We start from the raw sequence: 69,068 nt of genomic DNA, 5'->3' as shown, positions 1-69,068 counted from the left end.
AGAGGGTACCACAGCATGTTTTGACCTAGATTCCCAAAGACTGTCAGGGACAAGCATGGACCCTGAAGCAGATGGCTGGCTAGGGCCCTTAGCCCTATCCTTGGCCAGCTGGGTGACCATGACAGGCCCCTGACCTGGCTGAGCCTCAGGCCTCCATCTGTGAGAGACATAGTGTCAGCCAGGTCTGTTGGGGCTTTGTGAGGTCTCCTGGGGTGGCCCCCTGTATAGCAGAGGAAACAGCACTGCCAGTCTTGTTGCAGAGGGTCTGGGGGTAGGGGCCGGTCCAGGCATAGTAGCTTATAGTGTGAGCTGAATCATTGGAATCCCACTGTGGCTGCTTTCCCCTCCGCCCAGTCAGAGTATCAGAGCAGACTTGACTGTAGCCCAGGTCCCTTCTTCTGTGTGACTATCCATCCCCCTTTTCCTGAGATGCTCCTCTGAGCTCCTGGGATGTCCCCCTTGCCTGGCTATAGCCCTGTCCCAGTCTCCATCCCTGAAGAGTGAGCCTGAGCTGGGTGCCTGGATGGCTTCTTGTGGGTAAACCTAATGAGTGCTCTTCAACCACCCCTCTTCCAGCCCCCCTTGCTCAAGCCAGGAATTAGTTCTCTATGCCTCCTATCCCCAAATCCAGTCCATCTACCTCTCCTTATAGGCCCCAGCTTTAGAAACCTTTAGATCCCTTCAGCTCCCTCTTCAGAATTTCCCTGCACTCTGGCACTTCTTGTCTTCTCCAGGCTTCACCCTGGCCAGCCTCTATCTTCCTCTGGCTCCCACCGCCATCCCCAGTCTGTCCCCACTGTGGCTAGACTTAGGATCTAGCATTCAGCCTAGGGCCAAGCACACAATAGTGACTGACTCCCTGGGGTGTTGGGGGAGGGCAGATTTTGGATGGCAAGGGTTGGTGGGTGGGTAGAGGGTGACAGCTGGCCCTTCCACAGAGCAGCAGGCTGCTTCAAAGGCCCAGCGGGAGCAGGAATTGGCAGCCAGTGCCTTCCAGGAGCTGGATGACGACATGGATGGGGCGTGAGTAAGCCGACTGCTCCCCCGCCCCCCAAACCTCTCCTTATAGGCCCCAGCTTTAGAAACCAGCTAGAATCTCACCAACTTGCTGTAGCGCCTGAGTTGAAGATCCCAGTTCTCTCTGAGCGAGTATCTTCTCCTCATGTGTGAAATGGGTCATACACCAGAATTGGGGTTGGGGGAAATGAGGCAAGAACCAGACAACAGGACCAAGGACCCTATTACATTCCCAAGCCTGCCTGGTGGCTGGACACTTTGGTAAAAGCCAGACCCCTTTGAATTCAGGCTGTGCCCCTGAACAGACTGGTTGACCTTGTGGAAGTGGCTCCGTTTAGAGTGGACATTAGAAAGGAGGAGGCCACAGGGAACGTGGGGCCAAGATGAGTAGGCACCCAGGAAAGAATTGTGGACTGGCCTGGAACTGGGGTTCAGTCCTTGACTGGCAGTGTTGCTGGGTGGTAGAATAGGATATGGTGCCCAGGCCATGGTGAGTATTAGAGGCCTTACTGTATGTCAGGCAGAGGCCATTTTTGACAGGTTCTAGGGAGGAAGTCAGGAGAAGGATCCTTGGGGGACACACATGGAAGAGTCGGCTCTCCTATTACCATTCTCTTCTTCATACCTCCTTTGAGTTTTCAGGGTTATGGAGACCCCCAGAAGGGGAGTGTGGGTAGGAGGCAGGGGACTGGGGAGTGGGTACCTGTTCACCCATGCCTGGGGGCCAGAGAACCCCAACCCCAGCCATTACCTTCCAGCTTCATGTCACCCCTCCTCTCTTACCTTGAGATCAGAAGCGAATTCTGGGGAGGGACTCGGGCTAGCAGGGGCTGGCAGTTGACCAGAAGCTGGTGGGCCTTACCCTGCCATCAGCCTCTGCTTGTGTCCCCCCCACCCTCCACCAGGGTCACAGTAGCCGAGTTGCAGACCCACTCAGAGTTGGACACAGATGGGGATGGAGTTCTCTCAGAAGGGGAAGCCCAGGTACCTTTCCCTGCCTAAACTGCTCTGTCCCCTGCCTGCTCTGGAGTCCTTTCCTCATAGACCCAATTTTAAAAACCAGCAGAACCAGTCTGGGGGATGATTACCCCAGGGCAACCTCAGATGGAGAAGGGGGACAGGTGACTTGGGAAGCTCCCTACTGGCCTTGGGCCAGGCGGCTAGGACCTAGCCTCACCTGGGTAAGCCAGAATGGCAGCCACCAGTGTCTCTTCTCCCTGCCCTTGGGGCCTGGTGGGATCACAAGGAGTGGAATAGACCGTGGTTTGCACCCATGTGCTTCCACCTGTTTCCTCAAATGTATACCTGATTCATGCTCCTCATGTGACCCACGCTATTCTGTGATACCTGATCCCTGGTCCCTCCCTGTCCTACCTCGGCCTGGCCTATACTCGAAGAGTCTGGCTTTCTCTGATGCTTGTGCACTTGTTTTCACTTTCTCTGTCTCAGTTTGTCCTGGTCTCTGTTATTGCCCCCCCCCCACCAGCCCCCACTTTTTCCACAGGCCTGTGCTGCCCCCTTCTGGCTTCTGTCTTCACCCAGCCCAGCCATTGGCAATCAGAGCTCAACCTGGCAACCTGGCACCAGCTGTCTTGTGGCTGGCACCACAGCCTAAGCTCTCCCCTTTGGCACTCTGGGACATCGGGGCAGATGGATGTCCCAGTCCTGACAGCACCCCCAACACTTTCACACAGGCCCTCCTTGGAGGGGACACACAGATGGACACCACTGCCTTCTATGACCGTGTCTGGGCTGCCATCAGAAACAAGTACCGGTCTGAGGTTGGTCAGGGTAGAAAATGTAGGCCTGCCCCATCCCCCATCGTCTCACAAAAGAATTGCTTCTAGTTCTGGCACAGGGCCATCCTGGCCAGCTGGGCAACCTAAGCCCCCTCAACTCCAGCTGTCTGCCTACACACATATACTCACTCACTCACCAGGCCCTTCTGAAGGGGTGGAGAACTGAGGCTGCCCCTTGTGTGATGTGAATGTGGACCTAAGCCTGGAAGGTTGCAGGGAAGTGGTCCTTGAGTCCATAGCCCCACATGCCCACCAGGTGTTGCCCACTGATGTGCCAGTGCCTTCTGATCCCCATCTGATGAAGCCCAAGGAGGAGCAGCCCCTGGTGGCCTCACCAACAGCAGAAGAGGAGGAGGAAGAGGAGGAGACGGACGAGGAGGAAGAGGATGAAGAGGAAGAAGATTCCCAGGTGCAGGGGGAGCAGTCCAAGGTGTGTGTGTTGGGGAGAAAGGGGTGAAGGGTGGGGGCAGGGGTCACCTGCTGATTTGACCCTGCTTCCAGGAGACCCCACCTCCACTGGTGCCACCACAGCCAGCCAGCCCTACAGAAGAGGACAAAATGCCACCCTATGATGAGCAGACACAGGCCTTCATTGATGGTGAGGGTTAGGCCTTGGAGGGAAGGTACCCTGCCCAAACCTACCCCTCCTTGCTGTCTGCACCTTCAGGAGCCTAAAAAGCAGGCCCCGTTGCTCCTTAAAAGAGCTTGGACTGGCCCTGAGCAAGTCTGGGGGTCTTGGGAAATCCTAGTGGGGCCTGGGAAAGTGAGTGGCACCCCCATAAGTCTCAGGGGCCTCCTGCTTTATCATGGGCTGCAGCTTGTTTGTGCCACCCTGGTTGGCTGGGAGTTAGCTGGATCCCAGGAGCCCTGCCCCAGCTCCCTTGGGAGCTGAGAGTCAGGGCAGAAGGATGGGTCACCTCGTGACTGAGGAGGCTCACAGGACTTCATGGGCCCAGTCCTCAGGCTTCCCACTTGGGGACGAGGGCCAGGGGAGGGTAACAGCTGTGTCCGTGGCACATGGGGGAGGGTACATCCAACCTTTTCCACCACACTTGCCCAGCTGCCCAAGAAGCCCGCGACAAGTTTGAAGAGGCTGAGCGGTCCTTGAAGGATGTAGATGAGTCCATCAGGTATGCAGGCACTTATCTTGTCTCAAACAGCCAAGTCTCCACCTGGCCTACCGTTGCCTGCTGTGGGGCTCCCCGGAGGAGGTGGTAATGGGGAGTCACCCAGGTAACTGCTGGCAAAGTTAGAGAGGCGGGGTTTTGGCACCTGTGTGGAGGGTCCCCAGGCGGCAGGGAACTGGATCCCAGCCCCCACTTGGCCCTCTGCTTGCTTGATGGCACCTTCCTGTGCTGTCTGGACAGCTGTAAGCTGTGGCATCTTTAACCTCTTGAATCCTCTTCCAGGAATCTAGAGCAGGAGATTTCCTTCGACTTTGGTCCTAATGGAGAGTTCGCCTACCTATACAGCCAGTGCTATGAGCTCACCACCAATGAGTATGTATCCTCACCCCCTGTAGACAAGACCAGTGGGTGGACTTGGGGGTGGAGTAGGGACACAGTGAGAGGAAACGTCAGTGTGTGGGCTTAGGGGCAGTCAGTGGAGTATGAAATCTGATCCTCCCATGTGTGGGGGCATCAAGACTAGAGTCCCCTACCTACCTGGCCTGTCTTTCTTGTGACAGGTACATCTACCGTCTCTGTCCCTTCAAGCTCGTCTCCCAGAAACCTAAACTGGGTGGCTCCCCTACCAACCTTGGGTGAGTGGACTCAAGCTGAAACCCCCTTTCCTTAGTCCCCAGTCTCTCCCACTGGACTGCCCCTTAGTACCCCTCTCTCTTGCAGCACCTGGGGCTCATGGGCAGGCCCTGAACATGACAAGTTCAGCACCATGAAATACGAGCAGGGCACTGGCTGCTGGCAAGGTCCCAACCGTTCCACCACTGTGAGTGCCTGTTGGGAAGGCAGGGGTAGTATGGGGGTGGACCTAGGTCTGCTGTAGTACCCCTGATTCCCTGCCTACTACAGGTGCGCCTGCTATGTGGGAAGGAGACGGTAGTAACAAGCACCACAGAGCCCAGTCGTTGTGAATACCTCATGGAGTTGACGACGCCAGCTGCCTGCCCAGAGCCGCCGCCCGAGCTGCCCATTGAAGGTGACCATGATGAGCTATAGTCCCACTCAACAGAGAGGTAAGTGTGAAGGCAGTGCCTCCTTAGTGTCACAGGAACTACGGGAGAGACCTAAGCCAGGACCATGCTCTTCAACTCCCTTCACCTCCATCCTCCAGAACCTCAAGGCATAGAACCAGCCCCCAGCAGTGCTGCCACTTGCACCTCAGTCTGTGGACCAAGACCTGCTCCTCTAGGTCTTCTCCCTCCACCCATAGGGGCAGGAACTGGGTGGAGGCTCTGTGCCCTGCTGCCAGGAGCCATGCAGGGCAAAGCCATGTTCCCAGGCCCAGCAGCTTCCAAAGATGGAGTAAAGGGGCTCACCCCTTCGACCCCACCTCCAGGGCATCTGCCTCCTTTTCTGTGGGGACGTGACTTGACCTGTGACCTCAAAACAATAAATGTCATTCCTCTCCCATCTGTGTTTGCCTTGCTTTCCTTGGGTGTGGTCAGGCCAGGGACAGGCAGGGTCTGCAGATCCTGCAGGGTTCTCCACCCCTCCAGGCCAGCACCACAGGAAGGGCCTCACCAGTCATACTTGAAATGATTTGCACCATACAAAGTCTAGCCTCAAGGGTCAGACAAGACCCTGGGCCAGTCTCTTACCCCCGCCATCCCCATTATCTTGCATGCTTGTGGGCAGGCTTGCCCACAGCCACAAACCACAACCTGACCCAGCAGCTCACAGATATCCAATGAGTCTGTAAGATTCTGAACTTTTATTTTCTGGCATGAAAAGTACAAATAATTAAACAATTCCATGTAAAAGTCTGTTACCGCGGCCAGGCCTGTAATCCCGGTAATAAATAGTCTAAACGCAACATAATGTGTTCTTGTTGGGTTTGGGTTTGTTTGTTTTAAACAGTTCTTTATCACCTTCAACATGGACTTTGTCATGATTTGAAACCTTCTGAATAAGTAACAGAATAAAGGGAGGGTGGAGGGGCTGAGCCCTGTCCCATAGGCTCTGTGCTGCCCCCTCAGGGATGAGGAAGACCTCAGGCCCCCTTACCTGAGGTGAGGCGCTGGCCTGTGGGAAGGGGTCTATGTGGGCTGAGTTGTGTTTTAGAAATAAAAGTCCCCTCCCAGTCTTGGGAGTGGGAGAGGCCTAGGCCTCAGTGGGGGTTTTGGGGGAGGTGCCCCCTCTTCAGAGCCTGACCCCCCTCCCCCAGGGTAGGGGACAAACCCAGCCCTTATTGCTCACAGACGCCTCCGGCGCACTGCCCACGTGTGTACACGTGTCCTCGAGCGCGGAGGACTGAGGGGAGAAAAAGCCCCAGGAAATAGCAGAGGGGGGGGGGGACCCGCTGGGGGTGCCTGCCCTGCTGGAGGGGAGGTGGGAGGTCAGGAGGACTTAAAACCACAAGAATAAATAGGTTTGTGTATCAAGAACAAGCTAGGGTTTTCACCAGCTAAATAGGACTGAAAATTCTCAAGACGAGCAAAAAATAATCCCATTGAAACCCCGTACATTGCTGGTGGCGGGACCACCTCGCAGAGCACACGCTCCCTGGGTGCCGCTCGCTACCATTACTGTTATTAATAATTATTACTTTAATAATTCCACTTCCCCTTTTATAAATAAATTAGGCATAACCACGTCTTGGCAAAACTGAAAGAAACAGAGAACGTCATGGTTCCTTTAACTTGCAAACTGGATGAAGTAACAGAAATATACACAAATGTCCTTACAGGGCAACGAGGAGAATAAATAGTTAACATAGCAATAAGTTAAAACTACAAGAAGCTAAATTCAGCAAAAAAGTACAAGAAAGTTAACTGGTGCCAGTTTGTGTCTTTTTTTTTTTTCCTTTTTAAAAAATCTCTTCTCTGTGTTTCTTTTTTCTGTTTTTTTTTCTCTTCTCTTTTTTTTTAAATGACTTTTTTGATTTTTTTTTTTTTTTTTTTTTTTTTTGTTCCTTGCAGCAGAAGCTCCACAGACGTTTAATAACAACACCAGGAGGGGCGGGGGGGAGAGAGAGCTGGGCAGCCAGATGGGGCCATGGCCAGACACCACACGCAGGGACACTGGAGGAAGGGCAACTAAAGCTGAAGTCAGGGTTTGTGATTCTCAGTTCTGACTGGGCACTGGGGGGGTGGGGGGGGCGCTGGGGACACTGAGGCCCCCTGGGGCTCTGGCCTTTGGCTTCTGTTGGAATCTTTGTACAAAGAATGAAGATTAGGGGATGGAAAAGTTCATACAGAGGCTGAGGCCAGGGCTCAAGAGGGGGCTGCAGCTATTAACCTCACTCCTCTGGAAAGATGAAAAAACCCAACAAACTGAAAGGGGCAGGGTGGGTCAGGTGGGTAGGAAAAGAATGTAGGGCAGGATCAGCCCACCCTGGGCCTGACTGGGAGCATCCCTGGAGATGGCGGATGGGGGGAGGTCCTGACTTGGCACTCCTCCCCCTCAGCCTGGTGGGCAAGGGACTCAGCCTAGGGACACTTGGCCTCAACTGTTGGGGCTGGGGGCTGCCTTCAGGGACAGGGGGTCCTTTGGCCTCAACTGTTGGGGCTGGGGGCTACCTCCAGCCCACTGTGATGCCAAAGTGGAACGAGGTATTGTGTGTCTGGGTGCATGGATGCTTGTGTGCACGCCTGTGTTCATGGGCGGCAGGGAGACTGTTAACGAGCCAGGAGACAGCTCTGCAGAGGACCCGGGCAGGGACAAGTAGGGCCAAATGCTGGGAGGAACCAGGAGGCCTAGCTAGAGGAAGTGATCTTGGCCAGGGTTGAGGATGTGACTTCTTGCCTGGGCCTGAAGGAAGCTAAGGTCATGTTAGTGTGTCCCAGGGTGTGTATGTTTGTTTCTCTGTGACTGGGTTTGTAGATTTGTGTGTTCAAATCTATATCCACTTTCATGTGTTCGTGTGCATGTGTGGAAGTGTTCACGCTTGTGTGTCCACCTTCACCTGTGTTCACATTCACCCTTGGCCACCTTGGCTTGCGGCCATATGTACCCACGACCATGTTAATGTAGCCCTGTGCTTCTGTCTCCTTTGTCCACAGGTTTGTCTGTGTCTGAGTTTGGCCAACAGTTCTGCCACGTTTGGGGGTGCCTATGTGTCCATATGTGCTGCTATGTGTCCCTGTGTATGTGTGGGACGTGCTCCTGTGTGGTTTCGCATGGCTGTGTTTCTCTATATGGCCCTGTGAAACCCCAGCCCCCAAGCCCTGCTCCCTATCCCTGCCCCAGTTGGTAAACATAACCTGCCAAAATATTTTTTTTTGTCTTTTTTTTTTTTCAAGTTCAAGAATCCCCAGTAAAAATTCTCCACGAGGTCTTTTTTCCCTTTTTACAAAAATAGAGTTTTTCTTCCCCTCCCACCCCACCCCCCTTTTTTCATTTTGTTTCTGTTTCCAGCCCCTCCCCCTGCTCCTCACATACCACAAAGGGGTTCTGGGTCAGGGATGACCACACCCCTCCTCACATCTCACTTGTTTGGGGATTTTTAAACCTGTTTCCTCTCCCTCCTCAGGCAATCTAGGTGTTGGGGAGGCCTGGGCAAGGTGGCCTGGGAGGGCACCCCAGTGCCCCCGCATGCCATTTCATGGAGGAGGGTTGAGGGTGTGGGGTGGGAGCACATCTCTGCTTTCTTTTTAGCCGAAAAAAGAAACAAAAACCATCACCATGAACAAAACCAAGACGAGAGTGAACAGCCTGGTCTAGGGTAGGGGGCAGGAGAACAGGGTGGGGGGGCCCCAGGCACCCCTGATTCCTTGCACACCCTCCCATCCCGAGTGCTCACCCTGTGGCTTCCGCAGGGATTTGGGGCCCTCGTGGCATCCATGGTCTGCCTGCGCTGTCTCTCTCGGGCCCCTTGTGTCTGTTTCTCTCTGTCTCTCTCTCTGTCTCTCTCTCTCTCTCTCTCTCTCTGCTGCCCGGGGAGGGTGGGGAGGGCAGACAGTGGCTCAGGCCTTGTGCTGTTTGCTGGTCTTGAAGGAGACCTGCAGCACTCGCTCGCCCAGGCGATAGCCGTTGAGACTGGCAATGGCCATGGCTGCCTCATCGTAGTTGGTCATGGTGACGAAGCCAAAGCCCTTGCACTTGTTGGTGGTGAAGTCGCGGATGACCTTGACGTTGGTGACAGCCCCAAAGGGCCCGAACAGCTGCCACAGCACGCTCTCATCTGCCTCTGGTGACAGGTTGTACACGAAGATGCACCAGCCGGCGCCTGCCGCGCCCCCCGACAGGCCCACGCCTGCTAGACCGCTCATGCCGTCGATGGCGATGGGCGAGAACCTGGCGATGAGCGATAGGGGACTACTTTGGGGGTCACGCGGGCTCTGCCTTGACCCCTGGCATGCCCCTGACCCCACTTTGGCCTTGTGATCCCCAAGACTGTCATGACCCCTGACTGTGCCCTAACTTTGGGGCTGTAACCTCTCCATTGCCCTGATCCTACCGTGGCTTCATGACCATCATAGCTGAGCCCACATTCAGCCCTGACACTCTGCCTGCTGCAATACAATCTTGAATCTCCATCCTGCCTTGCGGCCTTTTTCTGATGTCTGACCCTCCCTGAATGTAAGGCTCTCACTCATGATGCTACTCTGAGGTCCCACCGGCACCCCTGACCTTTGACTCTAGTAGTCCTTGATATTCTTGTCCCTGATGCTTTCCCCATCCCTGACTGCCACTCACCCCCTGGCACATCTCCCCATTTAGCTTCTGCTCCTGCCCTACCCTGGCCCCATTCTTCACAATGCTGCCCACTGAATAGTGCCATTCCCCGCTCCACATGACTAGAGGTTCACTGGGAAGGGCTGTCCTGGGAGCTGGGATGTAAACATAGCTGAGTAAGTTTTTGCTCCAATCCCCCAATTATTCAATGTCAGCACAGCCATCACCTCTTCAGGGTGCCCTTGACTGACCCCATAATGTGGTTCACTGCTTTCCTCTGATGTTCTCATATTCAAATCATATCCATTGGCCCTCCCTAATCTGAGAGGAAGGTGTTCCAAGACCCCTGTGGTTGAATGAAACCACAAGAAGTACTGAGCTCTGCCTATACCTTGTGTTTTCCTATGCATGCATAGCTATGAAAAATTCCAACTTACAATAACTAATGATAAATAATTCAACAATATACTATAGTATAGTAAAAGTTACGTGAATCTGGTCTTTTTCAAAACATCTTTTTGTATGTAATATTTTCAAGCCGCAGTTAACTACAGGTGACTGAAACTGAAAGCAAAACCATAGAATAGCAGGGATGACTGCATTTATTATCAGCTCCTGTCTTCCCTGCAAGGTTTTGTTCCTGGCAGTGCCCCAACCCTGAACAGCTCCTAGTACACGGTAGGCACTTGGGAGGTACTTGTTGAGTGAATGAATGAAATGTCAGGATTGGTTCTACCATATTCTCCATGGCTCACTGCCTTCTTGGGGTGGGGGATGGTTGTCTCAGCCACCTCCCAGGTCCCCTCGGTCCCTACTACTATACTTCCCCCTTTACAGCCTGATCACTGTTCATCTATCTCTCTCCTCCACTTGACTGACAATTAACAACAGCAAAAATAATAAGAGCGGCTACCTTTAATTGAGCGCTCATTATGTGCAAAGCATTGTGCTTTATATCATTTCATCTCCACCTGGAACAAGTCCGGTTGGGCCACGGTGGGTGCTCAGCCCCAAGTCAAGTGCTCAGAACCCAGTGTGCACTCAATAGCTCACGATGCAATAAATACAATAAACATAGGGACAGGGATGTGGACAAGGTCAACAGGGCTTCCAAGTCTGTCCCTGACTACAGGATATTCTGTGATCCTCCGCAAAGACAATTAACAAATCACCAGTGGAACTCAGACTTAACATGGGAACCAGAAACAACGGTGTGCTGAGCAACACTGCTTGCCTTTCAGTGGGATGGAGAGGGCCACAGCCAGTGCCCCTGCACCTAGATTTGCATAGTAGTTCTTGATAGGCATTAACTAGCTTGGAGAGCCCCCCAAATATCTTAATGGCCACACTACTCTCAGACAGGAGAGACAAGACACAGCTGTCAGTCCTAGGGGTGAGATAGGGGTAGGGGAGGATGGAGTCCATCAGGGCAAGGGTCCAAGGAGGGACGGCAGAGGCTGGGGACAGCAGGGCGGGGGCACTGTTACCTCTTGACTCCGTAGGCCATGTTGAGCAAATTGTCCAGCCTGTGGAGGCAGAAGTGGTGATCACCAGTGGCTTCAGGGCATGCCTCTGGCTGTGCCACTGGCCAGCATTCATCCCTCCCCGCCCCCATCCAGCAGGCAGCAGCACCAGCCCTGCCCCCGCCCGCCTGCTCCCCACCCAGCTGGACACCGCCTGGCACGGAACCGTAGTCACTCAGGCACCGCCTCTTGCTGGGCCTGCACCAGTGTCCTTGTCTTGTTCCTTGTGGCTGACTGAACCCCACTCACTTGCCCTGACCCTGCAGAGTTTGGTCTTGTTGGGCGCATAAGCCCACCTTTCTGGGGAAGGGTAATTTCTAACAAAGGTGATAAATAATAACCATAGCCAACATATGAGGGGGTGTAACCCACCATGGCCACATAGGACTTAGGAGAGTGTCCCAAGTTTGTCCTCACTAAGAGTTGGAATCAGGGATCTAGGTTTTAGTCAATCTTTGCTATGGCTGGGCTGAGCAAATGACCAAGCCCCTCTGTACCTCAGGGTCCCAGTCTGCAAAATGGGGGCCAGACAAACTGTTGTCACTAGGTTGTGGTGCAGAGTAAATAAATGTACCTAAGACACAGGAAGCCCTCATGAAATGTGGGCAAGGAAACTAAGGCATAGACAACACATGAAATCATATGCCTGAAAGAGGAGGCAGCCAGAGCTGAACCCCAGTCAGGTCACTTGAAAAAAATTAACACCAATAATGCCACTTTGCAGTGCCTGGCACACATTGACCACCTCCTGTATACAGGACCTAACCTTAGCACCTAGTGGACTCCTACATTTCATTTCTGCTGCCTTCAGCAGACACTGTTCATGTTACTTGTCCTGTAGAAATGGGTTTCAGGGAGGGTGGCTGTGTGTTAGGGGTGGATAACAGGGGTCTCACCGGAAGCGCTGTGTTTGATGGTGCAGGGGGCCAGCATAACGCCTGGCAGATGACTGGTAGAGGTGAGTGAGCAGGGCCTGTCCCGTTTTCTGACTCGGGTTGTTGGCAAACTTGACTGTGATGGGCTCAGCTGCACCCAGTGGCTTCTGCCCGTTCAGTCCTTTGATAGCCTCTTCAGCCTCAATCCTCTTGTCGAAGCGAATGAATCCTACACCCCGTGAGACACCTGCAATGACATGAGAGTGCTGTGAGGCACTGTCCCTTCCAGTGGTCCCTCATCCCTAACCTAACCAGATTCTTTTCTTTTTCTTTTTTTTTAAGATATATTTATTTATGCATACAAGAGCTGGGGTGTAGGCCAGAGGTGTGGTGATGAGAGGATTCACCAGAGACAGACTACAAGGATTAACTGAAATACACTGCCGAGGGGAGCAGTGGGAGAGACAGGAGAGGTCTGCCATGCCATGTGTGTTAGTCTCCTTGGCTGGGGATTGAACTCATGCTGCAGTGGCTGGCGATAGCTTTATAGTGCTGTGTCTTTAAACCCTGAGCCACCAGGGAGCCTGCCTCCACCATATTTTTGCCCTCTAGTCCCAGTTCCTCCATTTTGGTCCCACCTCAGTGTCTCTGCCCAGGTTCCCTGCCAGGTGCAGCCTAACCTGTGACCTGGTCCACCAGGATGCGAGAAGTGATGATGCGACCATATTGGGAGAAAAGCTGCTCCATTTCTTTCTGGCTCATGGTCTTGGGAAGCCCACTGACATACAGGTTAGCATCTCGGATGGATGCAGAGCTGGGTCTGGCATAGGACACCTGGGGAAGGGGGTCAGATGAAACAGGGGTGAGGGGAAAAGCCACTGCACATATGGGTAGATTGAGGCAACATCTAAACCACCAGAGTTGTAGAAATACCTCCTTTGTTCCCTCAACAAATATCTCTTGAGTAGTCACTGTAGGGTCAACCAGGGTTGGGGAAGGTGACAGGGCTCTGACCCCAACAACATGGCCATGGCCTGCTGGCACAGAGCAGGGGACAGGCTGTCTTCAGAGCAGGTCAAAAGACCACATCCCAGGATAACATGTCTGCTTGAGGACCTAGAGACCTTTGAGTCCCCAGCTGGACATTCCATAAAAGTTGAAGCTCCCTGCTGCTTTCTAACATGAAACTGGGGCACTGAACCCTTCTGATCCCGGGCCCCTGAAGGGTCACCAGCTTAAACTTGGTAATGTTCAAATGTTCATTTCTAGCGCTGACCTGGCCCTTGAGCTGCATACCTAGATGACACCTGTCTTTGGGCACCCACAAGGGGGGTTCATTCAGCACAGCCACATCTGGCTCCCAGTTGCCCCTGGCTCAGTAAATGCAACTGTCCCTCTGGTACTCCAACTTTAGAATGTTCTTGCTGCTTCTCTTTCATACCCCTATCCAATCCACCATCAGTCTTGTGGGCTCCAACTTCATTGTCCAATCTGCACATTTCTCCACACTTCCACAACCCCATCCTGGCCCAGCCCACAACACTGCTCACCCAGCTCCTGGTAGGCACCACTGCTGCAACTCTTGGGTCTCACTCCCATTCCTGACCACCCTCACACTCTGTTCCCACTGTGGCAGCTTAAGGGCACTTGTGAACGTATGTGTTGGGTCACTTCTCTCTGCTCAACCCTCTGTGGCACCCACCTTCCTCAGTTAAAACTCAGTTAAAGCTGCAGGACCTACTCCATCACGCCTTGGATCTCATCTCTACCTCACCCTTCAATGTGGCTTCTCTGTTCCAGATACACCAACTTTCTCATTTCCAAACACACCAGGAATACTTGAGCTTTAGGGCATTTGCACTGACTGTTCCCTCTATGTGAGAGTCTTTTCCTTTATTTTCTCCTCCAGGTCTTGGTTTAAATGTCTTCCCTGTTCTCCCTCATTTGAATCTGGTTCCTCACCCCTACCCCAGTTACTTTCTCTCAAAGCCCTTCTCTCCATTGTGAATTAGACACATTTTTTAGTATGATCATCGAATTCATGTCATTAATTATAGTCCAGTACAACAATGAAACTCTCTGCAGCTGTTTAAAAAATGCTGGACATGTATAATTATTTCCCAGAAACAGTAGTGAGTATTGTAAAGTGGGGGAAAGAAAAGTCCATTTACAGAGCAGCGGGTGCTGCGTGATCCCCATCTCATTGTGTGTTCATCAAGGTCCTGAAAATTAGACTGGAGGGCTTACCTCTAAATGCTTAACAGGGTGACTTATAGTGGGCTAGGGGCAGGAGGGTCAGGAGTGCCTCTCACACTCACTTCTGCCACTATCTGTTTCTATTCTGAGTTAACTTCAGGGTAAAAAAGCGGATCATTGTCAAGGGTCATTGAGGTAGTGGGCTCTGAGAGTATATTTTTTCATTGGTAATAATGAATCAAAAACTAACAAAATGAATAATGTGGGCTGAGAGTAGATAGGGTGAGGATGCTCATGGGGTAGGGTTGGGGTGGAGATTTCTAATTAATGCAGTTGTGTACACTTGGGAGCCTTTGGCACAAAAAGACAAATGCCAGCTGCTATTATTGCTATTATTTCTGTAATAATGCATTAAAGCCATGGTCATGTATTTGACTGTTTTCACTTGTCCTCATGGGGCTGTGAGTTTTGAGTGGTGAGGATTTGTTGATGAATAAGAGTTGTGTGGGGGAATCCTGAGGTACATCTGAGTTCCTGGGAGGGTAGTTTAGAGTCAGGGATCATCTGAAGTGCAGAAAGAATTTACAGGGACCTTTCTCATTCTTCTATGATGTGGGTGACCTAGGCTTCTCAATTAGGTTTGGAAACCTCTCATCCATCCCCTCCCCTCAGTACCAGGCTGGGTCCTGGCATACAAGCAGAAGCTGTAACTACCTGGAGCAGAATCTACGAAAGCATCCAGTTGGGACCAACCACACAACACAGTCACCCAAGCATAAACACTACACCAGCAGGAGGTTGACTCAAGGTCACTACCACATTCATCGTGACATTGGGAATCTTGGCTATAGTGAGAATTGCAGAATCATATACCTGTCACACTGCTGCACCAGCTCCCAGTGTCACACACCCCAAACTGGATACAGATAGATATACCTACACAAATTCACGGTCACACACAAATACCCTGCCATAGCCAGACACCCACTCATTCCCACAAGGTCACACTCAGAGTTTCAGCAAGTCACAAATCACCTGTCAAAAGTATCTCCCACGGCAACACACCCAAAGTCTATAATAGCCAGATCCACGTGATGACACTCACTCACATAAGTGTCCCCAAAACACCTGTCTTAAAGCTTAGAGTCACACACAGTGGCCTTCTACATCTAATAGTTCTTTGCTATGGTCCACCCTTACATGTGGTAGCTTCTGGATCCAGTTGGTGGTAGACTGGCTGTGGAGGCACCCATCAGTTCATGACCTCATGATGCTCCCCAACTCCAAACAGGAAGAGAATGATTCCAGCACCTCTGTTCCCAGGGTTAACTGGAGGTCAGATGGGCATCTCCTAGACTAGTATCTGCAACACCTACCCTACTTTCCCACAACCCCTGGGGTTCAGGAACAGATTTTTGAGATGGAGTCCAGATACCTCCAGACAAACCAAGGTGGGGGGGTTTCCATGATGATACCCCCAGGGAACTTAGGCATGCAGGGTCCCAGCTGCAGCTGCTGAGAGGGGAGGTCATTGGGGAGGGGCATTGCACAAAGGGGGAGGAGGGGCCCAACCCTAATCCTGCCCCTCCCAGACCCTAATTAGGATCCAGATGGCAGATGGGCCCCACCCCTTCATTTCCATGACAAAAGCAGAGTGGGTTTTGCCCCCTAGGCCCTGATCAGTTCTACAGTGGGGTGTTTGGAGGGGGATCTTCAGGGCCTGGCACATGCCCTGCACTGCAGAACATGTGGGGCTGATATTTTTCCCTTAGACAAGTGAGGAAATAGGTTCAGGAAGGCTGAGCCAAAGCCCAGGGGGCCCAGTTCGGAAGCTTGGTGGGTGGGAGGGGGGCTGCAGGAGAGGTTTGAACCTTTCAGGGCATGAAGATGGTATGGGGGTGGAGGGTAGATGGCTGTTCAAGTTTGGGTGACAATGAAGCACGTGGGCAGCAAATAATGGGAACAGTGGGGGAACTGGGCAATAATGGGGAAAGGCACTCACCTTGATGGTCTTAGTCTGTAGTTTGAGGCCGTTGAGAGTGTTGATGGCTTTATCTGCATCGTTGGGATCAGAGTAGTTCACAAACCCATAGCCAAGGCTCTGTCCTATGGGCATGATTGGGACGATGACCTCCCAGCACCTCTCAGTGTCGACCCAGGACTGAGAGCTTCACAGCCCACCCTCCTAAAGATTATGAAAGCCAAGATCCCACCCTTTGTGTTCTCCAGAGTCCCATCTGACCCCATCACTCCAAAGATAATGCCATGCAAGACCACAGCTGCCTTCCCACCCTGCATCGGATCCCCTAGGGTCCCAACCAGTCCATCACCTCTTTGGAGTCACACCCTCCTCTGTCACACCAGTATTTCTAAGGCAACCACCTCTGTCCCTTCCCTCACCCCACCTCCATCCAGCAGCCACACCTGTGATCTTGTCCCGAACCAACTTGCAGGACTCGATGTCACCAATGCTGCCGAAGAGACTCTTAAACTCATCTTGGGTCATATTCTGGGGCAGGTAGTTGACGATGAGGTTGGTTTTGCTGTCATCAGTGGCTCCATTTGTGCCAAGGAGTGGCCCGTTGGGCAGGGCTGGGCCGGCCGGGCCCCCCGCCACCTGAGACTCCATGGCCCCGAGTATCTGCTGGAGACAACAGGCCGCACCCGCTGACGGCCCAGCCCCTATACCAGGAACCAGCAGTAGTGAGGGGTGGGGGCTTAGTGGTGATGGATCAATCATGTCTGAAATGGTCTTGAACACAGATAGCTGAAAGCCTCCCCTTCTTATTCTAATAAGCCCTTGCACTCACTGAATGCTGGGCAAAACACTTTATAAAGATTTTACTGTGAAAAATTCCATACAAAAATGCTATATAGTGCCTGTTTGCAAGTTTGCCTACTACTGATTCATACATTTTCAGAGAAATAAAACAGTTTTGTCTTCAGAATAAGAAATACATTTTTACTAGCTTTGAAGACCTCATAAACCTCTCCTTGACCTTGTATTTCCCTCCTCCCACCAAAGGTAATTCCTACCCCAAATGTGTTCATATTTCTTTTGCTTCACGCACTATGTTCTGACTAGGCACTTACTCCTCCAGTTTGTCCACTGAGCTATTTTGGGCTCCTGATGATACAATATTCCTGCAAATAGGAAGTTTTATTTACTTATGTTTATTGCTTTGTAGGAGGTATACTAATAGTGGCTTTATTTCTGCCATTAAAGGAAATGCTTTAAACATTTCACAGCTAAATATGATTTTGACTATAAGCTTTTTGTAGATAGTGTTTATCAGGCTAAACATGTTTAATTTTAGTATATGAACAAGAATTTTTTTAAAGAACAGATGGTAAATTTTATTTAATGTATTTCTATTTATTTATGCATACAGGAACTGAAGTATAGGCCAGAGTATAGGCAAGGGTGAGAAGATCACCAGAGACAGAGTGGGGAGCAGAAAAGGCGGATCTACTGAAATACACTGCTGAAGGGAGCAGCGGTGGAGATAGGAGAGGGTTACCACACCATGTGGATCACCTCCCTGGCCTGGGACTGAACTTGTGCTGCAATGGCTGCAGATAGCTTCATAGTGCTGTGCTTTAACCTGTTGTGCTACCAGGGAGTACCTTTTTCACTTTAATAACATGAGTTACAATTTAATAAATTTAGTGGCAATGATTCCAATGTGAAGCCAACCATTTTAAGATAAGTTAAACATTTTGATTTGATGAGTTGTTTGGTAGTCATTTGTTTAGAATTTTTAACCTTTATAAATTTTAATTCACACAAAAACTCTAAAATGTAGAATCATATATCATGAAAAATGAAGAATTTGATACTCAAATGTTAAGGAACTTGCTTAAGTCACACAGCATATCAGTGGTGACACTGGCACTCAAAGACAACCTGTATAGATTTGAAGATGATTTTCTGACTGTGACAGTCAACGAGGCTGCAACCAGTGCTGACAACAGCTCCCTGTGTGTCTTTAGATATGCCCCTTGGCCTCTTGGGTGCCTGGTTGTTGAAAACTCAAAACAATCAGGAATTGTTTTTATCATAAGGGTCACATAGAAACTCAAAAGGGGGCTCTCCCGGGTGGTGCAGCGGGTTAAAGCACAGCACTAAGAAGCTGAAGCCACTTCCACATGAGTTCGATCCCTGCCTGTCCTGGAGGTGACCACATGGAGCGGCAGACCTCTCCTGACCCGCCTGCTGCTCCCCTTAGCAGTGTATTTCGTCGATCTGCCTGTTCTGCTCCCCACTCTGTCTCTGGTGAAGGCTCTCACCACCCCTGCACCTCTGGCTTATACCCCAGTTCTGTATACATAAATAAATAAAACTTTTAAAAAATAATAAGAAAAAGAAACACAAAAGGAAGCAGTGCTGGGACTGACTTATATTGTCTGTCATGGGCATAGGAAGGTAAAGTAGCCAGCATTACCTTACGGTTTCTTCTATGGCATAGCTAGCAAATAGGTTGCCTCACTTGAAAACTCAAGTTCATTGGTTAGGGCCTTCCTACAGGGATGAACTGAGAAGACTTGAAGTCACATCCAGTTTCAGTAGGAAAGAACACTGTGATTAATTAGCGATGTCTGTGTGGCCATTGAATTACAGAGTCAGCATGTACACATCATCTGGTCCAGAAATCTAATATCATCATTTGCTCCTAGTATTGGGTACTACTATGTACCAGACACAGTAGAAAGTCTTTGATAAGCAATTTTTTTTTCCCTTGGTCACAATGACCTTGAAAAGTGTCACAACAACCCTGAAAGGCTTATAAAAATGTCAAAAAATGTTATAGACTAAAAGCTTGTTTCTCCTTCACCCCAATGCATATGTGAAACCCACTACTGAGGTGATGGTATTATGAGATAAGGCCTTTGAAAGATAATTGCATTATGAGGGTGAAGCCTTCATGAATGGGATGAATATAAGGGCAGGAGAGAGATGATCTGCCCATTACATTAGAACATAGCAAAACAGGAAGTGGGCCTTTCAGGAACTAAATCAGCCACCACCTCAATCTTGCCTGTCAGCCTCCAGAACTATGAGAAATAAATGTCTGTTGTTTAAGCCACCATTTTATGATATTTTGTTATAGCAATCCTACAAGTCAGTATATGAGGAAACTGAGATTCAGTGATGCTTAAAAAAATTACCAAAAATCATGTGTCTATAAGTGGCGGTTTAGGGTTTTTCATGTGGGCTTTCTCTTCCAGAGCCTGTATTCAACATCCACTGACAAACAAGACTAGTGCGAATTCTAGTATTTCTCAGATATATTTTCAGGTATGCTCCTTAACCTTTCTGGAATTGTGCTCCACTTTGCTGCAAGCTCCAAATTACTGGCTTAGTGGCTGGGGAAGGATCTAAAGCTACATGGGGTGCAAATGGCAAGTATTCTGGAGATAGTGCTGAGAGACTTAACCTCTAGGCCACCAGGGAATCAATCAGTCATGTCTGCACAGGCATAGTTATGGGAAGTGGTAATAGGTTTGTCTGCCTCATAACACTGATATTAATAAAAGTCCTGCTCCACTAGGAGCTACCATGTATCAGGCACAATGTGAAGTACCTGAAGGCATCATTTTACTGATTTCTCCCAACAATCTTGAAAGATAGTGGCAGTCTTCATTTCATAAGTGAGGAAATGAGTTCAGAGACACTGAGTGAGGTATATAAATGAGAAACTTGATTTCAATTCTGGATGTGTTCGATTTCAGAGCTTTTTTTGATGACTTGCCAATGTGTTAGGAGGAGCTCTGCTACCTCATAGCTGTGGTTCTCAGGGATGATCTTAGATTTTTTCCATCTCTGCTTCTTTTCTATTCATTCTTTTTTTTTTTAAGATTTATTTATGCATACAAGAACTGGGGTACACATTAGATGTGCCAGATGTAAGAGAATTCACCAGAGAGAGTTGGGAGCAGAACAGGCAGATCGACTTAAGTATAGTGTTGAGGGGAGCAGTAGGTGAGACATGTGGGTCACCTCCATGGCCAGGGATTTGATATATGCTACAGTGGTTGCAGATAGTTTTATAGTGCTGCACTTTAATCCATTGTGTCACCAGGGAGGGCCTTTTTCTATTCATTCTTATTAAAATGTGGGCACTGAGTATCAACTCTCCTGCATGTTCAACTCATTGAGTGACTGCCTGGAGAATTATTCTAAAATCACATTCAGGCTAAGCAGGAACACGGTTAGCAATTTCTGTCATAGGCAACTGTGATAAAGCAATAGGAACATTCCGCAGCTCAGAAAATGACCTCACGATGTTAATACTTTACTAATAACATAGTCGTGCATTTAGGATCTGTTCTGTGCAAGAAAAAATTCTTTATGAGAAAGTTTTCAGCAATTGTCCCAATACTTCATGTTATAGAGTTCTTCTCTGTTTAATAAGGGAGGAAATCAGGTATAAATGAAAGAGGTAGGAATGTGCACAAGGTTAGACAGCATGCAAATGGTGGACCAAAAATTCAGATTCAGGGTATGGGTTTCATAGCTCACTCTCTTAATGAAAAGGCCAATAATAAAAACAATCACAGCAAAGCACACCTGAGCTCCTACTTTATATCATGCCCATTTTAATACATTGTGTCAGCCAAGCACATTCAATCAATTCCAAAAATATTTACTGGGTGCTACCATGTGCTATTCATTGACTCTACCCTCTTTGCTGAATGTTCTCTGACATTCAAATTACCTCTCTGAGTCTTTGTTCTTCCACTAAAAAGAAGTTCCCGTGTATGGAGATGAATAATCAATTCCTGTGAGCTAAGAGCTAAATTTCTCTGATAATGCCTGTTATGGGACCCTGAAACATGCCACTGTTTCAGAATACACTAGACTCCGGTTTTGGAATTCCTACTCTGTGATAGGAATGGATCATAAACTTCCCACAACCATCGAGAGCTGGAGATTATAGCCACCTTTCAGATGGAGAAACTGAGGATCAGAGGGAACTGTGATTTTCCTAGGGCTACAGGGGAGTTGGCAGTGATAGAATCAAGGTTTGATCTTTGCCCTGATGACTCCATAACATAAGGGTAATTGACCCTCCCCTTCCTTCATCACCTCCCACTTGGATGAGGTTAAGGGGTGATAGCAGGGTTCCCATGCAGGATCTTTAGGCCCAGCCTACTAATCTTACCACCAGGCCATCTCCCTCCCATCTGTGCCAGATTTTAGCAGGATCAGTGTCACATTTCCTCCAGGGCTGAGCCGGCTGAGCCGATAATGGGGATCAGACTGGTGGAGGCCACAACTACCCTGCAGCATGTGTATGGCCTGGGATGACATGGGAGATCACAGAGAACTTAGAGAGAGCTGTCCCATGGCAGAGATGGAGGAGTGAAGTTAGAGAAGAGGACAGCAGGTCAAAGATAGAGGCAAAGGCAAACTAGAAGCAAAAGAACCTTCCCTTGCTCTCACTCCAGCTCTTACTCTTGGTTTGTTTCTTGCTCTACTCCTGTCTTTCTCTCTTTCCTCTCCATATCTCTTTCTGAATCCCTCTCTGCCTACCTTCCCTGTCTCTGCCACTCTTTTCTAACTCCTTTGCACCACTGCATATAACATCTGTTAAATTAATTTGGTGGTGAGCACACTGGAGGTTTCACTTGCTATATGTCTGACCCATTTGCTCCCAGTTGTATTTCCTGGTTCCAGTCACAGAGATCGATGACAGGATACAAGTGACAATAGGACACTGAGCTGCTATGCAGGGTAAAGCTGGGCTACCATGTGTACTTAGAGTACTTAGAGTCAGTACTAATTGAGGCTGCTACTTCTGAGTCCTTTTCCTCCATGCAGGGCCTTCACTGTCTCAATATCTGCTCTCCTCCCAGCCTGCCTCCAAAGTGGGCTCTGTCTGAATGTCCTTCATTGTAACAATTGTTATCTCCAATGTCTTCAAAACCCTTGTGTGACCTCTGACCACACCCTCTCTCCTTTGTGCACTAGTTTCCTTTTTCAAAGGAGGGTACAAATGAAGGGGGGATGGAAGCTTAACTGTTATGGAGATTCTGAAGCTCCTCAGAAGGTACATTCACGGTCCTGGACCTAGGTGAGCACTATGAGGCCCAGAGATGGGAAGGAGCCAGCCTGAAGTCATACAGCAGGGAATCGTGGGTGGGTTCCCAGTGTCCAGGAGGAAGGAGGGCCAGGCATGCAGGGAGTGTTGAGCATGTCCCTACTCACTGAGTTTAACACGACTCGGAAAGAGGGCCGGAACAGACATAGTATACAAGAAACACGTACAGAGACCCAAGAGACGTAAAGAGCTCAAAAAGGAGGCCCCGGCTCCAGGACCAGACAAAGGACGCTCAGCGGCGCGGGGAGAGTAGCGCGATGGGGGCGGGGGTGGAGTTGAAACTGGCCAGCCCCGCCTCCGGGATCCGCCCGGGCTGCCGGGTGGAAATCCGAGGGTTCTGGCTAGGCCGGGTCCCGGGGGCCTTAGGGGCGGGGCTTAGATGGGCGGGGAGGGGCGTGGTTAGGCAGGGCGTGGTCGGGCGTGGCAGCGCGCTCGGGAGCTGACCAGCTCGGTAGCTGCTGAAAGCACCGGGAGTGGGGCGAGTGGCGCCGGCGGGCGCGCTCAAGGTCACCCCGCGGCCCAGGGCGCGGGGGCGGGGTGGGGCTTCTGGACCAGGCCTAAAGGACCTACTTAAACCCCTTACCCTATCTCCTGGGGGGGTGGACAGAAATGGGGAAGCCCCCCTCTCCCTCCGCCGTCCTCAGGGCCCCTTTCTCCCCTCCCCCTCCTCGCAGCCAGAGGCGCCACGCTAGGCTACGGCCCGCGAAGAAGCGCCGAGAAACAAAGGGACGCGGCGGCGGGCCCGCGGGGCCTACGGGCGCGCCCCCTCTTCTACCCTCCCCGCTTGCCGCAAGGTCGACGGGCTCGAGGACGAGACGTCCGGCTTACGGGTGCGGCCGAGGCACGAGGTGTGCGATCCGACGCCACCCGCTTCCCAGGGGCACTTGGGGACGTCTTGTCTACTGGTTCTGGCCCGGCACTAAAGATTGGGGTCCTGCCTTTGCTTAGATGGCCCGCGGGGCCGGGCCCGGATAGAGGAGGCATCCTCCACTACCGCGGCCCCTCCCCCATCAGGCCTGCTGGAGAAGGGGGCCGCAATTCCTTCTCCAGGGCCCCGCAGGATGGCTCCCGAATCGCAGCTCGGCTCACTAAGGCCTCTCAGGCCAGACTAAGTGCCCCCAAAACTCTGGGCACTGTCCTGCCCCTACTCTCAGACTCCGACACTCGGTCATCCCTCCCTCACCCCCACCCCCAACTCCGGGCCTAGCTAGGCCTGGTCCTACCCCCCCCCCATCCATCTTCGCGGAGTCGGTGCCTAACCCCTCCCCGATCATGTTCTCTCTCAACGAAAGGGGAATACCTACAGTGACCATTCTTGTGTGCCCAGCGGGCGCGGTCCGTGTTGAGCGCGGCTCCGGTGGTCGTGCACTCCTGAGGGGCGCTGGATGTACACGCCGGGGTCCAGCCCGGACGGCCTCTGGCGGGGCCGCTGCAGAGATGTCGGTGAAGACGACGGCTCCCTCGAGGGCCGTGAACGGGCCCCAGCCGGGCACGCGCGCCAGGAAAACTGGGCCCCGGGGTGGCCTGCGGGCGGCAGGGAATGGAAAGAGGGAGTGGGCGCGGGATTGAGAACGTCCTCTGCGCGGCCCCGCGGGGCCCAGGGAAGTTGCGCTTCCCGACCAAGAGCGGCGCTTTGCTTTTCGCGGCCGCCCCTTGGTCCTGCCTGTCTGGTCCGGGGTGCTCAGTCTTCTCCCCTCACCCGCCCTCCCTCCCTCCCTTTCTCTGACCCGCGCTGCGCGCTCCGCGCTCTGGGCCGCGCAGCCGCCGCCCCCAGCCCTTTATAGCAGCAGCTGCCAGCGCCGGCTTCCCTCATTGGCTGCAGCAATGGAGCCCCGCCTCCTTGGGGGTGCCCGACGGCGCGGCAGGTGGAACCAAGCGAGCTCGCGCCAAGATTCCGCAACCTCAGAAAGCACTTCCTGGGGGCTCGGGTTGTCAGATTTGGACCTCATTAACAACCCCCTTCTTGCCTTGGAGCTCCCTCTTGGACAGGCTTTCTGTTAGGAAGTCGGGGCAGGCTCCCCTTTACTGTCCAAGACGTGAGTGAGGACTAGAAGTTACCAGTAGCCCAATTATATGGTGTTCCGAAGGTGCAGCCCACCCAGAATTCTGGAAAGGGATGAGGAACCAAGTCTCAATGGGCAGAGGCCAGGGTCCTCTTATTTGGAGAAATTAGATGTAGCCTCTAAGGCCAAGGGCAGACGGTGGTGGGTGTCTGTGAATCTAGTCTGTGTGTAGAAGGAACTAGGATGCTGTGGGTTTTGAATGGATTCCCTAGGATTCAAAAGGTGAGGCTGGCACCCCACAGTGCTGGGAATTCCGCACTGCTTCAAAAAGGTGGAAGGTTTGGGGCTTCGGTTTCTAGGTAAACCGGCTGACATCCTGTAGTCTGGGGAAACCACTGGACTTTCCTCACCCTTTAAATTAGGGGTGAGCAGATCTGGTATGTAAATGTCTTGGCTTTCCCAGTTAGTTCGCCTGTGGAGTCGGGCTTCCTCTCTGCTGGCGTGAGGGTTGGGGGCTGCCTCTGTGAAGGCGAAAGGGGGTGGCACAGGTGAAGGCGACAGGGGATGGCACAGCTGCCTCTCATGGGCTGGTGCACCTGCATGTTTCGTCAGGTCGACCGCAGGCACAAGTTGTTCTCGCAGTGAGACTTCAGCACCACAGACAGCGGTCCAACAGTCAGGTCGAGGGAGCAGCGAGCAGTATAGCCAGGACCCCTAACTAGGGAAGTGTAGGCCCCACTCCATCCTAGCTTCTGCACATCATTTTAGTTTTCAGACAGAGTGCCATCAAAGCCAGCGAGGAAAGCCTAATTTGCCCAATCAGACTGTCCTGGAGAAAGCCAATTGCGGGGGGATGCCTTAGAGATTGAGCCAATGAGAGCACGCGCAGCAGAATGTAGCCACGTTGATGGCGAGGAGAGGCCAATCAAAGTGGTCCGCGCAATGTGGGCGGTGGCACTGCTGGTCTCAGGGTGGCCCCTCGTGGTTTGCCGGGGCAACGTGTTTGTCCACCCTGGGGAACCTAAGCCATGGCTTGTTCATCCCATTCTCCTTCCGGTGTCCGGTTCTTGTTGGGTAGAGACTGCCTGTCCTGGGAGGGTGCTACTCCTGTGCGCGGAAGACCTAGCTTCCGTTCCCATGGAAACGACTAGGCACCAATAGTACAGGGATAGCTAAGGGAACTGAGTGAGGGTCTGGGTGGTGGGGACCCCAGCGGCCAGATTCGGTCATTTTCGTCGACTTCCCTAACTGGAGTGCTCCGGTCTGAAGCGTAAAAATAGGCTTAGCTGTGACCCCGCCCCTACAAATTGGTGAGGCGGCTGCGGGGCCAATCTGCTGGTGGTGCTTAGAGGGCTGCCCCGGGCACGTGCCCGGACTCTCGGCTGTGGTCCCTGGAGTCACGTGGTTGTGGTCATCAGGGCCCACGCAACTTTCGCGCCACCTGGCGGCCGCAGGGTCTAGTATCGCTCCCCACCCCTCTCCCTGGCTGAGGCAGTTGGTGGTCTCAGAATCCTTTTGGGGAAATAGGGCCAGGGCTGCGGGCTGCCAACTCCTGTCCCCACCGTGGCTTCCAGTTAGTTCCAAGAACATGATGAGCCTGTGCTACATCGGGGCTTTGGCACCGACTGTTCCTTCGGCCTGGGATTTGCCTCTCTCAGCTTTCTTCAGGGTACCTCTCTGCCATTCTGGCACAAATTAAAATGCCACCTCCTCAGCTAGGCCTTCCCTGACTACCCATGTAAGTAGCACCCCCAGAAATGAATACATGAGTCTACTCTCTGCACAGCACTAATCACAGCTGCAGATGTCTTTCTCAGGGGTTACTAAACAACTACTCAACTGGTCCATGCTCTCTGAGGGTAGGTAATGAGTGTTTCACCAGGGATTACAAGAGGGCATTGGGATCCTGAGTCCTGGGAAATGCCCAGTGGTCTCCTGGGCCCTCAACCCGACCTGTGAGAGATGGGAGTGTTTGCAGCTGCCAAGGCAATACCAACACTGACAGGAAAGGCTGCTGTCTGGCTTGTAGGCACATGCCCTACCCCCCCCCCCCCCCCAGCTCAGGAAGGGCCCAGCTCACCCCTCCCCCAATCACTCAGGCCTAGGGGAAGGGCATCTCCTTTCCCGATCTTTAATATTACTCTGCTCTCTTGACACAGTTCCAGCAGTACAGCCCCAGGTGCCAGTTCCAAAAAAAGGGCAGATAAGGGGGGGATCTGCCCCAGAGGGGCCAGCTTTGGGGCTCCGGCCCTGGAGTGGGGTAGAAGCACCTACTCCCCACCAGTGGGCCCAGCAGGCTCCCACAGCTGTCCCAGACTCGGTAGGCTTGGGCTTGGTGTCCAAGTAGACAAATAAATAAGGGTAGTCAGTGGTCTCGTGAGTCAGGCAGGCTTGTGGTCTGGGTGGCTTTTAAGCGTATGAAACTTGACGCTGTCCAGTTTCTCAAAGCGCTTTCCGCAGCGCTCACAAGTGAAGTTGTACTGCACTTCTGCTGTGTGCTTCTTCATGTGCCAGTTGAGCGATGCACGTTGTCGGCACTGGTAGCCACAGATCTCACATCTGCGGGGAGCAGTGGGTGGCACCAGAGTGGTAGGGAGGGCAGGGTCAGAGCGGAAGGGGCATCCAGAAAGGGGAGGCACTATCTGGGGTAGAAGCACCCTTGGAATGGGGTGAAGGAGATTCCTGGGATGGAGCCCACCCAAGGGATCTGTCCTCTGAGGCTCCAGGCCAGGATTCCTCCCCTCCCAGTCCCACTTAGGAAGTTGGGCACTCACTGCAGGGGTGTCTCGCCAGTGTGTGTTCGCCGGTGTACCTCCAGGTGGTTCTTCCTCTTGAAGGATTTCCCACAGGTTTCGCAGGTAAATTCACGGACACCTGGAAGAGAAGGAGGGGGGTGGTGGCTGAGGACACTGCTTTTGGAGGGCACAATGGGGTGACTGATGCATTACAGAGACCAGGTGTTAAGAGTCTTGTGGACCTTTAGGTGCAGGTGGCTCAAACACCACAATCTCAGCTAGTATGCTAAGTCTGTCATGAGACTTGGGGAACTGGAAATTGAGTTTGGGTTCCTGAAGGGCACAGGGTGCAAACTATCAAGATGGGTCTGAATTTGTCCCCAATACTTGAACACTGGGGACATTTCACAAAAAATCCTTCAGCCATATTCTCCTGCTAGGCACAAGCATCAGCTTCCCCTCTTAAGTCAAGGAGCTAGGAGCAAAAGAAACATGGAAGTTCTGTCCCAACCCCACACCCCCACCCTGTCCATCTAGGGTGGTTTCATTGTGCTTCCCCAGCCTTGGCTTTGAGAGGGACAGTCATGAGCCTGGGACTGGGTGTCCACATTTCACCCGGCCTTACCAAGCCTTGGTTATCAGGCCTGTGATCCTGGGTCCCCAGCTAGCAATGCCAGTCCCATGCTGCTCCTGACCTGAGTGGATGATCATGTGCCGTCGCAGGTGGTTGGATAAATAGAACTTCTTGCCACAGCCAGGGTGAGGGCACACTTTGGTCTTCCCTTTTCGATGTACAAGGTTGACATGGTTCTGAGAGTAAGAGGGGTGGGAGTGGGGGCTATAGGTGCTGTGGGCCCAATCAAGGGCTTTTCAAGATGGGCACAATCAGGACAGATGGAAGGCAGAAAGTGAGGTGCTCTTGCTCTTGGGAGGGACTCCCAGCTCCCAGATGGGACCCAGGGGCACAACTGAGATCTAGCAGCAACTCTACTGAGTATCTACTACAACTCTGTCATCACCCTGTGAAGGGGTCAGTCATTATTAGCCCAGTTTAGAGATGGGGACAAAGAAGCTCCCATGGCCCAGTAGTTTGGAGTGTCTCACTGGTGGGGCAAAAGAATGCCTGGGATTAGATTCATGGCTGTCAGCCCCAGAGCAGCTTTTTGTCACATGGCTATTGTTCTCAGGGTCAGGAGAGGGCCACTGAGTCATTCGTTCTTTTCGCCTTTTATCCATTAACTTATTAATATGAGTATTGAGCCAGGGCCTAGCACCAGTCTGGGCCCAGGGCCCTGAATACATGCTTGATAAAAATATGACTTGGCAAGTTCAAAGAACCCCTGGTGCCATCTCCTGTTCCCAGAACAGAGGTGACAAGACCCTATCTTTGCCCTTGGAGAACCCACCATCCTCTAGTACACCCCTGGAAGAGGGGCTTCCTGAGTTGAGTACCCGGGCAAAGTTCAGGTGGTCCAGAAGTGAGTGTGTGGGGAACCACCCTGGGTGTGCTGAGAGGTGTGGTTGACTGGAGGGCAGCTAGGAGATGCTTCTCTCTCTATGGCTGAGGCAGGGTTTGGGAGAAGCTGCTGAGATGGGCTGAGGTCAGTGGGCACTTGGGAAACAGGCTCAGAGTGCTTAGCATGATTGGATGGGGCCCTCACAGGTAACCAGATGCACAAGCAGTCCTGCCCTGCCCACTGCTGGCCTCACCTGGAAACTGCTGAGGGCCACATAGACCTGGCTGCAGCCCTCATAGGGACAGTGGAACATCTCAAGCAGGCCATCAGCATCCATCACCCTTGACCGCTTGCTTCGCCGCCTCCTGGAGGGAAAGGGGCCATAGTGTTGTGGCTGTCACACTAGCCAGGTGTCTATGGGATGTCTGGTAACCCCACCTCCATCTGCCCCAGCACCCACTTCTCTGGCTCCTTAGGGATCTCGTAGATGATGGCTGACATGTCGCTACCATCCAGCTCCTCCCCATTGGCCAAGGTCTCAGGCTCAGTGCACTCAGGCACCATTGTGGTCAGCTCTGACAGCTCTGGGGGCACAGCTTCCTCCTTTTCCTCCTTCTTGAGCATGTATAGGTCCTCCTTCTCTACGGGGCAGGGACACAGGGTGGGTGTCCGTGGAGGTTTCTAGGACCATGCCTGAACCCTCCCTCCATTCCAAGTCCCACTCCAGCCCCTGCAGGAGGTCACAGTAGCCCCCCAACCCCCAAAACCCTCCCTGGATTAGCACAACCCTCCAGACCTTTCTTGGTCTCGATGCCTGTCATGGTGGTGGGGTCCATGGTGCTGGGCTGGCTGCCCTCAGGCTCTGTCTGGGTGTAGGCCGCCACACCTTCCATCATGGTACAGGGTACCTCGTTGCCCAGGCCACCACTGGGGGCACCACTGCCTGCTGCCATGTTGAGGTGGATGCCCTCGGCTGTGAGAGCATCATAACCAGGGCCCGCAATGATGATCACCTGTGAGCCAGGTACCATGCCTGGCATGGGACAGCTGGCCACCACCTCTCCCAGTGCCTCCTGGGGCATGTTTTCAAAGAGGGTGCTGGAACCTGGGCCCACTTGCACAGGTACTGGCACACATACCACTGTCTCTAGGGTTTCGGACCCACTGCCCACCGAGTTGGGGCACAGTGGGGTGCCCTGCTCCGCCAGACTCTCAACGTGGTGGACGTCAAATGGGATGTGCATGCCCTCCTGCGTGATGAGCCCGCTGCTGCCTGGACTGGTGGGGGTAACTGCTGCTGCTGCTGCTGATGCTACTGCTGTCACCTTAGCTGGCTGGCCATCAGGGGGCTCTTCAGAGTCGGAGTCAGAACCAGAGCTGGATGAGTCAGAGCTGCCGGCCACCAGGCCATTGTCCACTGGGGTGACAGAGGAAAGGGGATGGTTATAACAGTGGTGGCAGCAGCTGGCATTTGTTGAAAAGCTCACCAGTGGCTGGGAGGTATGACCCCCATTGCTGCCACAAGCAGCATTTACTTCTCAGTCCCCATCTACTCTGATGTCCTCTATTCCTCAGAGATGCTCCCTTTCCTCAGCCTCTGGACCCACACTCTGGTTTCCTGGGTCTACCTCATAGCTCTCAGCTTCTTTAGCTCATATGGCTGGGAAGGCTCACCAGGGCTGTAGTGATCTACTCACACCAGGCTTATATGTCAACTACCCTTAATTCTTGACATCAACAAATGTTGGTTAATTCAATTTAGTTCAGATCCCCCAAGACTGTCTCTACTTTAAATACCAGCCATAGCTCCTAGGCCACTTGTACAGGTGGCTATAAATTGCCAAAATCCCCTTCTCAGTGTCCAATAGTTTTCTAGAACAACTCACAGGAGTCAAGAAAGTGCTCTAATTCCAATTACAGTTTTATTATAAAGGACACAACTCCGCAAAAGTTAGATGGGAATTACAGAGGTAAGGTATGGGAGTAGGGTACAGAGCTACCAGTAACACCTTGTCAAGCACTGTTTCACTAGACCTGAAACTCACTGCATCTAATTGTTCAAGAATTTTTATAACTCATGCTCTAGCCCCATCTGCTCCCTTGACTACCTTATCTCAAAAAGCAGCTTTTTTCCCCATTTCTTTTATTTTCCCCCCAAATACTATCTTCCTGTGTACTTGGTATCTTGTTTACTGTCTATTCCCTTTCAAGATCATAAACTCTACATGGATGAAGGTCCCTCTGCACTGCCTCCAGTGCCCAGGAGGCTGACTGGTACATGGTGACCACACACTTGCAAAGATGAATTACTCTCAAACCAAGGCCTTACATAATGCAGACCATACTTATGTAAAAATCCACACACAGTGTGGAACATAGGACAGGAAAAGTGAATGATGGTCCCTTAAGTTATATACTAGTGACTGAGCGGGGACACATTGTGCAGGGATTAAGTGTTGTATACCTCCAGGGGCTCTGGGGCTGATGGTCTCAGGTGGGGGGCCCTGGTACCCACTCCTCTATTTGTGTGAGTGCAGCTTGTATGACTTCTTTGTGGAGGATAACATGGGACCTACCTCAGAGGGTGCTTGCAGTATTTAATGAGTAGAGGTATTTACAAGGTATTCAATGAGGCTTAAGGCATCACCAATTTCTAGGAAGCACCCTGACAATGTTTCCTGTTTCATTTTTTAAAATATTTATTTATTTATGCATACAAGAACTGGGGTACAGGCCAGAGATGTGAGGATTTACCAGAGAAAGAGTGGGGAACAGAATAAGCAGATTGACTGAAACACACTCCTGAGGGGAACAGTGGGTGAGAGAGGAGCGGTCTGTTGTACCATGTGGGTCAGCTCTCTGGCTGGGGATTGAACTTCATAATGTACAGTATGTTCACAGTGTTATGTGGATAATTTCACAGTGTTGCACTTTAACCTATCATGCCACCAGGGAGGGTTATTTCCTGTTCTTTCCTGTCTTTGGGCAGCAGAGGTGGGATGAGGGCAGGGGGAAATGAATTCCTCCATCTAATATCATGTCATCTGCGAGGTGAGATGAGCCTCCTGACTCCATCCTGAGGAAGGGGGCAGTCACCTAGTGAGTTGGGAGCATTGCTGTGGTACTGAGGTGGGTCCCTGCATGTAAGGTCCAGATGTTAAGATTATACTAGACTTCAGGCTACCCATGCTCTAGGTACAGAGCTGGTAAGGGTGCTGACTGGGAAAAGGGCAAGGATAGGGACATAATTTCTCCCTCCCAGGCTCTCAGAGCTCACAGCAGACCTGACTTACTGACTACAGTGATTGTTATGGAGAACCCAGGCCATTAGTCTCAAAGTTGGATTGGGGAGTAAGGGGGCTCCTCTGGGTGCCACCTCCACCTAGACTAACGTATTGCCAGAGGAATCAGACATGTTCTCCTAGGGTGGCAGGTTCCAGTATGTGGTGGGGCCTGGACTGGGGTACAACTCAGGATGGCCATGGGGCTGCTGCATGCTGGAAGGCTGGTGACTCACTTCGGGTCGCCCTTTGGCCCAGGTGCCTACCCGGAACACTTCTCACCCATGGCTTCCCCTAGGCCAGCTGGGATGCCACCTGCTTCAAGATGCCTGCCAGCTCAGTTTCAGCCCCAGTGAGTGACCCCACCCTCAGCCCTGGCAGGGTACCTGGCAGCGTGCCCCATGCTTTTTTTCCGGGCTGATGCCAAGTGTCTGAGGCGGGCAGGCAGCCCCTCACCACCCACAGTGTCACTTCTGCTACCCCAGCATGGCCAACTGGGTTTTAGTAATTGAGTCCCTCCCTGGGCTTAGTAACTGAACAAGCAGCCGGCCTATGTGTGTGACCAACGTGGTACAGGAAGAGAAGGGCAAGGACAGTGAGAGATGGGGAGGGCAGGATGACACAGGAGAAGGGGAAGATAAGAGAGGGAGATGGAGGAGGGACAATTGAAGGGGGACTAAGAGAGACAGTGGGAGAGGCAGGGTAGAGGGAGGAGACAGATGAGAGAGGAAATAGATGAAGAAACACAGAAAACAAATGAGAGAGGAAGTATAACAGAGCTCAAGAGCAGAGACTGGGAGAAAGGAGAACTAGAAGGAAAGAGAAAAGAAAGCTAGGAAAGAAAGAGGAAGAGAGAATGAGACTGGGAGAATCTCAGGATTAAGAATGGAGAAGGCAGAGGCTACTGAGCCAGATCTCCAGTCTCTAGCCCAACCCTGCCTGTCACTGGTTTTGTCAAGATGGGCAACTCACTCAGTGCCTCACCTGTCCCTCCATAAAATGCAATGTCCTCCATCCCTGGCTGGAAGCCAGTAACCACACCATTCTAGTCACTGTGATGTTTTGCAATGCTGGTCTAACACTGGTCCAGGAGATAGGGAGCCCTGGCCAACTCATCCGACACCAGAGGCCCCTGTGTGCCCTCACCCTGAGGACTCACCTTTGTCACTGTCAGGGTCTGAGTCACTGAGTGGCTTCAATGGTGAATGCAGGTCTTGGAAGTAGCGGTGACCAGCTTCGCACTGCCACACTGCTGTGGTATATAGGCCAAAGGTGGGGTCCAACTCAGCGAGATGTGGCTCATATGGGCAGCGGTGCTTATGATCCTCATACCAGATCACCACATTCTTCAGGCAGTTCACATTGCGCCGCCGCCCTGCCAAAAAGTCAGGCAAGTGTGTTGGGCAGTGCTTGGTCCCTAGGGCAGCCACCATGGCTTTATGGCTCCTGGGGCTTGAGGTCTATCCAGATCCTATCCAGGTCTCAGGGGAATTTACAGGGAGCATCTGAGGCACAGATTGGTGAGATTTACCCTACAGATACAGAGATGCTTCACTGGCTATAGATTTAGCTCAAAGCATGGAGCCTGGTGCTTTGTATAGTAGATATACAATGGTCACTGACTGCTTATTATTAAAACCATTCTCTTCAACATCTCTCGCCTAAACCAGCCCAGTTGCCTGGCCCTAGTCTCCCTGCTAGCCTCCGTTGTCCACCCTCCACTCCTCACCCCACCCCAGCTTATGCTTTCTACAGTCTATCCTCTCAGGGCTGACAGAGGGCACCCGTATACACTTGAGTCTAGTTACATCTCTGTTTGGAATTGACCAGGGCTCCCACTTCACTGAAGGTAAAAGCCTAAGTCTTCCCTGAGGTACATAAGGCTATGCATTCTGCCAGATCACTAGTCAACCCCTTGATGAGTCCACTTTAGCCACTTGGTCTCCTTCATGTTGGTCTTGTCTCTGAGCCTTTATACAGCCACTCCAGTCTTCCCTTTACTTGTCTTTCCCTTAGCCAGCCACCACCTGCTTCCCTTAGTCAGTCACTCAAGTTGACATGACCTGCTAATCCGTTTTCTCTGGGTGGCATCTAGATTCTGTCTGTGGTATTTGTTTCCATGTTTCTGGTCTGTCTCCCCACTAGAATGGCAGGAATGTTTCTCTGGGTTGCCCCTTCATCCCTGGTGCTACACAGGGCCTGGGATAGAGTATGTGCTCAGTGAGTGAGTGTTGGATGAGTGAATGTTGTATGATGAAGTCAGATAGCCTGGGTTCAAATCCTGGATCTGCCACTTCCTTGCTGGGTAACCCCAGACAAGTGACTTGGTTTCTCTGAATCTTACCTGCCTTTCAGGGTTAAGGTAAAAGAAGGATCCTCATTCCCTGAGGGCTGCCAGGTAGAAAACAGGGAATGAAGACACTGGAGGTACAGAATGGGGTAGGACACTGTACTAAATTGACATCTGTGAAATGCATGAAGACCCTGGTCTTGTGGTAGAGGGATAGGTAAAGTGTGTCCCTGACCTTTCAGGCTGAGGGGCTGGGAAGGGGCCCAGGAATGGTCCTCTGGCCTAGGGATGGTGCCTGGGATTCCTAATCTAGCGACATGGCATAACAGAAACACCAGCAGCCACCTTTTCAGCCTTCTTACCTCACTCCCTGTCCCTCTGGGATTTGGAAATCACAGGCTTAGCTTGATTAACATCTCTAAGAACTGCGAGAAAGGGAACAGCTCACTGGCACCAGATGGCTAGCCCTGGACCAATAGCCCGATACCACTGGACATAGCTCAAGAACACAGTTCTAGAGTTCAGAGGTCATAGCCAGAGTGAAGTAGGCAACAAGGAGATGTTCCAGGCCTCTACTATGACTATCAGATCTAGCTCCCCTCTAGCCTGGCACCTGAAATGTCCTGTTCCCTCTTCTCCCTTCCATGCTCCAGACAGGAGAGTGAGGGAGCCAAGGGAACATTTGGGGGCCACAGGAACTGGCCCTTTCACCTTCCAGCTGTGCAGCCTTAGGCAGGGAATCAGCAAGCCCGGCCTAATCTTTCTGTGTGAGATGGGACAATGAGAGCACCCCATTGGACACAGGTTTATCCCCATCAACCCTGGTGGGGTCTGGCTCCTACTCTCCCTACCATGTGCCTTCCCTATGTGTCCTGTTTTCTCACATGAGCATGGGCTCTGGGAGGAGGGCTGGTTTTGTCTTGTCTCACACAGCACTCCACACAAATGGTCCCTGAGAGAACCAGCAATCCAGGGAACAAACAGCAGTCACTTACTCTGACAAAAGCCCCGCCTTGCCCCCTGGCTGCATTTCTACTTACTTTTCTTCCGCTTTGGCTTTTTGGGGACTTGCTCCCAAGGCTTCCTGTAACAGAGAGGCAGTGAGGAATAATCAGATAATGGAGCAGCTTCACCCACTGCTCCTCCTGCTCCTGGGCTGTTTTACTTCCTGGGCTTGTTCTCTCTGGGCACTTTACTTGGGCTCCTCTTCCACTAAAACCAGCTAACACTTCAAGGTCTGGAAACAGATCTTTCCCAATTCAGAAAAAGATTCAGCTGACTAATACTTTGACTCACCTCATGAGACCTTTAATGGAGAACCCAGGTAAAGTGTGCCAAATTCCAGACCCATAGCAGTGTGTAGTATTAAGGCACTTTTTGTTGCCATGCTTCTTCATCTGCCTCCTCCATACTGATTATTTCTCTGTTCTTCCTCTTCTATATCACATCAGCAAGCTCTTCCCAGAGCTTTTCCTCTTCTCCTGGGAGAGTGTCCCTACCTTCCTGTGCCTTAATTTCCCCATCTGCAGCTAGGGATTATAACAGTGCCTTCCACACTGGTTGGAATGAAAATTATGTGCATTGTAGGGAATTTGGAGTAGCCATCGGCACTTAGAAATCACTCAGCAAGTGACAGTGATTGTTACTGTGATTATCAAAGCTGTATGGAGCATGGGCTTAGAATACTTCCTCACTGAGTTGACTGGGAACACATTCTTGCCACAAATATTCCGACAGCTAGTCCAGGGCCACTTTCTGTACCACCACCTCATCTGATCCTTACCTGATCTAATAACAACTCTGAGCAACCACACCCTAAGTCTGGTCCCAAGATAGTTCCTCAGTCCCTCCTGCCTCAGACTCTGTCCAGGGTGCCACTGCCCCTTGTCTATCCCCTCCCATGGTTCTACCTTTCCCTTCAAGGTCATGCTGGGTAATCAGACCCTCACTTAAACCAAGTCCAAATGTCTATGGCTAAGTCTATCACTCAAGGCTTTGCCATTGCTGGAGTGTTAGGAATTTCAGCAGTTAAGATCTCATTTCTTAAACACATGCCTTTTGTAGCAACATGGATGAGCTGGAAGGGACCATGCTTAGTGAAATAAGCCAGAAAGAAAAAGAAAAATACTGGATGGTTTCACTTATAGCAGGAGCATAAAGGACCAGGGGAGAAAATAATAATGAACAACTACATATCAGAAACATTTTACAGGGGTGGAGTGGGGAATGGGATAAAAAATGGGGGTGAGGGGTGCAAGGGACTATGGTGATGGCACACAGGTGATTTGGTAATGGGAAGCCCACAGGGATTACAACTGAGATGGAAAAACAAAATGATGTAAAAAATAAACTATTATAATAAAAAAATCTCATCTCTGTTAGCAACTGGCTGTGATCTCAAGCAGGTCTAGTCCCTCTGTGAAACTCAATTTCTTCAGCTGTGAAATGGGAATAATAGCAGTGACTTCCAGTCACTGTGAGGATTAAACAAGTGATGCTACGTGCTGACATTCTGAACCTCTTACAATCCTTTCTCCCTTAAACTGCTTCCTTCCTCCAGGACTCCCCACTGTAGCCACCCGTTATTTGCAGACAATTGCAGGGGCTTCTCCAGCACCTGGCTTTACTTTTCTTTTAGTGCCCAGCCCCAAAATGTTGCCCTAGCAACTCTCCCTTACTCTTAACTGTGCTTTGTACTCGATCATGCTTCCAAGCATTTAAAGTTACTATTTCTTCCATCTTGGATTAAGATGATCCTGAACTCCTTTTCTGACCACTTTTACCCCATATTTTGCCTGAATTGTCTACAGTTGGGCTCAAAAACCTCATTTTGGGCTCCCTAGAGCCACTCGAGGCACAGTTTTTCTCCACTGTTCCACAAACTTGTCATAATGGACTCCTATAGTCTTCCCTTGGCCTCCAGAAAGTCACTTTTTACCTACTTCTCCCTTATCTTCTAACTCCTCTAAGCACAGAACTGTAGCTTTAACTTATACACTCTATTTACCCACATCCCTTTGGCCATCTTGATCACGTGTCAACACTGCCCTATGATGCCCACATTCAGACCTCCCAAATGGACCTCTCCCCACTGCCCCATTCCCCTCCCTGATACCTCACATAGGGTCTCACAAACAACTCACAGGCGAGTTGTCATCTTGCTTCCTTGCCCCTTCTCAGTTGACAGCAACTAACTTCCAGATGTTCAGGCCCAAACTTAGAGCATCTCTTGTAACCCTGCACTGTCACCTAGATATCCTTGTCTTCTCCTGTCCCTCTCCCTCACTAATTGTGGTCCAGCTACACAGACCTTCTTGCTGCCCTATGTACACAGGCCTGCCTCAGGCCTTTGCATCTTATTCCTTACATACTTCTCCCCAGATTTCTGTATGGCTCATCCTGGTCTCCCTTTAGGTCTTTACTCAAATGCTCTCTTCTCACTGTGGCCCACTCTGCCACTCTATTTAAATGTCAGACCTCTTGATTCTTCTTTTCCTGGTCAGACTCTTGATTCTTCTTTTCCTGTTTCAAGGTCCATCTCATTCTCTCACATACTATATAACTTATTTATTATGGTTCTTATCTGCAGTAGATGAATCCTGTATAAACTGTTCCCTTCTGTCCTCTTAAAAGGTCAGCTCCATGAGCTAGTAATCTTTGTTTTACTCATGGTCATACCCTCAGCAGCTACTCAATGAACATTCCCAAACAAATGCATTGTAGAGACAAACTAAAATGCATTAATCTTGAACAGGGACAAAATTAAGATGGCTAATGCAGACACATAAAGGAGAATGAAACGTTACCTCATCTAACAGGCCTCTACAACTCTTTTCAGAGATCGGCAGAGGATGCCAGCCAGTCCCTAAATGTCAAGTTTGTTCAGACAATTTCTGGGTTTACTTGCTCTCCTCACTGAGCTACCCTGATCCAAAGAAGAAAGCAGGCCTCTAGGCAATCAATCAGCTAAATGACCAAAATAAAATCCATATTTATCCCACAATAAGCCTGTAGTCTGTGAGCAAGCAGGGAGTCCCATAGTCTTGAGTTTCCCAGCTTTCAAGTTGATACTGTTGCAATAAACTCATCTTTCTGTTTTGCTTTTTTGGCAAGCAGGACCTGGTTTTTGACAGAATGAAGAGACACTGGAAATTCCACTCTTGACATTATATCTCTTTCTCAACAGGTGCTTGGGGGTGCTTCTGAGACAAATTTACAATCCACTTTCCATTCCAGGTCTCTTGAACTGTTCTGGTTAGGTTTTTGCTTTCCCAGGCCACAAAACTGCCTTTGTCCTACCCTCTGTGATTTCTGCTTCAATACAGCAGCACTGACCCTGGTCCCACTATACCCATTGTGATGCTGGGTTTTTTTTCTTCTTTCAATTTTATACAGTTCTTGAACTGAAATCCACCCAGGTGAACAAATGAAATAACTTACTCCATATCTCTGTTCATGCCCACCTTTCATAGGAGACTCCGCACTCAGATTAGTGTGTTTTCCTGACTACCCATGTGTCCTGGGACAAAGTTTTTGCCTGCCTGAGTTGTCTTAATTTCCCTGTCCCAATCCAGCAGGCATAAAGAGCTCCAGCTCAGTTAAGGCAAGCTTGTACAAATGCCACTTTCAGCTTAGGAACCTCCAAGGCTCCTTCTCACTAGTGGTTCTCAGCTCCACATCAAATCTTCCTGGGAGCTTTGCAAAAACAAACAAACAAACAAACAAAAAAAAAAAACCAGCAACTGCACCTGATTCAGTCTAACTGAATCAGAAACTCTAATAATGGGAGGTTGACTTCAGGTTATTTTTTAGCATGTAGTATTTCCTGTCATGCTCTTAAGCATATAAACCAACCTGCAACTCTGGGGAGAGGATGGGTACAATTCAGCAGGGTAGGATTGATTCCTGACTCATTCCCCAGAGAAACATGCAAATGTGTGCAAGTAAAAGGCAGGGTAGAACTAAGATTTTGTTACAGCACTGCTTGTGAGAGAAAACAAACACCATCACAACAGCTAATACCCAGAGTGTTCACTATATACCAGGGACTGTACTAAGCCCTTCCTGTCATTTAATTAATTTAATAATCATATCAGTCTAATAAGACAAGGAAAACTTCCATTCATACTGCTACAAAATCCAGACTTGGCAAAGGCCTCTGCCCTCCACCTGAGCAACTAGCTAACCGGATGTTTCCTCATCATCCAAAGATCCCTCGGTTGAGGTGCTCCCCAAGAGTCTTAAGGTAATGAGACTTGGATTGTGAGGGGTCCTAGGAGTACAAGGGGCCTAGGCTGTGGGAATGGGGCCACGCACAATCCCAAGAAGGGCACCGTAATCTCAAGAGGGGTAGGACTGGGTGTTTTAAGTGTATCCAGTCAGTCCTAGGTGTCAATGAGGGGTTTCAGAAGTGGGGCCTTTGAGGTCCTAGGGGCCAGCGGGTATTAACCCCAGCAGAGGCCTCAAGAGGCGTGGCGCACAATCCCGGCATTAAGCAGTTACAACGGTTGGAGATGGGTCCCGTACCAGGATTGGGCAGCAAGAGCATTAGCGGGCAGGGCCTAGAGCTCGGGAGGCGGGCAGAGAGGCTAAGACGCACGTTAGGATTGGGCAGTCGGGGCGAGGCGGGGCCGAGGGCCAGGCGGGCCCCAGGACTGCAGTTAGAGACCCAGGGCAGCAGCCCGGCCATTGGGAGTGGTTCACAGGTGCCCTGGGCGGGGCCTGGGCGGTCTGGGGTTGGGGGAGGACGGAACCAGGCCCAGCGGGGGATGGGGGCGTTTCCTCCCTCGTTCCTTGCCACCCACAGGTTGGGCCCCCTCACCCGTGGCGGCTGCTACGCTGGCCGCGCTCCAGCGAAATGAGGTAGGCAGCGAGTTTGGCGTCGCTCCAGCCGCTGCGGCGCCTCAAGTCCACCCAGGGCCCGTGCGCCTCACCCAGGTACACGCGCCGCACGTCGTACTTCTTCCGGGACTCGAGCCGCCGCCGGGCCCGGTCAGACTCCGTAAGTCGCGGTCGACCCCGCGCCTTGCGGCCCGCCGCGCCCTCCTCAGCTACCGCCTCCCCTCCTGCGCCCGCCTCCGCCTCCGCCTCAGGCTCCGGCACCCGCTCCGCCATCCCCCCCTCCCTGGTTACCAGCCTCCCCCGTTGTTAGGAGCCCGACCGGAAGTGGCGCGCATCTTCCGCGCCGCAGAGAGATTTTTCGTGGACTCTCCCTGCCCTGCGGCGCCAAAAAAAGTGAACAGGAGCGAAGATGGCGCATGCGCGCAACAAGCTTGTGCAACAACCTATTCGTTTTTTCTTTTCTATTTCTAATTTCTCAAGAGATGGAGGGGGGGAGCTGAAGGATCGAGGCATGCAAGGGGAAAGAAAGAACAAGAATGGCCCGGGGTGTGGCTCCCTCGATGCCTTTATCCTAAATGCGTTCTGGGATTGACAAGGCTGGGAGCTGTCAGAAAAAAGGCCTGGGCCCGACCTGTCAGTGCTGGACGCTTGGAGATCCCTTGTAAAGATGTGCCACGAGGTTGCCACACTGCCAAAGAGAAAACAGCCCCAAATGGGAAAGCCTTTATTTGCTGTACATCCAAAGGTCATCTCATGCTTTCATACCAGTTCACAGCCTCTGTCCCTTAGACCACTCAGACTCGACTCTGGTCCTGCTGCTGTCTCTGTCTTCCTCTTCTTCCTGGGTTTCAGGTGACAAGGGTGCCTCCTCTAGCCCTGGGGAGGGTGCCAGGAGCTCTCCTGTGGAACTTCCCAGGCGGAAGACTACTGGGATCTTGGCTAGGGCTGGGTTGGTCTCCTGTAGGCCCTGGATCCACTTGGCCAGTGTGGCCTGGTCATGGGCACCCGCCATGCATATGGCGAAGATAGGACCTTCTTCCACTGTTGAGAGAGATGCACTCTCAAAGTTTGTGCATTGGGGGCTGGAGCACTACGTGTACCCCCCTTCCCCTCAACCCCCATCACAAAGCCTATATCTCTTGAGGCTCCCTTTGGCTTTCTCCTGTGTGTAAGCCTTTGCACAAGCTATCCTCTCTGCCCAGACTTCATTGCACTCTTCACCTAGATGATCCTTCAAGATTCTATCAGGAAGTCTTCTCCTACTCCCTAACTGAAACTGTTGTGTGTTCCTGAAACTGTTGTGTGTTCCTCCCTTGGGGGTCCCGATAGTATAACTTGCTTGATCCCTCCTACCCCCAATTGTCTAGAGCTGCCCAAGGGCAGGGCCTGGTCTGTACTGGTCATACCCAGAACCCAGCCCAGAGGTGCTCCAAAAATGTGATGGAGGAAAGATACAAGAAGTGTGTATGTGTGTATACCTGGACTTCTGCTGGATATGTGTGTGGTGGCTAAGCTGAATCACAACCTGAGCCCCACCTCTTGGCCTGACGCCTCATCTGTCCTGTGCAGTGTTTGGAGTCTAGCCTATCCCAGTTTTTACCTTCTTCAGTGTCAAATTCATAGTCATCCCAGCCACTCCGCTCATAGTCCAAGTCCAGTTGCATTGGGTAGTAGAGGTTCCATTCCTCAGGAATCTCCTCCACTTTCTGCCTCAAGAGAGGGGTGCAGGTAGGGTCAAAAGGCCAGGATTTTGTAGTCACCTGATGTACCCATTCTACCAGAAGCTACTATCCTCTATCCTTCACCTCTGAGCTCTTACATGAAACCTCTGGCAATGCTAGCCCACTCCCAACCTCCACTAGTAATGTTGGCTCTTACCCTCTCATCTGGGGGAAGCAAGTCAGCTCTGAGGATGTGGTAATAGATGCATTTGTCTCGAAGCCACAAGGAGAAGGGGCCTTCCACGAAGATGGGCTGGGCTGGGTCATGATGGGCCAGAGCTTCCTGCTGATCAGGGCTCTGGATTCCTGGTATGGAGACATGCATGCCAGAGGTGTGAGGGGGTGTGGCTGAGGGGCTCGCTAAAGGCCTAGGGAATCCACCCAGCAGGTCCAGTGAGTACCCAGTTGCCTCATGTACAGGGCCTCACCCAGGATGTGTGGTTTGGGGTCCAAGGCACCCGATGAATCTCTGGATGAAGGCATCTGTGGAAAGATCAGGGATGGAGGATTTTGGCTCAGCCTTACAGAGGAGCTAGGAGAAAGCAGTGAAAGGGGATCCAACAAATTCAGGGCCCCACTTGACTCTACTCTCATCCAAGCCCATTTCTTGTTCAGTTTACAACAGCTGCCCATATTTATGATGTTCACAGGGAAGGAACCCTGGAGTCTACCCCCTGCTTTAAATCCAGCTTTGCCACAGATCATGTGGCCTTAGTCAAGTCTCTGTAATAGAAAGCCTTAGTACCTCCAACTGCAAAGTGAGAATAAATAACTTCAGATGGTTCTACAAAGCTTGGAACTGTCTAGTACACAGTAAGTGCTTAGTGCTTGTGAAATTAAAAACAGAAAATTGGCTGGGCTTTTCATATGCACAGAGTATTCCAGGAGACACAGAAACAAAATTCCCTTTGGGGAAGAGGCAGGGAGGGTACTCCTTCCTGTCTATCTTTTAAAATTTACACTTTAGGGAGGCTAGAGGGGCCTCCCTGGTGGTACCAGGTTGAAGTCCCACCGCTGTTAGGCTGTCACCACCATGTGGCAAGAGTTCAATCCCCGGCCAGGGAGATGTCTCACATGGTGCAGTGCACCTCTCCTGTCTCACCCGCTGCTCCCCTCAGTAGTGTATTTTGTGGATCTGCCTATTCTGCTCCCCAGTATGTCTCTGGTGAATCCTCTCCTGCCCCTACCTCTGGCCTGCACCCCAGCTCTTGTATGCATAAATAAACAAATCTTTAAAAAAAATGCATATACTGACTAAAATGTCAGCGAGTGGATGACTTTGTCCATTCTTCTAAGTTGGAAAGAATTGAGGGGTTTAAAGGTACTGACATTTATTTAGTAAAAACAGAAACAAGTGAGGCTTACAATATACTCTTCCAGGGGAGAAACATTTTCTTTAAAAAATGATTTATTTTATTTATGCATACAAGTACTAAGGTGAGGGGGTGTGGGAGTGAGAGGATTCACTATAGAGACAGAGTAGGGAACTAAATAGGCAGACTGACTGAAACACTTCTGAGGGGAGCAGTGGATGAGACAGGAAAGGTTTGCTGCGCCATGTGGGTCAACTCAGGCCAGAATGGCTGCCCATAGCTTGATAGCATGGAGGCTTATTAACCTCTTGCGCCACCTGGGAGGTTTTGGGGAGAAACTTTTCTAAAAGTATTTACCTTAGGGGGTAATAAAAGTATGTTTTGTTCTTGGGCCCACTAAGATTCTGGACAACATATCCTGACCTTTGATTTCAAATAGAAAATTATAGAGGGCTTTAAAAATTTTTTTTTGACTATACTTATATGTATTTATATCCCTTTTCCTCTGGTTCCTGTCAACACTAATACATTTTATTATTTGACTTACCCATCAAGATACAGATATTATATTGCAACTAGTCTCACCATCACATTAGATGATTAAGGTCAGGATTTCTCTGCAGGTTTTGTTTACTCCTAAAGTATATTGCACTAAGATGTGAAGTTGAATAATGATAACTTGGAAGAATTTTTAAAAAAGAGTTATTTATTTATGCATACAGAACTGGGGTACAGGCCAGAGGTGCAGGGGCGGTGAGAGGATTCACCAGAGACAAAGTGGGGAGCAGAACAGGCCGACTGACGAAGCACACTGCTGAGGAGAGCAGTGGCGGGTCAGGAGAGGTCTGCCATGCCGTGTGGGTCACCTCCGGGGTGGGGATTGAACCTCATGCTGAAGTAGTTTTAGCTTCTTAGTGCTGTGCTTTAACCCTTTGTGCCACCAGGGAGGGTGTTGGAAGAATTTTTACTCTCAGGCTATCAATCAGATCTCTAGCCATATCCATTTGTTTTCAGTTTGGTGCTTTCTTCACTCTTTTTTTGGGTATGATTAAATGCCAACCCATAAAAAAACAGATGTCTCTTTTCCACTCCTGGTCTCTCTCCCCACATCTCCAATCCCCAAAGATAAATTTTTGCCATTTCAGACTTATCTTTGCAGTGTTTATTTTTGTGAAAATGGGCAAATAAGTATGCAGTTTTCCCTTCTTTCCCTCACACCTACAATAGCTTACTGAACCAATGTGCTTGCTTTAGCTTTTCACTGGCTTTTGTCAACAATCTTTCACTGAAGTGCCATTGCCACAGATAATTCTCTCTTGATGGATACTTAGAGGGTTTCATTTCCCTTATAGCTTTTCATTAGTGCAGACAAACATCATATTTTCAACTTTTCTATATGTACTTCTCATGAGATGGCAAACAAGTATTTAATTCAAAGGATATACAATAAGTCCTCAAGTAACCCTGTGGACAGGTTCTGAGACTATGATTTTAAGTGAAACCACGCAGAATGAAACCACTTGATCACAGGGTACTTAACATAAAAAAGACTTGTTTGTAGAGCACAATTTTGGTCACAAAAAAAATCACTAAACTTCTAAAGACAGACCCAAACAAGCACTTAAATATTAGTGTTGGGCCCTCCCTGGTGGCGCAGCAGGTTAAAGCACAGCACTGAGAATCTAAAGCCGCTTCCGCATGAGTTCAAGCCCCGCCTGGCCCGGAGGTGACCACATGGTGTGGCAGACCTCTCCTGGCCCACCCACTGCTCCCCTCAGCAGTGTACTTCGTGGATCTGCCTGTTCTGTTCCCCACTCTGTCTCTGGTGAAGCCTCTCACCGCCCCTGAGCCTCTGGCCTGTACCCCAGTTCTGTATGCACAAATAAATAAACCTTTAAAAAAAAATATTAGTGTTGGGTTATCCTTTCATTTTCTAGCTCATTTTTTCCAGTTCAGGGTCACAAGTAGCTGGAGATTATCCTGGCAGCTCAGGGTAAAAGGTGGAACTCAACCCTAGGCAGGATGCTGTTCTGTGGAAGGGTGCATACTGTGCGTATGTGCACCTACAAGTGTGCAAACACACACCCATGCACATACACACACTCCAACTAGACATGCCAGTGAACTGCACACACACATCTTTGGGTTGTAGGAGGAAACTGAGGGTCTGGAGAAAACCCAGTGGACATGGGGAGAATGTGCAAACACCACCGATGGTGGCCTCTGCTGGAAGGCAAATAAAAGATATTATTTGTGGGCCTTCTCCATAGGCGAAAAGAAAAAATAAAGAGGACATATATGCTTACAAATGTCCTGGATCTTTCTATTAGTGGACAGGGAAAAGGTCACTACTGGGGAGGGAGACTGGGAGCTGAAGAGAGAACTCATCACTGTGTGCCATTATGTAGTGTTGGCTTTTCTAATGAATTACTTGAAGAAATGAAGAAATTACTTTAAAACTATGTCCCCTGACCCTTCCTGGTGGCACAGTGGGTTGAAACACAGAACTGTGGGTGAGCCACAGCTGCTCCAGTGCAAATTCGATCCCCAGGGCCGAAGGTGACCCACATAGCATGGCAGACCTCTCCTGACCTGCCCGCTGCTCCCCTCAGCAGTGCACTTCATCGATCTGCCTGTTCTGCTCCCTCCTATCTCTGCTGAATCCTCTCACCCCCTGTGCCTGTACCCCAGTTCTGTATGCATAAATAAGTAAATCTTAAAAAAAAAAACAAAAAAACTATGCCCCTCTATAGTGAGTTGTAGGCCAAATCTGTTCGTTTTCACCTGGACACTATAGTCACTCTTGCCCTTTTGTGTTCTGCCCTCAACTCATCAAACCACCATCCACACAGCCACTACATAGTGCTTGCTAAAGCACAAATACTTCTAGAAGTACTGGTACCCCACCTTCTACTTAAAACCTTCCAATTCTCTCCAACCAACAGATGCAAAACCAAGCTCTTTAACTCAAAATCCTTCCAAAGGAAGCCCTGTTAACATCTTCTGTGACTCCTGGCATTATCTGAGACTGACCCACACAACAGCTCCCTTATGTGGAATGTTCTTGCTTCTCCTGTTCTGCCTGGACCTAGCTCACCCTCACTTCCTCCAGGAAGATCTTCATGCCCCAAACCTCTGCTCAGTTCCCAATTGGGTTCTTTATGTCAGCATGAGTGGCTTGGAGGGAAACTGTATGTTATCCGGGGTTGGCTTTTGTTACCAATCTTTCACTGAAGTACCAATTGCCATGGATAATTCTCTCTTGATGTATACTTGGAGCAAAAGCTGTGAGGTAGTGGAATATTCTCTTTACAGTTATTCAAGAAACAATTGCTAAGGGTCAGCTTTGTACCAGACTATTTGAGGACTTGGAGACATGGAAACTGTGTGAATGAACAGCTGAGCTCAGTACAGGGAAGAGGTGGACCTCAGTCAGAGTGGTCAGGAAGGGGTAGTGGAGTTGAGATCTGAGGTTCCTGGGGAGAGTGCTTTTGGAAGAGAACAGAGAGCACAGGACTACTCAAGAAACAGAAAGGAAGGGAGATGACTGAAATACAGTGTAAGGAGAGGGGTAGAAGCAGAGGTCAGAGGTCAAACTGATGAGAAGTAAGGCACATGGCATCTGGCTGGGGTAAACCAAAATCACTCAGGGTGTCAGTTAAGGGTGTAGACAAGGGTGAGTACCTGATAGATGGTGACCCTGGCACTGAGGTTGGGCTCTATGTGCTGCAAGCCCAACCTGGCCAGATCCACAGGATCCTGCGGCAAGTCCCGGGGTACTGGGAATGGATTGATGTTCTTGAATCGGGAGAACCACAGCTTCATGCGCACGAACTTGAGCATAGGATAACTTCTACGTCCAAATATCTGAATCAACAGGAACTCTGTCTCCTTGTTGGGCATCACCCCTGTGCTGGGCAGAGGGTAGAGATGGAGCTGAGCAGAGGGTGGGAGTATGTGGAAGGAATGAGAGACAGGGTGGAGTTAAGTCAGGCAATTAATGGCAGAGAGGAAGAACAGAATCTGAGAGAATAAGAAAGGGAAATTCAGAGGGAGACAGCATGAGAGATACTGAGAGAGAGCAGGAGAGGAAGCAAGACAGCACCCTTCCTCCTCCAACCCCCAGCTGGCCTGCTGGCCCCACCGTGGTTCTCCATCTGTTCCAGGACAGCAATCCCACACTCCTGCTGCCGGGGGTAGTGAATGAACATCCTCTGGAAGATGCTGCGTGGCCGGAAGACTTCCTTGGGGAAGATGTCAAGCAGCAGGTTGTAGACAGCCAGGTCCCGCTCCACTCCATACTCACGCATCTTGCGGAGGGCCAAGTAGATGAAGTCAACATGGCCCCGTTTGTGGACATTGTGCTGCCCAAAGTTCTGCACAGCCTGCAAAAAGCTTGCCTTGTCCCGCACCCCATCAGGTGCCTGCCTAAACAGCTCCTCATGGGGTGCCAGGGCCTTTGCAGGGCCCTGAGAGGGCTTAGGGGGATGTGGGATGAGTGACGAGTCAGAGTTATGAGCGGCTATGCTGCAGTGGAGGTTCCGGCAGATCTGGGAGGTCACCTGGGGACAGAGAAATGCTGTTGGAGTCTGGCACCTCCCATGGCCCCTGAGGTCTGCCAGGCTGACTTCTTCCAGGGAAAGGTGCCTATAGATAACACGCAAATGAACTTGAGTGCTGTGGTTCCAAACCCAAACCTGGTACCATTACAAAAAGTGTGAGAAAACAATGGTAAAACCCTCGTGGCACCAATTTGGTAGTATTCCCTGCAGTGACAATCAAATACCCTCCTTCATCTGGGTATTTAAATCTGATAGTTATAAACACATCTGCTACAGTGGTGGAAGTGGCTCCAATGTGCATCAGAAAGGAAGCTGTTAAGTAGCTGTGAACATGGACAAGGATCACCAGCTGTTATAAGACACCCTGAGGAGGGTCTGTGACCACAGATAAGCTCCCAAGTATATTATTAAATAGAAAAAAAGCAAGAACAAGGTGTGAAACAATGTGTAAAGTAGGTTCCCAAATGTGTAAAACCAAACAAGTATATACAGTAGCTCCTCATTATTTACAGATTCTGTAGCTTTCAACTGGCCTACTTGTGGGAATTTGTGATCCCCAAATCAGTGTTTACGGTAATTTCCCTGTCATTTGCAGACAAGTACAATGCATTGAAAACTTCAAGTTACTCAATGGATGACCCACTTGACTTTTTATTTTTTGCTTTCATTCTGACAGTAAATTTGGAAGTTTATTTAGCATATATTGGTCACATCTGTTTTTTTTTTTCCTTTTAAAGATTTATTTATACATACAAGAACTGCAGTATAGGCCAGAGGTGTTGGGGGTAACAGGATTCACCAGAGGAAGTGAAGAGCAGCACAGGCAGATCTATTGAAATAGTGCTGAGAGGTGCAGTGAGCAGGACAGGAGAGATTTGTTGCACCATGTGAGTCACCTCCCTGACTGGCTGTGTTTTGAACTTGTGCTGCAGTGGCTAGCAATAGCTGATAGTGCTGTCTTTAATCCCTGCACCACCAGGGAAGTCCATGTTCACTCTTTTGAAAGTGACTTCCTACCATTGTCTGTTAAGTATTATCTAGTGTTCCTGCCTGCAAAAAGGCCCTGCTGTTCCCTACTGAGAATATACTATGTGATAGATAAGCTTTGTTTATACACAAGTTAAAGTGCTGTTGGTTGAGAGTTCAATGTTAAGGAATTACCCATGTATATTAAATACAGTGACTCTAAACAGAAACTCACATATAAAAAAGTTACGTATGGAGTGACTGATGGAAATCTGCCCAGAGGCCCCATTATAGGAACCCACCTGTTTCCCCTGGAAGCAATGGTTCAGTTTTCAGTAATTCAGTGTATGTGGTAACGTTGGAAGACTCAACTATTTTGAGTAAAGAGAATTGCGTTTCTACGTATTGTTTGCTTCTGTGAAATATCTCTGGAAGAATATTTCTTCCAGATGTTACAATAAACAGGTAACATCTCTTCTCTGTAGAGAAGGGAGTTAAGAGGTGGTCAAACAAGAGAGGGACAGACCCTTGTGGAATAGCCCCAGGACTTTTTGAATTTTTGAACTAAAAGTACCATGTATTCAAAGATACATTTCAACAAAAGAAAACATGTTCTGTAATCAATGGGAGTCTTGGCTTCACTGTATCCTAGCCATATAATGCCCACAACCCACTTTACTGCTCAGATCTCAGTTCCCCATATGTTATGATAGCACCTCCTGTGGTTCAAGAAGATCTCAGTCCCCAAGTAGGGAGTGCATACTGATGGAAGCAGGCCGGATTCCTCAGAATAGGAGTCAGCAAACCAGCCTATGGAACAAAAATCTGCCAGCCTGTGCTTCTGTTATTAAAGTTTTATTGGAACACAGTCATGCCCATTCATTACAGTGGCAGAGCTGAGTATAGTCATACCACACTGATGAGGATATGTTCTGAGAAACCACTCATTAAGTGATTTCATCATTGTGCAAATGTCACAGAGAATGATAACAAAACATTGATAGTACAGTCTACAATAAATTCAGGTAAATGGAACCTATTGGAACCACAGTCATATATGCAGTTGTTGAATGAAACATCATTAAGCAATGCCTGGCCACAGTTATAACACAGAGGTGGTGGCCTGCAAAGACAAAAATACTTACTATCTGACCCTTTATCATAACTTGCTGACCCATATTTGGATGGTAGACTAGCAAATGTCTTAATTTGATTTAAACTGAATGTTTAAATTAGAGTAGCTATATATAAGGCATCTTTAAAAATACAATGCTAGTGGGGTCTCCCTAATGGCATAAGGGGTCGAGCACTAAGGGGTCGAGCACTCTGCAGATGCTATGGCATGAGTTTGATCCCCAGCCAAGGAGGTGACCCACATGTCACAACAGACCTCTCCTGTCTTGCCTACTGCTCCCCTCAGCAGGGTATTTTGGTCTATCTGGCTGTTCTGCTCCCTACTGTGTCTCTGGTGGATCCTCTCAACCGTCGCACCTCTGGCCTGTACCCCAGTTCTTGAACTCTTGATTGTATAAATCTTTCTTTTCCTTACCATCTCCTCCTCCTTACACCCTCCCACTCTCCCCCTTTTTTTTTTTTTAAGAGATTTATTTTTTTAATTAGGCATACAGAACTGGGGTACAGGCCAGAGGTGCAGGGCAGTTGAGAGGAATCACCAGAGACAGAGTGAGGAGTAGAACAGGCAGATTGATGAAGTACACTGCTGAGGGGAGCAGCGGGTGAGACAGGAGAGGTCTGCTGTACCATGTGGATCATCTCCCTGGCTGGGGATCGAGCTTGTGCTGAAGCAGCTGCAGCTAGCTTCACAGTGTGGTGCTTTAAACCACTGTGCCACCTGAGGGCCAACAAATAAACCTTTGAAAAATAAAAAGTACAAGACTAGTAAGAGCTAATACTTACCAAATATTCATTTTTCTTTCTCTTTTTTTTAAATTTAAACTGAATATTCTTGTGTTTCAGGCATTGTTTAGGACTTTCTGAGTATGTGGATGATTTAATCTTTCCACTGTCCATTGGGGGAGAGCCCTTACTGTACCCAATTTTCCAGATAAGGAAACTGAGACTCAGAGAAGTGAAGGAGGATATCTAGTGTCACACAACTACAAAATAGACTAAGACTCAAGTCCTGCCCTTAGACTTTCTGCTCAGCTGACTCCCAACAGTCATTCTATGTCCTGTTTAGATAAAATGATGTTTAAAGAAAGTGTTAAAGTAAAAAAGTGTGGTATTCTACAAGTGGAATATATATATAGGGCAAAAATCAGAAAGGAGTTTCTAGAATGCCCCAAAGGAGAGACACCACAAATGAAATACATTCTACGTAATGAACTGGATTCCACATCCATGGGTTCAACCAGCCACAGATCAAAAAAATCCATATGATGTAATTAAGCCTAGAATGACTGCACTGTACATACATGGGTTTTTTCTTATTACTATTCCCTAAACAATACAGTATAACAACTATTCACATAGCATTTACATTGTATTAAATATTCTAAGTACTCCAGAGATAATTTAAAAGTATATAGGGGAGCTCTCCCTGGTGGCACAATGGGAAAACACCATATTATGAAACTCTAGAAGCCACTGCAGCACAAGTTTGATTCCCAGCCAGGGAATCCACATGGCATACCAGACCTCTCCTGACCCGCCCACTGCTCCCCTCAACAGTTTACTTTTGTCAATCTGCCTGTTCTGCTCCCTACTCTGTCTCTGGTGAATCTTCTTACCCACCACAACTCTGGCCTGTACCCCAGTTCTGTAAGAATAAATAAATATTTAAAAAAGAATAAAAGTATACAGGGTCCCTCCCTGCTGGTACAGCGGGTTGGAGCGCTGCACTGTGAAGCTAAGCCAAGTCATGGCGCTTCGGTGCGAGTTTGATCCCTGCCCGGGAGGTGACCCACATGGTACAACAGACTTCTCCTGCTCACCCGCTGCTCCCCTCAGCAGGGTACTTTGTCAGTCTGCCTGTTCTGCCTCCCATTCTGTTTCTGGTTAATCCTCTCCCCGCCCTTGCACCTCTGGCTGTACCTCATTTCTGTATGCATAAATAAATCTTTAAAAAAATAAATACAAATAAAAGTATACAGGATTGTGTGTGTAGGTTATATGCAAATGTTGTGAATTTTCATATAAGGAATTTGAACATGCTCAGATTGGGGTACCTAAGGTCAACCCCTCAATGATCCTGAAGGATGACTATAATATAAATACTGCATGATGCAGGGCATGTACTATGAAAGTAAGTGCTCAATAAAGGAGTCATCGCTATCAATGTTTTGCTATCCGTGGCCAGATATAGGCCATCTTGTGACTTTGGGTAAGAGATGAAAGCTCAGGGGACTCCCTGGTGGTGCAAGGGGTTAAGTCTCAGCACTATGAAGCTATAGGCAGCCACTGCAGCATGAGTCTGATCCCAGGCCAGGGAGGTGACTCACATAGCACAGCAGACCTCTCCTGTCTTCCCCGCCGCTCCCCTCAGCAGTATATTTCAGTCAGCCTGCCTGTTCTGCTCCCCACTCTGTCTTTGGTGAATCCACTCAATGCTTCCCTCAACACTTCTGAACTACATCCCAGCTCTAGTATGAATAAACAAATAAATAAATCTTAAAAAAAAAAAAAAAAGAGAGAGATGAAAGTTCAATTTTCTGCCCCCTTCTGTACAAGTATATGCAGGAACTACCCACAGTCAGTATCCAAATTCACTTAGCTTAACCATTCTTACTTTCAAATTCAGCTTCCTAGACAATTAGGTCCTCATGCCTCTTAAAATGGATAAAGCATGTTCAATGGGCTCTCAGAGCAGACAGGCTAGCCCAGTCCTTGCAGAACTTCTCTGGGGGGATTGTGAAGGACATGAGGACATATCCCATACCTATCAGCTACCTTCCATCCAAATGACTTACTAGTTGGTGCTTACCTGAGAAAAAGGGGCTCCAGACAGAGTTGCCCTGCAAATGCTTCCCCAGCCCCGAGAGAGGCTCCGGGTCAGCAGGATGGCTTGGACCCAGCTCATGCCTCTGCTTGATGGACAACCACCTGGTCAAGAGAGAGGAGACAGCATCAGGCTAGCTAATGGAGATGAGAACCTCTAGTGGGTGATGTCATATTCCAGATGGCATGGCTAACTTGCCAGTCCTAGTTGTTCCCTCATCCACAAGGTGGGGCTTGGATGACTATTAAAATCAAGGTTTCCTATTCTGTGGGTTAACCCCTTCATATTGTAAGGAATTTGCCCCTGCAATGGTATCCTCCATGTTAATTTCTTTCTAAAAATAGCTTGCTTTTTAATATATACAGAATTGTACAAACATCACTACAATCTAATTTTGGAACACCCAAAAGAAAACCTTTACCCATTAGCTGTCAATCATTTCCTCTCACTGTCAACCCTAGACAACCCCTAATTTATTGTTGCAATAGATTTGCCTGCTTACTGGAGACCCCTAAGGTGTAAGGTGCTAAGACAAGGAAAATGTCAAGGTCATGACTGAAAGACTGGTCAACATGGGCTGAAAGACTGGTCCCTGTCCAGAACATGATGTCCTTTCTTTTGTCAGCAAAGCTACACCTGAGAAGCAGATAAAATTAAAAAAGGAATAAAACATACCCAATAACGCAAAACCTTGGCAGTAAATATGTGCTGGACAAGGCTAAATACTAAAAATAAGATTCATTGTCTAACAGCTAACAGAAAAACGGGAGGCTGTTTTTATCACTAAAAACAAGTTACACCTGACACTTGGGAGGTTTGAGGCCAAAATAAAAGCCTTGTGTCTCCTGGGTCCTGCTTCTTTTAAACTCTATTAAGTGTCTGTCAGTCCTTTTGGGCCCCTTTCCTCAACCCTATTCACCAGAGCTGGCCCTTGGCACCAGCTCAGGGTGCTTCATATAGTAAATCACATGACATATTCTTTTCTGATTAGTTTCTTTCATTTACCCTATCTTCAAAGCTCAGTCACCCTGAGGCATATGTAAAAATTTAATTCCTTTTGCTAAATATGAATGATACTAACACTAATATAGCAGTTTTTGTGTGAACATGCATATGCTTCTCTTAGTCAAATCTTTGTTTAAACTCTGGGAAACTATCCATCTATTTTCCAAAGTGGCTATTTCAGATTCCTACAAGCAGTATATGAGGGCTCCAGTTTTGCCACATCTTCCCAATGCTCGCTATTTTTTTCTAAATTTATTTATTTTCTTATATCATTGTTCAGTTTTGGACAATTAGTTACTCCCCTCAGGCTATTGTTTCTTTTTGATTATAGACATCCTAGTGGGCCTGAAGTAGTGTTTCTTTATGGATTAGACTTGCATTTCCCTAATGATTAATGGTGTTGAGCATCTTTTCATGTGTTTATTGGGCAGTGTGTATCTCCTTTAGAGAAATGTCTATTTAGATCCTTTGTCAATTTAAAAATTGGCTTGTTTCAGGGAGGGGAAAGGACAAGAGGAAAGAAGCACAATGGTCTGTGGTGGAAAATGGGTGAATATGTGATGGGAGTATCCCAGTATTACCTTAATTAAAAATAAATACATAGGGCCCTCCCTGGTGGCGCAGCGGGTTAAAGCACAGCACTGAGAATCTAAAGCCGCTTCCGCATGAGTTCGATTCCCGCCTGCCCCGGAGGTGACCACATGGCGCCCACTGCTCCCCTCAGCAGTGTACTTCATCGATCTGCCTGTTCTGCTCCCTGCTCTGTCTCTGGTGAATCCTCTCACCCTCCGCGTCTCTGGCCTGTACCCCAGTTCTGTATGCACAAATAAATAAATCTTTAAAATAAATAAATAAATACATACATAAAATAAAAATAAGTTAAAATTGGTCTATTAAATGAGTCTTTCCATTTTCTTGATGTTATTACCTGCAGTACAACGTTTTTACTCTGATGAGGTCCAACTGTTTTTCATTTACAGTTGTACTTTGGATTTGTATCTAAAGATCTGCCTAGCCTTAGGTTATAAAGACTTATTTGTATATTTTCTTCTAACATTCTGTAGTATTCATACTTACATTTAGGGGTATGGTCTACTTGGAATCAATTTTTGTGAATGGTATGAGGAAGGGTTTCAACTTTGTGTAGATATCCAGTTATTCTAATACTATTTGTTAAAAGAGAATTCTTTCCTTATTTTGTCTTGGCACTCTTGCTGCAAGTGACTGACCATAAATGTAAGGGCTTATTTCTGGGCTCTCTATTCTACTTCACTGATCCATATGTTGATCAATGAAGAAATGCCAGTACCAGGATATTTGATTATTGTAGTTTGTAAGTTTTCAAATCAGGAAGTGTAAAATCTACCTATTTACTTTTTTTTTTTTTGCATAGAAGAACTGGGGTATAGGCCAGAGGTAATGGAGGTGAGAGGATTCACCAGAAGACAGAGTGGGGAGCAAAACAGGCAAATTTACTAAACTACACTGCTAAAGGGAAGAGCAAGACAGGAGAGATCTGCTGTCTCATAAGTGGGTTAGCCCCCTGTCAGGGATTGAACTTGGGCGACGGGGAATAATAGTGTTGAAACTTAACCCTCAGACTACCAGGGAGGCCCCTATTTACTTCTTAACGTTATTTGGCTATTGTAGATCACAATTACATGCAAATTTTAGAATCATTTGTCACCTTTAGGGAAAAAAAAAGAAAAAGGAAAATCAGTTGTTGAAGTAGAATTCAATTTGCAGACTAATTTGAGGATTACTGGTTTCTTAAATCTGATCCATGGATGTGGGATACCTATCTATTTATTAGAGCTTCTTTAATTTCCCTTAATGATGCTTTAGAAATTTTAGTGAAATTGTTAAATTTATTACATTTTGCTAATTTTTTGGTTAATTTATTCATATATACTTATTCTTTACAGCTATTATATATGGAATTATTTCTTAATTTATACATTATTCATTACTAGTAAACAGAAATAATGTTGATTTTGTATCTTGCAACTCCGAGTTCAGTAAGGTTGAATTCCTTAAGATCTTCTATGTACAAGATTATGTTTTTTGCAAGTATAGTTTTACTTCTTCTTTTCCAATCTTGATGCCTTTTACTTTTCTTGTCTAAGTGTCCTTGCTGGAATTCTAGTACAATGTTGAGTAGAAGTGGCAAGCATGGACACCTTTGTCTTGTTCTTTTTTTCCCTCTTTTTAAAGATTTATTTATTTATGCATACAGAACTCAGGTATAGGCCAGAGGTATGGGGGGGGGGGGGCGCGGGGAGTGGATTCCCCAGAGACAGAATGGGGAACAGAATGGGTTGACTGGCTGAAATACACTGTTGAGGGGAGCAGTGGGTGAGTCAGTAGAGGTCTGCTGTGCCATGTGGGTCACCCCCCTGGCTGGGAATTGAACTCGTGCTGCAGTGGCTGCAGATACGCTCACAGTGCTGTGCTTTAATCTGTGGCGCCACCAGGGAGGACTGTCTTGTTCTGGATAGTAGGGGAAAAGCATTTAGTCTTTCATCATTAGTTATAATGTCAGTTATGGATTTTTCATAGATGTTGTCTGTCAGAATGAGAAAGTTCCCATCTATTCTAGATGTCTAGTATTTTTATAAGAATACTGAATTTGGTCGAATACTTTTTGTATGTCTTGTTGCATCTACTGGACTACGCTTATTGTCATTTAAACTTTCGCTAGCTTCTTCCATCATGATCTGAAGACTCCCTCCTGCTCCTGCTCTCCCTCTCTGCTCCATTTAAAGCAAAGCTTCTCCTGAAAGTTATTTACACACTAGCTTTTTCCTCACCCTCTCCAACTTAGCTGCTGCCCTCACCATTCTTATGAAGGCCTTATGTATGCACTATATTTACCAGAACCAGTAGTCACTTCTCAGGCTTCATCCTATTCAATTTCTTAAAAGTATGTGGCATAGGTGAGGCCTTTTCCTCCAACCTTAACATTTTAGGTTTTCTTCCTAGCACTGGGGCTGGTTTCTCAATCAGTAAGATGTGCTTTTTCTACAGTATTTGCACATTTATACATGCAGAAGAAACACCTGGAATCTTGTTAAAATGCAATCTGGGGTGGAGTCAAAACTACACAAATAAATTGATTGTCTGGAGACCACACTTTGCATAATAAGGGTACAAGAAATTCCACTATCTGAATTTGTCAGAGTGATACCCTGAGATATCATTCAACTTGCTCCTCTTCTATCTATATCCCTGTAGGCATTGACAATGTTTCTTTTAAAACTCTCCATGCCCAAGCCACACCAAGATAGGCCAGACACCAGCATTTTAAAAGTCCCCAAGACTCTAATATAAAGCTGAGGTTAAGACCTTACTCTAAACCTTTGCTACTGGGCCCCCCTGGTGGTGCAAGGGGTTAAATCACAGCAGTACAAAGCAACCTGCATGAGTCAATCCTGGCCAGGGAGGTGACCCACATTGCATAGCAGAACTCTCCTGTCTCCTCGGCTGCCCTCCTTAGCAGTGTATTTCAGTGGATCTGCTTGTTCTGCTCCCCACTGTCTCTGGTGAGCCCTCTAACCCCCAAACCACACTGCTGGCCTAAATCCCAATTCTTGTATACATAAATAAAACTAAATCTTAAGAAACAGAGGCCTCCCTGGCGGCACAAGGGGTGCACTAAGAAGCTATCTGCAGCCATGGCAGCAGGCATTAGATCCAGGGAGGACCCACATGGTCCAGCAGACCTCTCCTGTCTCTCCACTGCTCCCTTCAGCAGTGTATTTCAGTCAGTCTGCCTGTTCTGTTCCCCACTCTGTCTCCGATGAAGCCTCTCACCCCCACACCTCTGGTCTGTACCACAGTTCCTGTATGCATAAATAAATAAATCTCAGTGTTGAGAAAAAAAGAAATGATCTTTATATTGATAGCTCCCAAATGTTTATTTCCAGCCCTGAACTAATTGCCACTCTGGCTTACAACTAGTCATCTTAAACTTAATCTGTTGCAAACTGACACCCCCTTAAGTTTTTTTTTTTTAAAGATTTATTTATTTGTGCATACAGAACTGGGGTACAGGCCAGAGGCTCAGGGGCGGCGAGAGGCTTCACCAGAGACAGAGCGGGGAACAGAACAAGCAGATCGGCGAAGTACACTGCTGAGGGGAGCAGCGGGCAGGTCAGGAGAGGTCTGCCACACCATGTGGTCACCTCCGGGTCAGGTGGGAATCAAACTCATGTGGAAGCGGCTTTAGGTTCTCAGTGCTGCGCTTTAACCCGCTGCGCCACCAGGGAGGGCCAACACCCCCTTAAGTTTTAAGTGACACCACTTAAATTTATTCCTTCCCATGTTATCCCAATAACACATTTATTCCTTATCTTTCAGGTCATAAACCTAGGAGTCATTTCTTAGTCTACTTTATCCCTGACTCCTCTAGTCATTCTATCAACTAATTCTAGTGACTATTTCCAAATGCATCATTTTCTCTCCACCTGCAAGCTACCATGCCAATCAATGACCTACTTCATGAGTAAGTTACTCAGCTTCCCTCCCACTTATTTGCTTACCTGCCTCCAATCAGTTTTCTCCCCACTGTGTGGCCAGTGAGCTTTTTAAACTGTAAACTAAATTCAGTGTTCCCTGCCGAAAATCACTAATGGTGAATCACACTTAAGAAAAAGCAGACAGGGCCTACTCTTCCAAACTCGACTGTTACTACTGGCGACTCCAGCTACACTGTTTTTTACACAATTTTATTGTAGTCTCAGGACCTTTGCACTTGGCTTTCCCTGTTTGGAAATTTCTTTCTCCAGATCCTCTGGTCATTTGGGTCTCTACTGAAATGAGCAAGACTTCCTTTGACTGCTGCCCTCTCCCATTCTAAAGCCCCCATTACCTCTATGAGTGAGTTTTTAGCAATTATTAGCACTGGAATAACCTGTTCTGTTTATTTATATCTGGCTCCCACAGGAAGTCGGGATTTTTTTTTTTTTTTGGTCTGACTCCCCCATTGTTATGTCTCCAGCTCCCGGGACAATGCCTGATATATATACATAGTTCCTATTATCAGTTGAATGGGAAGAAGAGATAAATTTCTACAAAAGTTTTAATAAATCTGAGTCCCGTCGCGGGTGTACCTACAGCAGCTCTGGGGCTGGCTGTAAGGATTCAGCGTCCTCTAGGAGAAACAGGCAGCAGCGGATTCGAATTCCAGTCTAGATGCCGATTTGCGGAGTCACCTCGGGAAAGGGCCTTAGCCTCTCCAAGCGTCAACTGCCCCATCTGCAAAATGGGAAATCTGGGGTGTGAAGCGGCGGATACAACGAGCCCGACCTTTACCGCAGGTTCGTATCCCTCACTCCTAAAGGTCATGGCGCCCTGGCCCTGCAACCGGATCTCTCTGGGGCCGCTCTCCCGCGCCGCCGCCCAGAATGGTCCATCCCAGCAATTAGCACTGCTCCCGCCACGCCAACCTACTTACTAGGCGAGCCACGCACTCCAGGCCAGGTCTGTCTTGCCACTGGGCGCCGCCATGTTGCTCAGAAAATTTCCGGGTCATGTGCCACCAGGAAGACAGCGAATCGAGAATGCTGATTTAGAGGGCTCCCGCCTATTGATGGAGCCACACCAATTGGAATGCGCATATGCTTAGCCCCGCCTCACAACGAGTCAGGCTCGGCTCCCAGCCCCCAAACCTCTCCCTTGACTTGCGGCTTGATGGCACCTTGGGCCAGCTGGACCCTTTACAGATTAAGTGGTTCGTGAGTCCAGGTAGCACCCCAGTTTTCACACCTGAAATGGGGTGTGTGTGTAGAATTAAAGGTTGAAGTGTTGAGTTCCTTCATTTGCTCCAATTAAAAAAATATTTTTTTAAATTCATGCATACAAGAGGTGGAGGTGGTATGTGTGTGTGGGGGGGGTGTTTTGTACAGATGTGGGAGGATGTGTGTTTTGAAAAAGATTTTTCAGGCACTCGCTTTTGGCGCCACGGGTTAGGACTCAGCACTGCAAGTTGGCCGCAGCGCATCAGTGCGAGTTCTATCCCTGCCCGGGAGGTTACCCACATGGCGCGGCAGACCTCTCCTGTCTCGCCCACTGCTCCCCTCAGTAGTGTACTTCCTCTATCTGCTCCCCACTCAGTCTCAGGTGAAGCCTCTCACCGTCCCGGCACCTCTGACCTGTACCCCAGTTCTGTATGCATAAATAAATAAATCTTAAAAAAATTTTTTCAAGTTTATGCATACAAGAGGTGTGTTGGGGGTGGAGGGGTTGGCCAGATGTGGGAGGGTTTGTGTGTGTGTGTTTTAAAAAAGAATTTTCAAATTTATGCATACAAGAGGTGGGGGGTTGGGTTGGCTAAATGTGGGAGGGTGTGTTTGTGTGTGTTTGTGAGAGAGTGGGAGCGGGAGAGGTGATCCACAGTGTGTGTGTGTGAGCAGGAGACAGGGGATTCACCAGAGACAGAGCAGAGTGGAGAGCAGAACAGACAGATGGACTGAAACACACTGCTGAGGATAGCAGCAGGCTGACAGGAGAGGTCTGCTGTGCCATGTGGATTACCTCCCTGGGCAGAGATATAACTCAGGTCACAATGGCTGCTATATAGTGTGATAGCGCTGAGGTGTAACTCCTTGCTCCACCAGGGAGGCCCTCCTCCACATTTATTAACTGCTTTTTGTGTGATGAAGGTGCTGCTAACCTAGCTCCAGGACTCGGAGCTGCCTTGTAAGGTCTTCCATAAAATGAGTCAATTATAACCTCATAGGTTTTTGTGAGGTTTAATTATATCAATCTATGCAGAACAGCCATGTTTGTGTTGTCATAGGTTATTCCCTCAAAAACCTTCCTCTCCCTCCCAACAGTGAAGGCATGGAATCTGGTTTGACACCTTACCCTCTGAGAGGTAAGGCTGTAGTGTAAGCATGGCTTTCATGATTATACAGTGATATGCCTGTATATCACTGTGTACTTGTTACAGTGCAGTGAGAGAGGGCACCACTGAACCCTCAAACCTGTCTGCTCTAAATAGGTTCTGCCATCTGCCACATCAAGACAAGACATAAGAGCCTTAATGGAAAGGAACTTTAATACAATAAACATACAATACAGAAAAGACAAAGAATATAATTTCTAAATCAAACACCTGAAGTTACCCATCCCCTTGTGGGTAAAGTCTATCCAAAAAGGATTGGTCCAAAGCAAGTCCTGAAAGCCCTCCACAAGCCTAAAGCACCTTCTGGCCGGGACCCATATAAAAGGGTCAGAAATGGCACCTTTATGTTGCTGTTGGAATTGCTTAGCCACTATGGAAGACAGTCAAGTAGTTCTTCATAAAATGAAAATGGAATTACCATTGGAGTTACCAATGATCCAGTAATTCTGCTTTCAGATTATGTGCCCCAAAAGAACTGAAAGCTGGGACTCACAGACATATTTGTATACCCATGTTTACTGTAGCATTATTCACAATATCCAGGGCAATTCAAGTATCCATGGTTGGATGAATAGATAAACAAAATAAGTCATACATACACAATGGAATATTATTATTCAGCATAAAAAGGAAGGCACTTATGAAACAACTACAAAATGAATGAACCTTGATACTGTGCTAAGTGAAATAAGCCAGCCACAAAAAGACAAATAGTACATGATTCCAGGAACATAAAGCAGTAAAATTCATAAGTAAAGTAAGGAAATAGTGGGTGTCAGGGACTGAGGAGGAGAGGAGGGAGTTGGTGTTTAATGGACATCTTTTCAGTTTGGGGAGATGAAAAAATTCCAATGATGGTGCTGTGGTGGTTGCACAACATTGTGAATATAGTTAACACCACAGAATTATATATTTTAAAATGGTGAATTTTAAGTAATTTATATTTTATCACAATTTTAACAGTTACACTATATATACATATATATTTATTTAAAGATGTATTTATTTATGCATACAAGAACGGTGGTACAGGCCAGGGGTGCAGGTGAGAGGATTCACCAGAGACAGAGTGGGGAGTACACTGCTGAGGGGAACAGCGGGGCAGGGAGACAGAAGAGGTCTGGACACCATGTGGGTCAGCTCCCTGGCCAGGATCAAACTTATGCTGCAATGGCTGGGGATAGCTTCATAGTGCTGAGACTTTAACCCCTGCACCACCAAGGAGGTCCCCCAAAAGTTATACTTTAAGAAGTAGTAAAAGGGCCTCCCTGGTGGTGTAAGGGGTTCAGTCTCAGCACTATGTAGCTATCACAGGTTTTGTTTTCCCACTCTGTCTCTGGTGAATCCTCTCCTCCCTTCCCAACCTTCCACCTGTCCACCACACCATTATTATATATGCATAAAATAAATAAAAATAAATATATTTTTTTCTTTAAGTATTAAGAGATGGAGTTCCATTGGGCTGGGGTTCCTGGGTTCCTGCAGAAAGCCTCAGTATTAGGCTGTTAACAACTTGAGTGTTTAGGCACATAAAATGACGGGTTGACAGTAGCAGAGGCCCCAGGCAGGATGATTATCAGCTCCCACAATGCCGTTTCTGCAGATTTTAAGGCCTGCTGAGGCCCTGGGATGCACAGGATACACGCAGCCACTCTTAGAACAGCACCAGCACTCTGGGCAGCCGCAGCACAGTCCTTTCCTTGGCTAAGCTGAGAGGAACTCACACGCGCCTTCTCATCACGTTGCTGGCTGCGTGGGCAGCTGCTAGGCACGCTACTGCCCTCTGCTAAACATGCTCAGTTATAGCAGGCGATGTTCACTCCGCTCAACTCCGGTGTGGGTGAAGGCACACGATCACAGGTGGTGGTGGAATAGTCACTGACCTATTCGCTTCCTTCAGAGCTTCCATTGCAGTTCCTCCCCTTCTTGAGGCAACCACAACTCTTATTTTATTTCCCCTTTTAGAAGTGGTCAAACATAGGCATTTACATATAAACATTTATTAACATAGAACACAGTAAAATGTGTGAAGTCCTTAGATAGACCCCTTAACAAGTACAGGTTGAAGAAAATGGTAGCTGCACAGTGGAGGAACCTGGCAAACACAATCTAAAGTTCATTGCAGCAGCGATGAGTCATAGTGACATCATAAGCTCCTGATATAAGAAGGGAAATCAACCCTCTGGTATTCTCAGTAATACAAAAATCTTGATCTTATCAAGACAGACCAAAATGAGAGAAGATCAACAAAAATCACCAACCAGTACTCTTCAAAAAAGCATCACACTTGTTAAAGACCAGGGGACTATCATGGGCTAGAGGAGTTTAAGGAGACAGCTAAATGGGATGAGGGATCTTGGATTGGCCCTGGAACAGAAGAAGGACATGACTAGAAATCCTGGTTTTATAATAGTATTGTACAAGAGTAATTTCTTAGTTTTGATAAATAGGCTATGAATATATAATAAAGAGTGAACTGGGTTAAGAATATAAGGGAGTTATGCTACCTTTGTATTTTTCTCTAAGTATATTAATATCTCAAAATAAAAAGTTAAAGAAACAAACCAATCTGCAAAACAGTCATCAAAATGCCCATTTTCTAGAAGAGAAAATGGAGGCACGGAGAAGTTCAAACACCCGTCTAGATCACATGACTTTAGGAACCATGTCCTAAATCGATGGGATGCTAATCCAGAGCCCCTGCTCTTAACTATAGCACATTTATTCCATTGAAATGAAGTGCTGCATATTCTGCCTTCAACTTTTTCTGTCTCACTTGGTTCCTGTAGATAGATCTACAAGATGGCTTGTTATTATTACAAAGTCACTGCAATAAATGTTCTTTGCACTTATCATACCTCTTAGGAAGAGTCTAAAAAAGAGGATTTACTGGCTCAGAGTGTGTGTTAGGCAAGGTTTGTGGAGAAAGGGAAGATAGATTATAGGAATTGGCTAATGTTATTACAGGGACAGAAGTCCAAGATCAGCAGTTGGCATGCTGGAGACCCAGGTGAATGCATGCTTGGAGTCCCAGCCCGAACCCAAATGCCTGAAAATTGGAGAATTAAAGGTAGGAGTCCAGTGCAAGACCAAGAGACTTAAGACCCAAGAAAAGTTGATGTGTCAACTTCAGTCTGAAGGCAGGAAAAGACCCACATCTCCAAAACAGGAGAAGCTTCCTCTTACTAGATGGAAGGTCAGACTTTTTGTTCTACTCAGCCTCCTATTGATCTAATGAGGCCCAACTATATTGGAAAGCGCAATCTGTTTTATTCACTCTATAAATTCAAATATTAATCTCATCCAAAAATACCTCCCACAGACACACCTAGAATAGTGTTTGACCAAGTGTCTAGGCTTTCTTGTAGTCCAATCAAGTTAACACAAAGAAGTAACTATTAGAAAAGATAAGAATGCCTGTCATTTGAAATTGCCCACACTCACCAACAATGTTTGAAGTCTCTCCAGCACCATGTATTGTTGGCTATTCTGATGTTTTGTCAATCTTATTGTCACTCATCTACTTTCTTTTTTAAGCTCTCTTGTTCAACCAGGTGTTTTTCCTACAAAACATCTTCCTGTGAAGCTCAAGGTTAGAGGACCTCCCTGGTGGCCTGGGGGTTAAGTCTCAGCACTCACCCCTATGGCCTTAGTTCGATCCCTGGCTAGGGAATAACCCACATATGGCACATCAGACCTCTTCTGTCTTGCCTGCTGCTTCCCTTAGCAGCAGTAAATCTTATTTTAGTAAATATGCCTGTTCTGCTCTGTCTTTTGTGAATTCCCTTACTCCCCACACCTATGATCTATACCCCAGTTCTTCTAAAAAAAAAAAAAAAGCTCAAGGATAGAAAAGGGAGTGAGAAGCTATAGAATGTAGAATGGGTTGGAATAAATCCACCCAGAGCCTATGATTCACTCCCCCACTTCTATAACCTCCAAGTGGTCTTCAGGGAAAGATTGAAATGGAAATACAAAAGGCACCCCAGTCTCAACTACCATCAGTCCAAAAGGTGCTGGGAAATTATACCCTTCTTTTGGTGTAAGTATCAACACTTCAGACAGACATGGGCTCAAATCCTCACTAAACTGCTTTAATTCCACTGACTCAGCATTTTTTGAGTACCATCTGTGTGCAGGCACTGTGCTGGCCACTAGAGATAGAACAGTGAATAAAACAAGCAAACCCTGTCTCTGTGGAGTTTCTGTTCTAAAAGGATGAACCATAATAAGGAGATAAGAAAAATAAAGTGGAGAGAGAAGATAAAAGTGGTAAGGACTTTTAAAACCACTTTTTTAGAATGAAACACTTTATGGTGGGAAACACCACAGTCAGAGGCATGTGAACAGCTCCCTTATGCCATTTGTCTCTGTTGGAATGCTGTGTTTCGCTGCAAGAATTTCTACACACGTGTTGTATCTGTTACTGTTTTAAAGGGTGCACACTTATGATCACCATTGTGACTTGGAGATGATAAAATTTAGACTGAAAAAACCCCAACTGACTCACAGTCAGTAAGAAGGTAAAGCATGCTATTATTTTAGGGCAGATGGTCAGGGAGGGCTTCTCTAAAGTGGTGGTATTTGAGTGAAGGAGGCCATTTAGGCATCTTAAAGAAATGTGTTCAGGTGGAAGGAACTTTAGTGCAAAGATCCTGAAGTATAAATACATGTGGAAGAACTGGGAGCAGCAGGAATAGGAGACTCTGGAAGAGGGGCTTGGCTTTTCTGAACTTGAGTTTCCTTATCTACAAAGTGGGTCAAAGAGAGGGTGACAGTAAGGATTAAGTGCCTCTCTCTGCCTGTTTTGGGGAAAGGGAAAGCTAGGTGAGGAGAGGTTGCCAAGGTAAGAGGGATAAGAGCAGGAGGAAAGGGGCTGTGACTCTCCCTAGAGGTATATGTTCTTGTGTGTGTTGTATGTGTAATGTTTCTGAGAATCAAAAGATTCTAGGTGTCAGCGAAGTTTGATAAAAGGTAAAGCTTTTCTTTCTTTTTTAAAAAAAGATTTAATGTATGCATACAAGAACTGAGATATAGGCCACAGGTGTGTGTGTGTGGGGTGACAGGCCCTACCAGATAGAGTGGGGAGCAGAACAGGCAGATCTACTGAAATACACTGCTGAACTCTTCTGCACTGCTGGTGGGAATGCAAACTAGTACAACCACTATGGAAAACCAACCTGCTAAACATGGAGCTTCCCTATCACCCAGCAATCCTACTCCTAGGTATCCACCAAAAAGATGAAAACAAAACAAAACAAACAAACAAAAAACACTGATTCAAAAAGATACCTGCACCCCCATGTTTATTGCTGCTTCATTCACAATTGGAAAGACATGGAAAGAGCCCAAATGCCCAGAAATGGATGACTGGATTAAAAAGATGTGGTACATATACACAATGGAATATTACTCAGCAACCAAAAAAAAAAGAAAACACATGTCTTTTGCAGCAACATGGGTGGAACTGGAAAAGATCATGCTTAGTGAAATAAGCCAGAAAGAAAAGGAAATACACTGCTGAGGGGAGCAGTGGGTGAGACAGGAGCCGTCTGTCTGAGCCATGTGGGTAAGCTCCCTGGTCAGGGATCCAACTTGTGCTGCAGTGGCTGCCGATAGACTCATAGTGCTGCACTTTAATTCACTCTGCCACCAGGGAGGGCCCAAGGCTTTTTTTTCTTGACTATCTACAATTTCCCAGGAAACTCCATTCCTTACTAGACTTCACTCTTGTTCTTTTTTTTAAGATTTATTTATGTATGCATACAAGACCTGGGGGTACAGGCCAGAGGTGCTTGGGGAATGAGAGGATTCACTAGAGACAGAGCCAGGAGCAACACAGGCAGATCTATTCAGATACACTGCTGAGGGGAGCAGAGGGCAAGACAGAAGAGAACCCACCCTTCTCATTTCGATGGGAAACTGGGACGCAGTTGATAAGGCCTGAGAAACATCTGATGAGTAGGGGACAGCACACTGAACTATCAGTCATGGGGGGCGTCCCTTGGGAAGCCTCAGGATGTGACCAGGGCCTCTCTCCATCTACCAGATGGGGGCACTGAGAGTAAAAAGAATGAACTAAATTTATGGAACACGAACAGCACAAAGAGGAAGAGGTCACAGAGACACAAGCGACAAGGAGATATACACACAAGGTCAGTGAGACAAGAAGAGGCATAGAGAAAGAGGACAAAGTCAACGTACAAGGGTAGGCAATGCAGAGAAAGGGACATCGAAGGACTCTAGAGACAGATCCAGAATTGGAAGGACAAATCAGATGCTCTTTCCTGTCCTGTCCGGGGGCGCACCAGGAACTCCCCCACCCCGCCCCAGTCGTGCCTGTGCAATGACTACAGAGCTCCAGCAGATTCTATAAATGGCCAAGCGGCCACGGGTCGGGAAATGGGGAACGGAGGGGGAAGACGGGTGTCCAGTGAGTCAACGCGTGCGTCATCGCCGCCAGGATCCCGCCAGTCACCGCCCCGCCTTGCCCCTTCTCAGCCACCAGGGGGCGCCGGCCGCAGGCGCCGCCGAGATGTAGGATCTTACATGCGCAGTAGCGATCTGCCAATGGCTCTTTGGTTTCGACAGGATTTCAGAATCTATGCATTTAATCCTTGCCTCCTCCAACCTCTTGCCATGTGACAAGGCACAGTAGTCATTACCCCTCTCTTACCCATATCGACTTTATCTCAGAAGTGAGGAGTTAGTTAATAGTTAAGTCACTCAGCAGGAATTATTTAATTTTGTGTATTTTGTATCTTCAATATTTCACCTTGTCCTTAGCACACTACCTTAGCCTAGTCGTTCTCAAATTGGAGGATCTGCCTCCAATCCCCCCACCACACCCAGCATGTGGCATGCCTGGAGACATTTCTGTCAAGATTGAGAGGGATGCTACTGGCGTCTAGCAGAAGCATCCAAGGTCCAGGGCATCCCTCACTCCCTGTCCCACCTTGTCTTCCCCAAGAAAGATCTTGCCAGGAGCAGTGTACTTCATCGATCTGCGTGTTCTGCTCCCCACTCTGTCTGGTGAATCGTCTCACCACCCCTGCACCTCTCGCCTGTACCCCAGTTCTGTATGCACAAAGAAATAAATCTTTAAAAAAAAAAATCTTGCCAGAATGTCAACAATGCCTGGGACGAGAAACCATATTTTAGCCTTATAGAATTGACTTCTGCTCTGTCACTGGCAAACGGGGATGCCACAGTCCTGTGACTGTTTGTCCACGTATAAAAAACATATATTAGCATCCACTTCTGAGGGTGTTGTGAGGATTGAACTGACACTTGGAATGGGTCCTTGCACAGGGGCTGATGTTATATTAGCATATCATAGCCCTCCCCTTAGCACATGGCTAGCAGATTGCATGACCTTAACATATTAGTACAAGGGAGGTTGCGAACATGTCACCCAAATGCCATGACTAACATGACCTTGACATATGTGGCATATGTACATATCACCCATTACTGCTTGCAGACGTTTCCTTCAGGCCAGCATATCCTGGACAGGGACATATGGGGGTGACCATTGTCTGGGACATAAACACAGTCATTCTGTGACTCAGGTGACTTACGGGTAAATGGCGAACATGACATATAGGATGTTTGCTCCCCCAGGTTTTTATTTCTTCTGATCCTCACACCATTCTCAGCCTATTTTACAGATGTGGCAACAGAGGCTTAGAGGGGAGGGGTGTAGGTGTTGGTGTCTGCGGTTAAATCCAGGTATAGTCAAAAAATTACTCCTGTGGCTGTTCTGCCTCAAGACTGGGGAGAGATGAAGATGGCCTCAGAAACAGACACAAAAAGACTCAGATCCAGTCAGATGCCCAAAGAACAGTGTGTTGGGTGTGTGTGTGTGGGGGGGGGCAGGGGATGGAGAAGGGCTGGCTTCTGTCTGGCTAAGCAACACCCCCCCCCAAAAAAAGACTCCACGCTGCCCCCCTAGGTGGAAACAATGACACAATCAGCTCCCAATACCAAGGCCCTGACATCACAAGGGGGGGGGGTGGCTGATGGGGGGGGGCGCCCCGCCCCTTGGCAGGCCCCTACAACCAATGGGGCAGCTTTGGAAGAAGCCCGGGCCGCCTCCTGAGCTTCAAAAACATGTGAGGAGAGAAGGTGCAGAGGGAGCCTCAGCTGCTGCCACCACTACCACTACTGCTGCCCATCTCCCACCAGCATGTCCTCTGCTCACTTCAACCGAGGCCCTGCCTACGGTCTGTCAGCAGAAGTCAAGAACAAGGTAGGACTGACAGTCCTCCCACCGGGCTGGCCCACAAGACCTGCTGGAGGCCCTAATCTTAGGGTACCTTGAACCCCCCTCCTGCCTATCCTCATGTAACTTGGAAACTGAGAGGGAAGAGAGGAAATTATGGAGTAGTGGTCACCTACTTCTCTACTGATGAGCACCCTAGGGCCCTCAGCTACTGTTGGGGTGAGTGGGAGGGGGGCACACAGGCAACTGTGTTGAGAAGAGCCCACTACATCAGTTTGCTGTTAACTCTTTGTGTTCCTGGGGGGCTTATTTATTTTTTCCACATCTCACCTAACAAAGAAATTGAGGAATGTGTGAAAATTGGGGTTACTGGGAGGCGAGACAGAGAAAATGGGATATTGTGAAAGAGGGAAATAGCTGGGGAGGGCAGAAAGTGGGCATTAGAAATGGGAAAGAATCACCTTATTTTGGAGCTGGGAAGATATGCATACAC

At 48.6% G+C, this 69,068-nt stretch overlaps 5 protein-coding genes across 9 annotated transcripts in view; 2 read left to right on the top strand and 3 right to left on the bottom strand.

Moving 5' to 3' along the window:
* PRKCSH (protein kinase C substrate 80K-H) overlaps positions 1 to 5,407 on the top strand; it is a 15,830-nt gene extending 10,423 nt beyond the window's left edge. For 2 of the 3 annotated variants that reach the window (XM_012729601.1, XM_012729602.1), the window contains exons 8-18: positions 939 to 1,023; positions 1,923 to 2,001; positions 2,712 to 2,798; positions 3,073 to 3,246; positions 3,318 to 3,414; positions 3,877 to 3,946; positions 4,226 to 4,315; positions 4,504 to 4,578; positions 4,664 to 4,763; positions 4,847 to 5,010; positions 5,109 to 5,407. In XM_012729601.1, coding sequence (XP_012585055.1) covers positions 939 to 1,023; positions 1,923 to 2,001; positions 2,712 to 2,798; positions 3,073 to 3,246; positions 3,318 to 3,414; positions 3,877 to 3,946; positions 4,226 to 4,315; positions 4,504 to 4,578; positions 4,664 to 4,763; positions 4,847 to 4,993 — 1,004 coding nt within the window. In that variant the 3' untranslated portion in view covers positions 4,994 to 5,010; positions 5,109 to 5,407. The remainder of the gene's footprint in view (positions 1 to 938; positions 1,024 to 1,922; positions 2,002 to 2,711; positions 2,799 to 3,072; positions 3,247 to 3,317; positions 3,415 to 3,876; positions 3,947 to 4,225; positions 4,316 to 4,503; positions 4,579 to 4,663; positions 4,764 to 4,846; positions 5,011 to 5,108) is intronic. The other variant, XM_012729603.1, reaches the window with a different exon arrangement.
* Positions 5,408 to 8,323: 2,916 nt separating this feature from the next.
* On the bottom strand, positions 8,324 to 24,012 carry ELAVL3 (ELAV like neuron-specific RNA binding protein 3). 3 transcript variants are annotated; one of them, XM_012729744.1, is made up of 7 exons: positions 23,617 to 24,012; positions 16,632 to 16,851; positions 16,210 to 16,313; positions 12,692 to 12,845; positions 12,033 to 12,258; positions 11,101 to 11,139; positions 8,324 to 9,253 (listed from the first exon to the last, which is right to left on the bottom strand). In XM_012729744.1, exons 1-7 carry the CDS (start codon positions 23,623 to 23,625, stop codon positions 8,902 to 8,904), a joined length of 1,104 nt encoding a protein of 367 aa, XP_012585198.1. In that variant the 5' UTR covers positions 23,626 to 24,012; the 3' UTR covers positions 8,324 to 8,901. The 3 variants fall into 3 exon arrangements, with proteins under 3 accessions (XP_012585198.1, XP_012585199.1, XP_004689055.2); XM_012729745.1 differs by having other exon boundaries at positions 8,324 to 9,232; XM_004688998.2 differs by having other exon boundaries at positions 16,632 to 16,848.
* Positions 24,013 to 26,440: 2,428 nt separating this feature from the next.
* On the bottom strand, positions 26,441 to 40,235 carry ZNF653 (zinc finger protein 653). The gene is made up of 9 exons (XM_004688731.2): positions 39,900 to 40,235; positions 35,119 to 35,162; positions 32,948 to 33,163; positions 29,304 to 29,924; positions 28,968 to 29,148; positions 28,761 to 28,872; positions 27,746 to 27,860; positions 27,090 to 27,189; positions 26,441 to 26,874 (listed from the first exon to the last, which is right to left on the bottom strand). Exons 1-9 carry the CDS (start codon positions 40,190 to 40,192, stop codon positions 26,697 to 26,699), a joined length of 1,860 nt encoding a protein of 619 aa, XP_004688788.1. The 5' UTR covers positions 40,193 to 40,235; the 3' UTR covers positions 26,441 to 26,696.
* A 363-nt stretch (positions 40,236 to 40,598) lies between these two features.
* ECSIT (ECSIT signalling integrator) lies at positions 40,599 to 59,022 on the bottom strand. The gene is made up of 9 exons (XM_012729808.1): positions 58,900 to 59,022; positions 58,560 to 58,700; positions 52,425 to 52,543; positions 47,098 to 47,515; positions 46,638 to 46,861; positions 42,069 to 42,123; positions 41,798 to 41,946; positions 41,520 to 41,625; positions 40,599 to 40,960 (listed from the first exon to the last, which is right to left on the bottom strand). The coding sequence occupies exons 3-9, from the start codon at positions 52,518 to 52,520 to the stop codon at positions 40,689 to 40,691; spliced, it is 1,320 nt and encodes a 439-aa protein (XP_012585262.1). The 5' UTR covers positions 52,521 to 52,543; positions 58,560 to 58,700; positions 58,900 to 59,022; the 3' UTR covers positions 40,599 to 40,688.
* A 9,474-nt stretch (positions 59,023 to 68,496) lies between these two features.
* CNN1 (calponin 1, basic, smooth muscle) overlaps positions 68,497 to 69,068 on the top strand; it is an 8,837-nt gene continuing 8,265 nt past the window's right edge. Inside the window, exon 1 of the mRNA XM_004688996.2 lies at positions 68,497 to 68,602. Coding sequence (XP_004689053.1) covers positions 68,540 to 68,602 — 63 coding nt within the window. The 5' untranslated portion in view covers positions 68,497 to 68,539. The remainder of the gene's footprint in view (positions 68,603 to 69,068) is intronic.

Source organism: Condylura cristata, unplaced genomic scaffold (genome assembly GCF_000260355.1).
Source record: "Condylura cristata isolate star-nosed mole 26May11 unplaced genomic scaffold, ConCri1.0 scaffold00025, whole genome shotgun sequence".
In the NCBI taxonomy this organism is placed as follows: Eukaryota; Metazoa; Chordata; class Mammalia; order Eulipotyphla; family Talpidae; genus Condylura; species Condylura cristata.
The sequence above is the reverse complement of the archived record's forward strand: the minus strand, read 5'-3'. Positions and strand labels throughout refer to the sequence as shown.

Excerpts from the sequence above, each read along its gene's own strand:
- ELAVL3 (XM_012729744.1), bottom strand. Across the intron at positions 16,314-16,631 it reads GGTTCGGGACAAGATCACAG|GACAGAGCCTTGGCTATGGG; the intron begins GTGTGGCTGCTG and ends TCATGCCCATAG. Across the intron at positions 11,140-12,032 it reads CATCAAACACAGCGCTTCCG|GCTGGACAATTTGCTCAACA; the intron begins GTGAGACCCCTG and ends CTGCCTCCACAG.
- ZNF653 (XM_004688731.2), bottom strand. The coding sequence starts at position 40,192 with ATGGCGGAGCGGGTGCCGGAGCCTGAGGCGGAGGCGGAGGCGGGCGCA. Across the intron at positions 35,163-39,899 it reads CAGCGTAGCAGCCGCCACGG|GAAGCCTTGGGAGCAAGTCC; the intron begins GTGAGGGGGCCC and ends TCTCTGTTACAG. Across the intron at positions 28,873-28,967 it reads ATCCCTAAGGAGCCAGAGAA|GAGGCGGCGAAGCAAGCGGT; the intron begins GTGGGTGCTGGG and ends CTTTCCCTCCAG.
- ECSIT (XM_012729808.1), bottom strand. The coding sequence starts at position 52,520 with ATGAGCTGGGTCCAAGCCATCCTGCTGACCCGGAGCCTCTCTCGGGGC. Across the intron at positions 46,862-47,097 it reads GGAACAGATGGAGAACCACG|GGGTGATGCCCAACAAGGAG; the intron begins GTGGGGCCAGCA and ends TGCCCAGCACAG. Across the intron at positions 40,961-41,519 it reads TGAATTTGACACTGAAGAAG|TGGAAGAAGGTCCTATCTTC; the intron begins GTAAAAACTGGG and ends CTCTCTCAACAG.